At 38.9% G+C, this 68,328-nt stretch overlaps 1 protein-coding gene across 2 annotated transcripts; it reads left to right on the top strand.

Annotated features, from left to right (window-relative positions):
- The first annotated feature begins 8,365 nt into the window (after positions 1-8,365).
- Positions 8,366-59,282, top strand: YES1 (YES proto-oncogene 1, Src family tyrosine kinase). 2 transcript variants are annotated; one of them, XM_041399314.1, is made up of 13 exons: positions 8,366-8,674; positions 10,297-10,418; positions 41,930-42,202; positions 46,339-46,438; positions 47,115-47,213; positions 50,239-50,342; positions 50,536-50,685; positions 50,910-51,065; positions 51,337-51,516; positions 53,730-53,806; positions 54,136-54,289; positions 54,831-54,962; positions 55,737-59,282. In XM_041399314.1, the coding sequence occupies exons 3-13, from the start codon at positions 41,938-41,940 to the stop codon at positions 55,943-55,945; spliced, it is 1,626 nt and encodes a 541-aa protein (XP_041255248.1). In that variant the 5' UTR covers positions 8,366-8,674; positions 10,297-10,418; positions 41,930-41,937; the 3' UTR covers positions 55,946-59,282. The 2 variants fall into 2 exon arrangements, with proteins under 2 accessions (XP_041255248.1, XP_041255247.1); XM_041399313.1 differs by lacking the exon at positions 10,297-10,418 and having other exon boundaries at positions 8,367-8,674; positions 55,737-59,281.
- The last annotated feature ends 9,046 nt before the right edge of the window (positions 59,283-68,328 follow it).

The raw sequence follows: 68,328 nt of genomic DNA on the forward strand, positions 1-68,328 counted from the left end.
AATTTGAGAGTGTGCCTCTGAACATTAAAAAAACATGAATTTAGCTACATGTTTTTAAAGCTAAAAGTACGTTTTTAAACATACAAATTTTTGCTTGAGACATTTTTTTTTTAAAAAAAGTGTTCAGTTTTTAAAAAATGCCCAGTCCTAGGAAAACAGCTGTGAAATCTCAGATGTGATATTTCATGTCAAAGGCCCAAGCCTTCCACCAGAGCTCTTCCACATTTTACAGTTCTCAAGCAACTCTGTGAAACATATTTAAAATCTGTTCAACACACCAAGTTATGCTACATGGATTTCATGAGGTTATGTTTGTTGTCTAGGAAATAAACTTACCTTCAAATAAAATTCTTATTGCTAGGTTGCAGCAGTCATAAGATTCTCCTGAGAGGACATTTTCAAATGCACTTGGTTTTGGCTTGACTATTTTCCTCTAATGCTTCTCCAGAATTTTCTGCTTATGGTTTTTAATAGAAAAGTGTTTTCTGTAATATTTTTTCCACAGGAAACGTTGGTTGTGTCAAAACAATGTCATGTCCCTTTGGGAAAATAAAAAAAGAATCCAAAATGTTTTGAACTGTCCAAGCAAATCTAAATGTTTGGCTTCAGGATGGTTTGTCATTACTCATCGTGAGTTTGTCATGGTTTAGGTCCCTCATATCCCCCCATCACCTGGGGTTCCTGAATGGATTGCATTTTCCATCAAGAACAATAATGTCCCTTCTAGCTGTTATGATGATGCATCAAAGATGTCCAAGCCCACATTTTAAAACCAAAATACTCTGGAACATTCTATGTTTTGTTTTTCTTCCCAATTAGAAAACAAAAGCAAAAATGTGGGACAATTTTGAACACACAGTCTGATTTTCAATAGGCTCCATTTTGAAGGAAAGAGGAGTAGGAAATTCTTGTGCTTTGGAAAATCCCACTTTAACCAAAAGTGAAAGAAAAATGGGCAGAAGGAAGCTGCATGTGACCCATACTAATGTAATCCTTAATGTCATATATCTTTGTTTAGCTGGTATTTTTTCTTCTTTCATTTAGCTACATTTTTCTGCATACTATTGTCCATTATGAGAATTATACATGTATCTTTTTATCCCATCATTTACAACTTATTCCATGAGAAATTAAATCAACACGCAATGGTATCTGGCTTCAGCAAACTGTTTAATGAAATATATAAAACAAAATAAAATTGTTGAATATGACGTTACTTTGGAAAAAAAACAAAAAAACAAATATTTTTACATTCCCCCCAAAGTTTTACAGTTATCTCAAACAACAGGATCAATTACTTGCATGTTCAAAGAAGCAGAGGCGGGGAAAGGACAATTTGCCAGTTGTCTTTCTTAGAATAACTCAAAATTTGTATAAACATATATTGGTAAAACCTCTCCTTTCTAAATGAATTTGTCATTTTTGTAGCTTGCAGTTCTGAATTCATGGCATATATTTAGTTCTTCTGAACCTTTATAGCAGTCTTTTCTTTTTTCTTTTGAAGAATATGAACAAAAAGGTTCTGGGTGGCTGTGACGTACCATCACCAGCCTCAGCACTCATGAAGACAGGCTCAGGTTTGTTTCTGTTCTGCTCCTTTTTTTTTCTCCTGAAAGCCAGATGCCCAAAAAGCACAGGACAAATCAGGAGTCTGCAGAACAAAGAGAAGAGTGACTCAAAAGTAGATTTCCCTCTTTATTAATTCCTGTGTATTTTTTTTCTTTTTCAGCTAGAGGTGGAGAAGGTTAGAGCTGCTAATATTTTCCCACAATAGCTGTTGCATGGTGGGAGGTCTGTTCCAGCTCTGTGTTCCTACCTAATTGTAAAGAAATGCTGCTTAGCCTTGGAAGCCTTTGAACAGAGCATCTCCAACCTCCTTGGCTTGTGAGAAGAAATGCAGATAGAGTTTTTGGAGAACTCACCTTAGATCTACCAAGCCTCTACATGAGAAGTGAGATTGTGCAGAGGCTTACTTGCCTTTGGGTCAGGTATGGATGTACTATTAACACCTACTGCAAAATGCATATCCCTGCCATCTGCGTGGGAGACTTGAGACATTTCAAAGGGCTGTGTCCAGTTTGGAAGCAGAGGTGCTGCTCTGCAACTTAGCTGGCAAAGCTGCTTCCTTCTAACATGAGAAAGCAGCAGACTTTCACTTTGCAAGTGTCAGAGTAGTGAGGCAGGCAGTTGCCAGGAACAACCTTTGCCTAGAAAAAGTGGAAGCTGGGTGTTTATAGGCAACTGAAAACTCTCACACTCAATAGTAACAATTAACAACAAGAAAATTATACAAGCTCTTCTTTTAATAAACCTAGGCTTCTTCCATCTCTTCATGTCTTTTTCAGATGTTAAGAATCAAGCCTTCTACAAATGCAGCTTCTTGAGTAGCTGTTACCTCACCTGGCTCCATGACTCGCTCATTCAGCCCCGATAGAGATTCTTCTTCTCAGGGAAGAATGGAGACTGTGGCTGCTTCAGGGGAACACAGCAGTGATAAGCAAACCAAAGGGTATTTATCTGAAGAGAGATGGGAACTGAAAAACATCCATGCAGAACCATGGAACAGTTAAACATCAGGAAAACAGAGCCCTCTAGTCTTCCCTATTCCCCACTACTACTGCTCTCTCTTCATCTATTAATGCAATCACATTGGATTTTCCTAAATTCTGAAATTTCAGAAAATTCAGACCATTCTGGTTGTAGGTGTCCCTGGTGTCCCTGTTAGTATGTCTTTCCTCAAGCGAGCACAACAATGTGTGTATATATATATATATGTTATTCCCTAGCAAAATTGCCTCAACGTGTTCTTGGTTTGTAGAAAACTATTAGGAGATGGAAATGAAGATCATGTTGGAAGAGCAGAAAAACGATAGGAAAAAACCTACAGCTGTAGTTACGCCAGCAGACCTGAGGGGACTGTAACCTCCACCTGAAGGAATGGTGCTGAGAGAACTAAAGTCATGAGGAAAACAATAGAAATAGAGGGCATGCTGAGAAAACAAGCCCACATATGTGACAGGTGGCCAGGTTTCTCAGATCTCTAAATGGTGCATGGCATTTATGTCCACCTCTAATAGTGAACAGCCCCATCCTGATCCAAGCTCCATTCTAAGGATTTGTTTGACATCACAGATTGAGGGGGTGATTTTGCTCCTGGAACTATTCCCAAAGTAATAAATTTCATCACATTCATCTCTAAATTAAGGAGGAAGGCTTTCTGATCCTCAAGGTTGTGACCAACAATTATTCTCAAAACATTAGGGCAGGAAAAACAACCTATCACAGAAAATTCAAAAGATCTGTTAAGCATGAAAGTATAACAAAGGGCACTCACACAGCCTGAGGAATTTGTTCATCTTTAAGCAAGGTGCTAGCTGAGAGGAAAAGACCATACAGAGTCCCATGTGAGGTTTAACTACTGATGATAGCAGAGTAAGATTTTTTTTTCTTCATTCTATTTCACTTAATTTTGTTGTATGAAGTCATATATAAAAGCACCACAACAGCATGTGTGTTCAACAGTAAAAATTCAGGATGCCCGAGAAAAGAGGAAATAATTTTGATGCAGAATCCCCTTCCAGTGCTCCCTAAATGCCATTTTAACTTGGATTCTGCAGCAACTAGCATTATTAAGCATTACTCCCACAATAATGTCTTAGGTAGTCACTTCAAGAAAAACAAAATACATATAACCAGTATGAACATGTGCAAGTCTCCCAAAGTCAGCAGAAATTGCTTCTTTATACTGGCTATCAAATGAGGTCAGAAGTATCTTGAAGGCTGTGAATGACTCTGGCAGTGATGTCAAAACCAACCCCAGTTCAGGTCAGCTTTACTGCACAAACTTCTTTTCCTCCCACTCTTTGTCCTTTTCCACTCTCCCTAAGAGTACATGACCTGCTTTGTGAGGAGAAAGGCATACATTCCAAATCTCTCAGAAAAGAACAGTGGCACGGGTAAATATATATTTTTTTTTTTCTGAACATGTATGACTTCACAGGTTTCAAATTTTTCCCCTATGAAATTTAAATAAAAAATAATTTAAAAAAAAAATGTGTGCAAGCCTCCCAACTAAATCATGCAAGAACCAAAGACACAGGATGTGAAGTCGCTGCCAAAGCAGGGTTGAGTGTTAAGTGTTCATCATATATAGCACTGCCCTTGAAACAAAAGCAGTAGTTATTTTAAGTAACCATAAGCAATACTCATGTGCAATTCAAAGGAGATCGGATATAAAGAGATAAAGATTAGAGTACAGCAATACGGCTTTCATTATACAATGTAATCCAGCGTGTCTGATGTAACTGGATGTGACACAAATGTAAATAGCAACAGGTTTGGGAATACAGGGTTTTCAAAGTCTAACATGCTTTTAAGCACAACTTTTAGTAAGTTCTAAAACAATCTTTGAAACGTTTTTCAAAAAGAACCCTCTGCATACTTGCTAGAAGTATAATATGCATAAATAATTAGACATGTTATGCAAGATCAAACAGAAGTGCTATTTGAGAAAGAACGGAATATTTAACCTCACAAATAGATGCAGGCACCAAACACAAAGATCCTGGCCATTTGGAGATGCAGATGCATTTTAAGGCAAAATGGGACAAGTTTAACATGAGGTTTAAAAAGGATACTTGCTTCATAATAGGAAATAATTACAGATCAACCACACAGTGACTTAGCACTCCATTTCCTTACTGAACTACTATACTGGTATGTAATTTGCATTATATCCAAGGAAGATGTTTCACTTTTAAACATCAATGATTTTATTAATAGCTTCTGGAATATTAAATAGAAATTAACATCACAAAAACTACCCACTTATTCGACTAATGCTTAGAATATTCAGATTCAAAAGAAATGTACTTGGGATTAAAAAGAAAAACCTATGTTTTGCTAAACACCATGTTCTTAAAATAGTGATCCAAGAGCTTGAAAGTAAGCAAGTGACTAATACCAATTCCATGATGAACTGTTTTTTTGTAATATGATCACACAGTACAATGAGCAATAGGAACTTTGCACATGAATTTTATGAGGTGCTGCTATAAAATACCATTGTTTTCCACACTTTCAAAGAGCAATAGCTAGGATGAGGCCTTGACTACCTCAGTTATTTCTCAAAATGAGGGAATTAATTTAGGTCCAGAATTTTATTTCTTTCAAAAGAAAAAATTGTTTGTCCATGAACCACTGTAATGTTTTTTTATTTATTCTAAATTGTTAGAAAGCAATCCCATCAAGTGTTTTCAAGAAAGTGTTGATGTTTTCAGGTTACTACCATGTGTACCATAGATTAACTTTTGGCATGTACTGGCAAAGCTCTTCAGAGAATCAATCTGTCCATGTCCTTCAATATCTCAGGATACAAGTCCTGTATGCCTCAATTACAAACCACTGAACCCACATCAGTGTTTGAAATATTTTAATCTGCCTGTCTCCATCTCTGTTCCTCCTTCTTCCCACTCTTACACCTGTATTCCCCCATATCACCCTAAAAATTCTTTGGAACAATAAGTACTTTATCCTATAATACATTACTCAAACACATTAAGGATTGTATCGATTGTATACGTATAAATGATCACTTTAGAAAGTAATTCAAATATGTGAGAATTTTCAAAGACAGTACATGGAGAATGCCTTCCTAAACATAGGCTATTTGCATAAATCTTCAAGATTAATTTAATGCTAACTAACCATGCAACACAGATGAGGAGTTAGCGAATGCTGAGCTTGTCTGAAGGGCTATTTGGGAAACTGTGTTCAGCAAATGGCAGCAATGAACCCCTGCATCAGGAGCTTCTTACACTATATTCCAGCCATGCTAAAGCATTCGAGGGCAGCTCCTCCCTCCTCCTTCCCTCAACAAGGTCAAAAATATTAACTTAAAACAAAAGAATGAAAGAGAGGGGAAATTCCTAGAAGCAGGCACTGGCCTTGCCTGACTAGTAGCTGAGATTTGTGGTAGTTTTGGCTGATCCACTCAGTCTCCTGAGTGAATACCAAGCAGTGTCTGTCCACCTGCACCGCAACACATTAGAGAGCCCACTCAGGAACGGCCAGGGTAAGGGAGCTTTACCCAGGTATCATATGGCAGACAGGTTGCAGGCTGCCTCACTGGTAGGCAAAAGGTGGCAATGACACTCCATCCTGTGCAGGATTAATCAGGCTGAACTACCAGCAGTTTGATCATTTTAAGTCACCTGTTCAACATTTCCTTATAAAAGGAACTCTCTGAGGAATACTCAGACTATCAGAGACAAGTGCATGACAATTTAAGAAGCAGCCAATTTTTCCACTGCAATGAAAGCATGTCTAGCCTCCAAGACTCCCGACTCAAACCCTCATCTATTCTTTCACACGCACATGGTGTGAGTCTGAACCTGCTCTCAGCTATGGGACTGGTCAGCTCATCTTCTCCCCAACTGCTCTGCTATTTTAATCACACTGTGCTTGAAATTAAGCGTGACAGTCTCTCCACTACTGACTGAGTCAATCACTGGTACAGCCCCAGTACTGTCTGTGGCAGCCAATAGCACACATACACGTCAAACAGACAGCAGAGGACATAGTTAACAGCTCAGCCTTTCCGAAACCCACCAAATCTTTCCTTACATTGCTCTTTAGGAGAGAAAGCAACAGGAGAGGTGTGATAGACTGAGAATCCCAAGAAACCTTTCGGTACGACACAGGCATCACCAGGTGCCGTGAGAAAGGACTAGCATGTAATCCCACCCATCAACACCGAACCTGAAACCCAGATGTCAAATTACAGCGACAGCTGGCAAGAGCCAGTACATCTCTAACTATGAAGCTTTAGCCCAATGCTGCAAAATTTTTATGTGAGTCATTTGAAACATCATGAAGATGGTAACACAACTAGGTATTGTGTTTTTCAGATATGCAGGTTTTACCATTGTGCTGTAAAATTAACCAATCAGCAACACTTGCCTGTGTATACAAAACACCACAAATGATACTGGAGTTCAAACTTCGCTCTCACTCAAGACGACCAGAAGCCCAGCTGGAGTTGTGAAGCCATGGCTGACCTAGAGCTTCAACCAGTCTGCAAACTGTTAAGTAATTCATTGCCAAGGTCAATTTGTAAAACTTACAATTGCTGTTTAAATTAAAAATCAATTCTGTAGAATGTGAGTTAGATTTCTGACTGAACAGGATATGATGAATTCCACCACTCGAAGAGGGTTACATGAGAATAATTTATAGTATTGAGTCTCCAAATCTAGAACACTTTTTGTTGTTTTTTTTTTTATTTTGTTAACTGTTTAAGTGTTATCTATGGTCTTCTAAAAGCAAATACATGTATTTGCTTTATATGAAATTAAAAAACACAAATGGCATTACTCTGCAGCATTGCTTGTAAATAAACTGGAAATCCTGACTCAATTCTTTCTCTTAAGTACAAACTATATTAGGTTATCATTAGTCATCAGCACAACTACTGTTTTCTGATCAGCCTTCAAAGAAAATAAAGCAGGGAGAGATGTACATTTGATTACTAGAGAGCTGGAAACAATAAAAAATAATGCTGAATGAGAATTGCCGACTTGCCCATATAAACTTTGGCTCTTTAGGCTCTTTTTTTTTTTTAACGTTCTTTCATTCCTCCCTGCAGCCTGCACTTCTGAAGGCTACATGCATTTGAACCACCTTTTTCCATGAAGCCCACCTTGACACAAATCCAGTTTTTTATTGCTTAAAATACGAAACACTGACTTATGGAACGGCGATGAAAGGGAAACCCGTAACGTAGAATTCCCCGGAGTTACTGATGCGTAATTTACAGGCTCGTTCTTCGCCCGGTGTTCGGCGACGGGTCAGAACAGCGGTGCCGCCCTGGGCATTCCCGAGCTGCCGGCGCCGCTCCCCGCACTGCCGGAGGGCCATCCTCCTTCTGTTCGACCCACAGGAAATTAAATGTACCGAGCCTAAAGCCGTGGCCCACCTGAAGACGCCTAGGCGAGGAGTTTTAAAAGTTATTTTTGATCGCTTTTCACGCACAACGCCGAAGGGCTCCGCTGCCGGAATCTTTCACGTTCAGCCTCCCTGGCTAGAGAGCCTCACCGAGCTCACCGGCCCGGCCCGGCACGGCGGGAGGATCTACCCCGACCGGGGTCCCCGCGACCCACGGCCGGGAGTAGGCGGCCGCCCTCGGGCAAGCCGCGGGGCAGGGCAAACCCCGGCTCCCTCCCCGCCGCCCCCGCGCCGCCCCGCACGCCTCCACCATGTTGTCTCGGTGCGCAGCGGCGCGGAGGAGGGACCGCCGCCGCCAGCCCGGCTCCGCGGGGGCCGCCCGGCTCCTCCCCGCGGCCTCCGGTTCGAGCGCGGAGGCGCTGCCCCGGCTGGGAGGCGCGGCGATCCCGACCCGGAGCGCATGGAGGGAAACGCGGTGCGGAGGAGGGGCCGCCGTGCCCACCGGAGATCCCGGCCATAGGGGCGGGGAGTCTCCTCCTCCTCCTCCCGCAGCGAGGCTCCAGCTCCCCGCACGCACCGGAGCGCTCGGCTCCCTCCTCCTCGTCCCTCCTCCCTTCCCCTCCTCCCCGCTTCCCTCCCCGGGTCGCCGCGGCTCCGGGAGGAGCGGGGGGGCCCCCGCTTCCTTCCCTCCCCCCCTCCTTCTCCCACCCGCCACGCCGAGGAGAGGCAGGTGAGGCCCCGGCCGCGTCCCCGCTCCGCCGCCCCACGGGAGCGGCGGCCGCGATGGCGGCGGCGATGGAGGCGCTAGGCCCCGGCCGCCCGCCCCCGGCCTCGCCCCGCCGCCGCGCCCCGGGGGCGAGGGGCGTCCCGCACCCCCGGCCCCTTCTCCTCTGCAGAAACTTTCTCGGCAACTTTCTCCCGGGCCCGAGCTGCTGCCCGCGGGGCCGAGGGGTCGGGCGGGCGGGAGCCGGGCTGGGCTGGGCGGGCTGCGTGGGGCGGCTGCGGGCAGTAAGTTTGTGGGGGAGGGCCCCGTGACCCCTGCTTGGCCCGGCTCCCCTCCGGCCCCTGCCCGCCGGGCTGCCGCGGGCGCTGCGGGCCGGCTGCTCGTCCCCCGGCGGAGGCGGCAGTCACCGCCCGGGCTGGTGCTCGGCGTGAGCCGCTCCCGGCGCGGGGCCGGAGGATGTAAAAGGGCAAAATTCAGGAGTCGCCTGTAGCTTGGCCTGCGTGGTTTTACTTTCTATTAATTTTTCTTCCTCCCGCCCCACTGTTCTGGTTTATATCCCATTATCGAGCCTAGAATATGACCGCTGTACGTTTCTGAGTCATTAATTTAAATGTTCAATCATCACACTTCATCAAGGCTGCTTGTCTTCCTTACAATTAAAAAAAAAATGTGTTGGACACACAGAGGCCCCTGTTCCTGTGGAGTCTGCACATAACTTTCTGCTCTCTGTGGACCCTCAGGCTTGATGTGTTTCAAGTAGCGTGCTCAGACCAAGGGCTAGCGTGACTTCTTTAATATTCAGTGTTACAAATATGTGAAGTTTATTGTATGTTTATTTATTATATTAATATATGGGCTTCTACATGTCTTGTATGCATGTGGGTATGATCCTCTTGGCACTGGGAAAACTAGGACAGAAATATTTCTGAAGCTCATGTTGTAAAGGTATATTCAGATGTACCTGCTGGATTTAACCCTAGGCAGAGGCCAGTCATTAATTAAAAATTAGATGTTTGGATTTACTTAAGGTGGCAGAATGTTCCAAAACCAGTTTTGAAGCCTGGAGTGTGTTGACAAGGAAAGTGTTTCACTTAATATAATTCATAGATAGCTGAACGATATTTCAGGCAAAATTTTCAGGTGAAATTGATCTTAAGTCAGGGGAGCCAGATACGAAAGTTTATTTCAGAGTCTTTCTCTTTCCTTTTTGGAAAGTAAGCATTGAAGAGGGATAGAATTGCCTTGTGAGTTACCTTTGCAGTACCTCTGTTTGTGGTATAGTTCAGCCATAACCATGTTTTTGTTGGCTTCACAAGAAGTAAGGATGTTTCCTTTCCAAACAACAAAACTTCGCACTTCCACTCTTATTTCTGATGTGTATCTGTAAATTTAGTTATAGGAGGTTTCTACTGATCATAAGCATAGAGTGGAGACTCTGTGTGTGTTCTGCACAGCCACAGTGTTGTGGTTAATTTTGGGACAAGGTAGCATCTGTGATAGCAACAGGGACAGCAGCATGGACACAGTGCTTCTGCTGAATTTCAAAGAAAAAGGTCCTGTGGTACCAGATATGACAGTAGTTAGTAACAGCAATTGCCAGTAATTAATTATTCCACGTGCTTTGTTAGCTTTATTTCTTTAACAGGTGCAGCTTAAATACAACTATAATCTCTGTGTGCCTTCAGTCCCTCTAACAACTCTTTTGGCTCTTAGAAGATTTCAAATAAATTTGGCAGCAGAGGTCTCCCAGGTGAGCAGTTTCTACAAAATACCTGGAAGTAAGGAAGCCAGGTAGAACGGCGCTTTTAACCTGCACACCGGAGAGTTCACGGCAACACTTAACTCAAGCTGGAAATTGCTGCAGGAAGTGGGGCCTCCCTGGTTTTGCTGTCTGCAGAGCTACTGGTCCAGTTTTCAATAGTTATTTAATAACTGAACCCCCATACCATTCTATCTGGAATGAGACTGGTGAGCCCAAGGTAGCTTTAATCTGTGTTTTGTATTACAGTGAGAAATTTTCAAGGAAATACTTGTTACTCAACAACAGTTCTTTGGGTACAAAACAAATCAGTGGAACTAAAAGTATACTTAAATTGCTGCAATATTTTGAAATAGCTGGAAAAATACTTAATAAATTTTTGGTGTGCTGCATGCTATGTAACGGAATTACTGAAAAACTTCACATTATAGGGGTCTTTATCAATATTCATGTAACGGAGCAGAGAACTATGCTTCTGCACCAAAGAAATGCTCTTTATTTTGGGCTTTGTGCACTTCTGCAGCTCCTGGAGAATGAAATCGTCACTCTGTTCAGTCTGATAAATCATGGTTGTCATGTGACAGCGATGCAAATGTCTGCAGTGTGGCACATGTCAGATTATGTGGTCAAAGTTTACTTTATGAACAAACTGGCTGCATGGTTTTACTTTTCCATCTGCGCTACCTGTGGACAAAAGCTGTACATTTTCAATAGATAATTCCTTGTGTTGAAAACATTAGTTAAAAGAAATACATTCTTTTCATTCATATTCCCTACTTGCATCCCACTGTTTGGCCACATAGTTTGATCACAGTTTGAGTAAGGTACCTTGATGTTAATTTAAAAATTGGTGTCAGTACTAACACAAAAGTGACTTTAGGAGCGCGTCCTTTTTCTCCTGTGTCGCATGAAGCAGCCTTTTTCAGGTAGGACAAATTCTGTGCATACTTACACAGCCTGTGATTTCTGTGAAGTCCTCCTGAAAGATTTCAGGCTTCTGGTGCTGAAAGTCCTCTGCCTGTTGATGGAACAGATTGATCCATGAGGAGAACTGCAGTTTCTCTACTGTGGCAGAATGGGTTAGGTTTTGTCTTGGAGGAACCACCTCCAAATACAAGTAGGTAACTCAGTCTCAGGATTTATTTCATTTCTGTTCTCCTTGAGAGTGCCAGTAGGAGGCTGTTTTATAATGGTGGATTTTATGATGTGATAATCACTATTTTTTATATTTTTTTAAAATACTAGCTGCTTTACAGTTGCCATATGGGGACTTCTTTCAGTCACTGCAGTCCCTGGCTGCATTCACACCAATGATTAGAGCTGTAGAGTTCCAGATTGTATCACCAGTTGCCAGGTTTTGAAGGTAAACCTGGACAACTTCCCATGTGTATGCTTCGTTTAGTAGAGAAAATGTAATACTGAAAAGATGCTGTCAACTAACTGTAGGACAATTTTAATTTTAGCTTATAAGAAGTCATTCTTACTGCCTTTTGCATTTATGGGGGTTTATCCTTGATGGTGCCAGTGCATCAAAACAGAAATTGGCACCAAAGTAAGTTAATTAAATGAGGGGGACTGCACCCTTAGGTAGAGTTAACATGCATGGCTGATTGCAGGATCAGAGATCAAGATGATAGTAACTTTAATGCTAGAAATTGAGTAAGTAAACACTATTACTTATGCGTGAGTTTTGTTCTTTTTCAACACATATTCTTTGAAAATGTAGAGGGTAGCTGGAAATAGGATAGGAAATGCTCTCTATTGTCATTTTGGATAGGCACCATATAGAGTGCTGGGTTTCACGCTGTGTCCCTTAAGTCAGTGGACCAAAGCCATGCACAGCTGAAATCAAGCCCTCAAGCTGGACTTCTAGCTAGTCCTGGCTTGTATCCCAGCCCCACAGCTCAGTGGGCTACTGCTGTAGAGATCATCACTAACTGCATTTAAGGCTGTGTTGACTGTTGTGGCCAAAACAAGACTGGCGTTTTGTTTCGATTTTTCTTGACTGTAGAATTAGGTAATGTTATAGAGCATGGTTGGAGAATGCTGAGGAAGTAAAACGTCAGACTGGAATAATTTGTATTTTAGCTTCTTGAACACTGTTAGTTGTTGAGTAGAGAATTGGATAACTTTTTTTGTTAACCTGGCTGTATTTTATCTTTGTGGTTTTGGATAGTAAATGCTTTTATAGTAGTGCTACATGAGACTTCAGTAAGTATCAATATTGACTGCACCTATATATTAAGTGTTCATGTAAATTTTGAATTCTGATGGTGATACTGAACATTAAATAATTTGTCTTTCTACTTCAGGGAGATGAAAAACTTCTATGGCTTAAGATGTTTCTGTGGTTTTCTTAACATCAGAAGTCTAGAGCTGACTGGGAAAACGAAATGATTCTTCAGAAGTGATGAACCCTTTTAGTTGAAATTTTAAGGTTATCTAGATGAGGTTTACAAGAAGGAATAACTTTGTTTAATTCCATTGACAGTGAAGTTGAGTAAACTCACCCACATAAGTGAATCTTTGTAGATCAGGGCCTTTAACTTTGTTTTGGAGAAACTTTCAGGAGAATTTTGTGGCATTAATCAGACATTTAAACTCAGTTTTCGTATTGGAGGAGTTTGATTTAGTAGGGTTAAGTTCCTTTGCACATGCCCAAAGCACTTTGTAGTGTTGCAAAACTGAGACAGTAGTAGTGTTTTATTCATGATGTGAATTATGGAGTATAAATGCAGTCAGGCCTCAGGTATGCTTCCCAGGACTGACAGCCCCTGTAGAAAAGAAGGGTTGGAGAATGGTGTTCACATTCCAAATGTTTGCCCATAGTTCGAGCAAATATTTTGATGGTTGCATGCAGACTTCAGAAATAAAATAAAGTATCTGGGCTAAAGGTTTTGAGATTTTCAATCCTACCTAATGGCCTCACATTTGTAAGAAAAGGCAGTGCTTGTGCGAGGTATTTAAAGAGTAATTAGAGGGTGCTATGGATCTCCTGTGTATTGCAGTTGTATAGCATTATAACTGTTTTGGCAGTCAGCCAGAAAAGGGAGACTTAAAACAAATTAATAGTGAACAATCCAGTTTTAATAAGTTATTTTAAGTGTGGTTAGATAACAGCATTAATATTTATGCTTGAAATGTGACAAAGAAAAAACAGGTCTCAGTTGTTATGTGTATCTTCTTGCTTTTCAAGAACATTTTATTGGAAACTAATATCATGACTGACACTTGTAACCACAGCAGAGTAGAAGAAAAACCCTCCAAATCCTTCTCTTTCTTTTCATACTCTTCCTGTTTCTGGTTGATTTTTACTAGCACAGCCTGTTCAACATAAATACTTTACTTTGCCAGTAATAGTACTCCAAAGTCCAGAAGCTGAAAGACTGCTCCAAGGACAGCATGGCCACAGGCTTTCCTAATTCTTAGGCTCCCTTCCTGAGCATCTGGTATTGCCCAGCATTTCAGATGGTGGGGGCCCATGGTGAACCTCTGGTCTGACTCAGGTGTTTGGGCTTGATGGGCTTCTGGTCTAATTCATAAAAGCTGGCCTTTCTATAGGCTTAACTTAACACACGTGCCTCACAGATGAACAATGCTTTTAAGGTTTTTTAAAGTATGCTTCACTTAAAAATGAATATAGAATTAACGTCTAGAAAATATTCTTGTTTTCAAAGTGCATGTTTATCTGAAACTGGCATTTGTTTGCCAAACTTAGGAAAGAAAACATTATCAAAACTGAGGTTGAGGGAGGAAATTTAAAAATAAATTCAAAAGTTCTGTATTTCATTGTAAAGTGTTAAAAACAAATCACCACGATTAGTCATACATCTTTTTAGTTCTCTTGTACCTCCTTTCTTTGCCTTGATTTTGATCTGTTTTTCTGGAGGTCTGCAGTTTGAGATTAAAACCTTATGCTGCTGATTCCCAAACTGAGGTCTTCAGGAAAATATTAACAGAAAAAATATGTAGTGCTTCAGTTAGAAGTTGATCAGACTTAGTCTATGAGAAACACGGAGTTAAGTGTGACATTTATGTCAGAAATTTGTATAAAACAGGGGTCTCCAAACATCTTTAAAAATTACAGATCTGCACCAAACCTAGTAGCAAAGTTCACATCCGTAGAGACATGGTATTTGTATTCATGTGAGGACTAAGCAAGAGTGAGACAAAATGAGAGGAAAGCTTATGGTGATAAAAGCATGTGGTTTGTGTCCTTCTTCCTGGACCTTCTGGAGCTGAAAACAGAGCATGCCAGTGGAACATTTTGCGACTTCCGGTGTTTGGTTGATAACTGGTGTTTAATGTTTGTGACCAGCTCCGCTTGCGGTAGTTCAGTTGAAACACTCCACTTTTCCTTAGAGATGTGAACTTGTAGCGATGCTCTGATGAAGCTATGAACATACTTAGTAATGCATCTTACGGGCTTGCAGGTAATCTCTCCTAAAAGAAAATCCTGCAGTACTTCAGTGGCAGGTGAATGTGAAAATACAGATTGTTGTCGTCTTTTTTCCTGATGCAAATTTATGCAAGGCTTAAATAAGTTTTCTGAGGCAAAGACCATTCTCTGCTCTGTGTGATGACTAGCCCAGGTGAGTTGTGTATCATCTTTAAAAGAAGGCTCTCCCTTACTGAATGGGGACAGAAGACTTGTAGTTTTCTTGATTGTTTGGGGTTTTTTATCCTAAATCTGAACAAAGCTTCTCTTTAATGCACGTGTTCTTTAGCTGAAGCCTACTGAAAGAGCAGTTGTTGTAAATCAGACCAGAAGTTTGGTTTTTTTCAATCCATTCAGGATAAATTCTTAATGTCTCAAGTAAAAGTTCTTGGAAGTTTAGTTAGAGGCTAATTTTCAGAATGGGTTCTTTGAGCAACAGATGGTACTTCTTATTCTGCCTGTTTGAAATAAAAAGTGTTCAGGTTTTTTCCAGCAGCAATGTCTTAAAATGTAAGTGTGCTCTCTGGCTTCTGAGACATGTGATATATGGGCTTTTTGCCAAAGTATTTTGTTTTTGCCAAAGTATTTGGATTTGTTTTGTTGGGACTCCCCCTGCCATATATTTTAGAATATAAGTTGCATTATAGAATGACAAAGCCCTTAAAGCAAAGAGAGGATGGGCTTGTTTAGCTGATATTGGTGTTAAATATTTATTTAATGGATGATTAAAGATTATAATAGCATTGGCCACATCAGCTCATCCATACATAGCTGAAAAACATTCACTGGGGAGAGAAAAAGAGTATGTTAGTCTCACTGTAGACAGCCATGTTGAATTCTTTTTTTGTAGTAAGTTTAAATATTCTATTCAGGAACACTTAGAGCATAGAGCAAAATAATATTCCTTTTGAAAACAATTACCCATGAAGAAAAGAGAAGGGAAAACAAGGATAATTCCTGTGATGTTACTACTAGTCAGTTGGGGAGATTTTCTTGAGTAATATTTTTCTCAAGCCTGAGAAGTAGGCATTGTATTAACATTCTGTAGTTGGTGGGAAAATAAGGGTTATATGTATTTATTTCTTGGGTTTTAAGGGGTGTTTTTTGGCTTTTGTTGTTTTTCTGCAGTTCTGAATGAGAGAGCAAAATGCAAGTACAAAATTGTCAGCTTCAGATCACACAAAAATTAAATGCTAACTGTATATGGCTAGGAAGCAATAGTAATATGTGTACCTTTTTTTTACTTTCAAGTACAATTCTGTACTGTATTTTAAGCACAGCTACACACTTAAAACACAATTCATAAATCATAGCAATTGAGGCTATTTAAAGTGATAAGCTTTCAAAATATCTTGCTGAATAATTGCACATTATGTAATTTGCTAAAGATATCAATCTTTTTCATTTTAGGAATTATTTCTTATCTTGTACACTGTAGAAATTGTAGAACCGATTGATTCAGGCTATCATGATGTACGTAAAATGAGACAAGTGTTAGTTTATAGATGAAAAATTATTTCCCTGGAAACGTTTGACTTGTTCATGCATAGTAGGTGTATTTAAATATTCTGGAATTCATTTGCATTGGTTATGAAATCTAGGGCTCTTTGATTACCTCCCCTTCCCTTTTGCTTAGGTCTGACATATCATCAGAATACTATCTAAATCTGGTGCATACGTGGTGAAGTCATAGCCAAGTTAATATGTGACTTACATTATCAAGCATGACACCTTTATTTCATATGGTTATTTTAAATTACTATTTCATCTCAGATTTACGCTTGGGCTTCTTCATTCTTTTCCCAAAGAAAGAGGTTGAGCCTTACTAGTCAGTAAAATATATTGACTCTGCATATTAGGTTTGCACTAATCCTGTTAGCTTTTTGCCAGGGGCATGGATTTTCTGTGTGTATATTTAACGTAATAGTAAAGTGTCTTAATAATTCTTTTAAGATATACACATAATTATTTAAGCAATGACAGTGCAATTTCTATGCAAGACATTTTTATTTCTTCCTAGTGTGCGTTCAGCAGCATTTGAATTGAAATTCTAATTGAAATTCATATAAATAACCAGTGTTACATTTTAAAGTACAGGTTAATGTGTTGCTTCCTAGATAAGGATATAGAGGGCAGTAATTCTAGTGCAAACCGCATTTTGCTTTAAATCTAGATATATTCACAAAAGAGAATATTAGCTTTAGTTTGTGGCTAATTTTTGGTCACTACAACCTCTAAGGTATTAGAATGGATAGATCCCATACTTCCACGTTTTTGTTTTCTTTGAAAATAGTAATAAATCTGTCATTTAAACTTGTCTTCCCTAAATGTGTCTAAGATTCTAGTGAACCAGTATCTAGATGACATTAAGGGGTGGAATATTCTTTACACATGCAACAGCTTATGTTACTTTAGATATTTGTGTATTCAGGTGATTTGTGTATTCACCTGATTTCAGGTGGTTATGAATTAGCTCTGCCAGTGTGGTGATTTAATTTTGTTTAAAGTTTTGGTGGCTAGCAACATAGTTTGAGTATGTTTTAAAACTCAGTATAGGTTATCCTAAAAGTAAACCTGTGTCTTTCTAGAAATTTCAGTTAATTTTTTTTTTCTCCACTTTAAATATTAAAAAAATGCCATCAGAAAGGTAACTTACTATTATAACTATATATGACATGTGGTCAGTCTGTGTGTGACTTAATTTGGCTTCATATGTCTGTTGTACTCTATTTTTGCTGTTATACAAATAGTTAGAAGTAAACATAGTTTACTGCATTATATGCAGTACAGTGTAGCCAGGCAACCAGGTAATTTATGTGATGGAATCAAATCATATTTAGGCCAACAGAGTAACTTGCAAAAACTTCTGAGCCTGCCGATTTATCACATTGTAAGTTCTTGAGGAAACCCTGATTGCTCTGATGGAAAATTGAAAAGTTTGCTAGTGTTACTGCTGCAGGATTTCTACAGCTTGGAAACCATGCCATTAAACTGCTGCTTCTCTCAAAATATTTCCTAGATTTAATGGATTTTTACTTTTCCCTCGAGTTCCCCTGAAACTGAAAGCCAAAGCAGATGCAGATAGTACAGTTTTATAGTCAGAATATGGGAATGGGATCATTCTCTTTAAAAACATTGCCATGTAAAATAATGTCTCGCATGCTTTAAACTGAAATGGACATTAGTTTTTTTTTAATTTTTAAAAGCTTTGTTTTAGGATAGTTTGTTTGTCTGGTGCATTTTTTGGCTAATTAGGAACTGGAAAATCGGAACCTGTTTTTATTCACAGATATTTTAGCATTGCTATTCTAGGATGTGATCCTTTTTCACACTGAAGTCAAGTGCAAAATTCCCCTTGACTTCAGGGAGAGCTGGATTAGCTGTACACAAAAGGACTAAATCGTCCTCTGGGATAAGTGGAGGCAACTCTATTGAAGTAGACTTCATTAGAGTATAAAATGAAGACAAAAAAAGTGTTGCCTGCCTTAACAGGCAGTGAAATTGGATCTGTTAGCTCAAACAGCTAGGTTAATTTAGCAGTTGAATCAAAGATTTTAGCCCTTTTTCAATTAGATTGTAGTTATATTAGTTCACTGCATTGAGCAGTGAATAACATACCACACTTAACCTTGGCTACAAATATTTTACAGAAACTAGAATCTCTTTATGAACCTTTTTTTTTGGCATAAGAATTATCATGAGGAAAACAAGCACTTGGCAAATGTTAAGCAAACTGTTGAGGAGTTTATCCTTAAGTAGATGAAAGGAATCTGTTTGAACTGCTGTTTAAATCTAGGCTTTATATGACAACTTGTGTGAGGTTTGGGGAGTTTTGTTTGTATTTTCAGCCTCAGGCTGGCATCTTGAGTGTCTTTAGTGTCTTTATGTAATCTTGCTGAGGTGAGAAATGGGTAATTCATTTACACCAAAAATCGAACTGGATGTTATCTCATGTGTTTGCTGGTGGTGTCTGGAGTAATCCCATGGAGTTCCACAGTAGGCAGTAGTGCCTTTGGCATCTTCCACTAATGCTTTGCACAACAGTATCTGTTTTGTGTACACAAATGGTGAAGAAATAATACTTGACAAATGAACTCAAATTTAGTGATTACTTGTGTAATACTCTTCTATACTTCTCATAAAATGTATAATTTGCGCTCTTTTATATCAGGTTTTTCTTCTGGTGCTTCTGGTATCTGTTGGAATCAGGAATTAATTTGACTGTGTGATTATTATGACCTGAACAATTTCTGTATGGGTTTCTTGTACTTCCTCTTTGAAATTTCACAAGGGGAAGGGGGATGGGAGTATTGTAATCTCCTTAGAATAATTTGAGAATGAGCCCTTAAATGCCGCCCCGCGTTTCTTTTATTAACATTTCAGAGGTTAATAAAATCCGCTCCCTAGGAAGCTTCACAGAGCTCTTAGCTGTTTAGCATACATAGCTCTGGAAAAAAATCCTCTTCAAATCACTGTTGCTGCAATATTTAGCTGATGTTAAGGGGTTAAGTAGTGAACTTAAATTCTCTGAAACACTTGAAATGCTAAATTTACAAAACAAGACACGAGGACTGTTTTAAGATTAGTCATAGTTAGGAAGCTTATTGAAGCACCGGCATCTTCCTGGATACATCCTGTACTTTTGTGTCTTCAGCCTGCTTCATCTATTCACGGTCCTGACTGCTTTTTGGTTTTTAGAAACTCTTGCTGCAACTTCTTTGTGACTAACATGCATTGTCAATCAATCCCGTCCTCCCCATGCCAGCCAACTGCCCCCTTAATGCTGCAATTCACTTGAATGAATAGTGCTCATACTTTAAGGAGACAATTGTCTACCAGAGAGAGAGTGCCAAGTTGATTTAACTTGGTATGGGGTGTGAAAGAGTTTTTAAATGGGTGCTGTCAACTAGCACTGGCCCAGAGCATCAGCTGCTTGAAAATTGTGGTAGTTGTTATAATCTGATTTTACATCAAAATTTGTTCAAAATATTTTAGTTAATCACTGGGCTGCAGAGAGCATTAGTACTCCAGAAATGGTTGTCAGACAGTTGTCCGTGGTCTGTCAGAACTGTAGCAGACGTGTCCCGGCTGAATGTACAACACTGCTTTTAAAATGGACTCCTTTTTGGCAGGCCGTCGCTAAATTGGTGAAAGAATACAGGATTTATGTTGTAATCTGCTCTTCCAGTTCCATTTAATGCCACAGCATGTGTTTGAAACACTTAGTCGGGTGTATAATACAGTGTAAAACCTCAACTGTAGCCTGTCATTACTGTAGTGCCTACAGAGCTGAGCTACCATTTAGCCAAGCCAGCTACTTGGATTATCTGTTACCTGGAGTTGTTTAAAAATGGACAGAATTTATGAAAATTGTATTGCTTCTTTGCTGACTAAAATTTTTTGATGCATTTTTAGTTTTAGTGCAGGTTGAAAGGATGTGTACCTTCTAGGTACACCATCACTTGAGTGCAGAGGGTTGAGTGCTGTGCTTGCTTTCATTCTTGATAGTGTAAGGATGGACCTTTCCTAAGCATAATTTGGGCCCTGATATTTCTTCACTTCACTTCTGAAGGGAAGAGAGAGGGTGAAAAAATTAAGAAAAAACTTGTGGAGAAGATGCTTCCTGAAACTCCTCATGTTTCTTTTTCAGGGAAGCCAGGAAATCTGAGAAAATAAGTTATTTCTGTCAAGAGCCTGACAAAATATGGTTATTATCCTAAATGTGTAGAAAGGATGCTGTTAACAAAATACTCAGTTTAAAGGAGAGAAAATTTCTTATGGGCATGGCAGTAAGTAATGAGTATATTTGGGGGCAGGGAGGAGGGTGTTTTCCTTGCTTCTCTGAGGTCATTAGGCCATTACAGCTGCAACAACATTGCTACTAGCTTACATACATTTGTGGAGAAAAAAAGAAGCATTGTTGTTTCAGTGCCTGGCTGGAATAATAGTTTGTTAAGCAGTACTGTGAGATTGTTAGTTGTTTTAGGGACATCTCCATTAGTAGATGTGCAACTATTAGTAAGTGTATTGTAGACATCAAAAGAAAAAAAACCAAAACAAAAGCTTAGATTGGAGAAGATGAAGAACAGGAGCTAGAATAACTTTCAACTATGAAAGACAAGATGTTGATTTGGATCTGTCAGCATAGCATGGAGAAGAAATCAAGTTTAACCACCTTGTGTGATGAGATTGGCTGGGTAAATGAGAGAAGAGCAGTGAACATTGTTTATCTTGTCTTCAGTGAGGCTTTCAGCGTGGTCTCCCATAGCATCCTTATAAACAAACTGATAAAGTGCATGCCAGGTGGGTGAATAGTGAAAGCAACTGGAAACTGGACCTGACCTGATGGGCTCAAAGAGTTGGCATCAGTGGCACAGCATCACATGTGGCTCAAAAGCTGGTGGCCAGTCACTGGCAGTGTACCCTGGGGCTCAGTACCAGAGACAATCCTGTTTAACACCTTTGCTGCTGACCTGGGGCTCCCACAGAGGTGCACCTCTCAGCAGGCTTGTAGGAGGAACTGATAGGCCAAAGAGGGTTGTGCTGATATCCAGAGGGACATTGACAGAAGAATTGTCTGATGGGAACCTCCAGAAGTTCAGTAAAGGGAAAGTCAGCGATCCTGGGGAGGAACAACTTCAGGCTCCAGTATGTGGTAGGGTCCAATCAGCTGAAAAGAAAGTGCAGAAAAGGACCTGGGGGTCCTGGTGGGAAAGATGTGTGTGAGCCATCACTGTGCATTTGCAACGAAGAAGGCCAGAAGTGTTCTAAATGTATTAGGAAAAGCTACCAGCAGATCAAGGTGTGATCCTTTCCCCCTACTCACCACTGGTAAGACTACGCCAAGTACTGTGTGCTTCCGGGCTTCCCTGTACAAGAGAGACATGGACATACTGGAGAAAAGGGCCACTAAGATGAATAAGGGTCTGGAGAATTTCTCTTATGAGGAGAAGCTGAGAAAGCCAGGATTACTCAGCCTGGAGAAAAGAATGCTCAGGGGCACCCTATGTGTGTAAATAAACTAATGGCGTGGAATAAAGAGTATAGAGTCAGGCTGTTTTCCATAGTTTCCACTGATAGTGAATGAAGTAATGGGCACAAATTGTAATACAGGAAATTCCATTTAAACATCAGAAAAAAGAGAGGGGTTTTTTGGTTTTTTTTATGTTAAGGGTGATAGATTGCTGGAACAGGTGGTCCAAAAAATGTTTTGGATTCTCCATCCTTGGCAATAACTCAAAACCCAGCTGGACACAGCCCTGAGCAACTTGCTGTCATTGACATGCTTTGAGCAGGGGGGTTGGGGTAGGCATCCTCCAGATGTCCCTTCCCGTTTCAGCTGTTCTGTGATTTTCATTAAATTATTTAAGAGGGCCAAACTAATAAGTGTGGCAGTTGAAATGAAACTAAATACAGGTGTTGAAAGGCAGAATATTTTTGTTTGTATTCACAGACAAGTTTGTTTGTTCCTCCCAGCTTTTTTACGACAGCTTGGGAAGAGGGGAGAGAACTCTTTGCATTGTTCTCTTGGATGTCTTAGCTTTCTGCTATTAATATCAAGGCTGTGTTTGGCTTTATTGTCAGCTGTGTCCTCTCACTCCTGCAGCAGCAGCAATGAGGCTGCTGTTAACTTCCCTGTTGCCCAGAAGACTGAGCACCGCCAGAGGCTTTTAAGACAAGGAAAAGTTTTCATTTCTTATCTGGAAAGGTGTTTTCTCAACATCTGTAATTAGGGCAATTTTTTTTTCTTCTTCATGATGTAAAAACATAGGATGTGAACACTATGCTTGCTCCAATGGTCTGTTTACCAGTCTTGGTGTTTTTTAAATTTTATTTTCTCTTTACAGTTCATTTAAACATACTGAATTGATTCATCCATGCTGCTCTTCTGTTGGTATTAGAACTACAAGCTTCTATTAGACTGATGCAAAATATGGAGGTAAAGAAGGAGATGAAACAGTTGCATATGCATTTAAACACTCTGTTATGTGTAACTGTAACATCCTGCCAGTAGAAATACGGTCACAATGAACCTAGCATTTGAGCTTTCACCACAGAAAAGCACTTGATCCGTTTGTAAGACTAATTTTCAATTCTTTGTCTTTGGTTATGTGAGTTAAAAGAGATGAAAGTTGGCACTATGTTGAAGAAAATTTGTGTGAATTTTAACCTGAAACTTAAATGGCACTTAAAAACTTTGCCTTGTAAAACTTCAACTTCACACAAAATTGGTGAGCCTAAAAATACTTGTGTACATTGTTTTAGTCCTTATCTCAAGTTACCTGCTTCTTGTTTATAATTTCCACAGAAGTTCTCAGATCCAGAAAGATGTTAGAGTTTTACTTCTCTTTAAATGCTGTCTCATTTGCAAATGAATAAGTGTGTCTTCACAAGCTCATTTGTGTTTTCTGGTAATTAGGACAGCTATTACATAGTTGAATGGCCAGTGCTGCACAGGAGCATATATTTATGGAACTGTTATTTACAGACTGGAAATATGAGAGTGACTTTTAGATGCAATTAAATGTTCGTAGTATTAGTGTTGCAGTAAATTTTTATTATGTACTGATCTTCCTAAAGATAATGCTTAAACCTTCTATTGAAAAAATGAAAACCACTTTCATGTATTTAGAGAGGCTTGCTTTGCACTTTAGAGGTACAGCTTTCCAAACAGCAAGCAAGCAAGGATCATTGTACTGTAGACAGTGAGCAACAAATACAACACCTACCTGAGATAGAAATTCGTGTGTGTGTGTGATCTATAGTGTCCTAATCTGTATCTGACACTATTTTTAAAAAAGGCTTCAGGACAGATCTAGGCAACTACAGATTACTAAGCCTGACGTCTGTTCCAAGTATATCAGTGAAAATAATAGCAATGAAAATAACATGGATAAACATGATGTATTGAGGAAGAGTTAGAAGCCTGCTGTGAAGGGATGTCATGTTTTGCAAACTTGCTATAGATTTTTTGAAGTACATGAATAAGCAAGATCTGACAGAAGCAGTTTCCTTGGATGTCCAACAAGCATTTGACAGGGATCACCACCAAAGAATTTTGAAGAAACCAAGCAGTCACAGGATAGGGGGAGAGGATTTCATGTGGTTAAATTAATGACTAAAATATAAGAGAAGGGTTGGAGTAAATACAGTAGAGAGGGGCTCCAGGTAATAATTATCCAGGGTTATGTTAATGGAGCATGTTCAAGTTAATAAGGTGTATGGAAGAAAAGTGAGCTCACAGACTTCACTGATGGGGCAGACTTCACAGATGCAAAGGCAGACCCTAGCATTACACAGGGGCCTGACATTGCTCAGCAACCAGACATTAAAATGGCAGATGAAATTTCCTATAAATTGCTTTATGTGTTCTGTTTGGAGGTGGGGAAGAACCAAGCTTGCCTTCTCATCTAAAAAGATGCCTTCAAAGCTGACTATTGCCAGTAGAAATGGTTTGGAAAGAAAGGGAGAATCATGATTATAACTTCTAAGAAATTTAATCATCTTATGCAGTTTTGCCCTGCTTATGCCTTTCCCTGTCATTGCTGTAAAAAGAACAGAGTTGAAGTTTCAAGGAAGAGAAAATGTGAAATATGGAACAATTTCTGTAAGAGGAGCAGCATGAATTTGTTAAGGTAGAAGAGGTGACCAAAACTGGTGTGACAGCATCCTGTTGAGTGTTCCGCAACTACTGGGACAAAAATATGGGGTGTTTATTCACTGTCTTTTTTTAGTGCACGCACACTAAGAGGTATCTAATGAATATAGCAGATGATGAATTGAAAACAGACAAAAGGAGGTGGTTCCCAACAGAACGTGTAATTAAGCTATAGAATTTCTTGCCCCAGGAATTTAAGGAGTCTAAACATTACATCACTCTAGAGGGAAACTGCTGTTTCGTGGAAGAATCATCATATACCTACCTATTCTTGTTCAGGAAATCCTGCTTCTGCAAACCATTGGGGGATCAAAGAATATTGTTGGGAAACATTGCTGTGTATTTATTATATTCTTGCATGCTCCACTCTTGGCTGCTGTTAGTGAGAAGCTATTTGAATGGACATGAACCTCTGGATCTTGCTTAGTACAGCCATTACTTTGTTTTGAAGCCTCCCCTTTTTTATTTTTATTTCTCTGTTACTAGTTTTCCAGAATCCTTTCTAACAGTAGTACTCAAACTTTGGCCCACGGTGGGATGCCAAGATATTTAAGGAGGGTTTTAAGGCCACTGGTTACATATTCTTTTCTTTGTGAGACCTTGTGCGTGCCACCAAAATATAAAATCTCCAAAACATAAAATCTGATCATGTTCAGACCAGGAATAGGATTGCAGATACATGTCAGTCAATGGCTTAATTTCATAAGACTTTATCCTCTTACTGGTGCATAGAACATTTTGGTCATGTAATGGATGTTCTAAGGAAGAGGTGGTTTTGAGTGTGTATAGGTTGAACAAATGCACGGCCTGGGCTGACTGTAAGCAGATTATTTCTGCTCTCCCTTTTGACTCCTTTGCAGTGATTTTATATTGCACTTCCTCCTCCAGACATGCTTATTGGTAAAAATACATGTCTCTGTCTGTAATGATTATTGAAATAATGAAGAGATCTTGCTGTAAATTAAGAAGTAATGTGTTGGATGGCAATATTCCATTTGAGAATCTTCACACTATTTGAAACAAGAGTCTGCTATTTAGTGTAGCTGCCCTGTTCATCTTGTGAAGGTGGCAGCTCTGCAAATAACTGGTTTTAACTGTTTGGTTCAATCATAATGGATTATTTTTATTTAATAGTATACTTTACTATGTAACTGATTATTAAATCTTTAGTTCCTGCTTTCTGTAGAAACTTCTTTGACATTTAGGCTGAGGTTAAGGAATTAGTAAACTTCATAATATATTTTCATCCAGTTACACATCATTATCTGAAGATACGGATTTCCTGATAGCTTTCCTTATATAATTGCCTTATTTTAAAATAATTTTACTTGAAAGTTGTGCTTATTTTTCCATGAACAAACACCTTTCTGTTGTGCAGGGGAAAAATAATGGGTGCTAATACGACTTAAGCTAATTCCAGTTTCTAATTTTTGGCAGTGCTGCTTCTTACCCTGTTGAAGGACAATTTTTCTAGCCTGATTTTTTTGAGACTGTGGAAGGAGATGACCATTAGGCATGCCATGCCACTTAAACTTGTGCATTAGCTGTCAGGAGACAGGTTGGTTAACGCCAGCTTTGGCTGCCTATACATGAGCTGGTTCTGTAGGCTCCCGTTATAGTCAGTGGAGAGAAATAAGCACTTTCACTGCATGATTCATCTCACCCCCAGATGGATGTCTAAATTTGGAAGATGAATTCCACCTGAAGTCCATTACCGAATATAAATGTCATTAGTATAAACTAGGGAATTATTTTTAAAGGACACTAGCTTGACTGGCACAACAATTGAGTAGATGTCTTTGTTTTTCTTACATGAATTCTGTTTCAGAGGTTTAAAATCAGCACTCCAAAGCCTGTTTCATATTTTGTGTTGTTTGGAGCTACTCTGCCTTTACAGCAGGTTTGAAAGTTACAAGTCAGATATATTCACATTGCTTAATTTCTAAGTATCCAACTCTCACAGGCTGTCTGACTCTTCCTGACAGCTGGTTTGTTTGCTGGTATAAGGAGATGACAACAGGGTTACGTGCCCTGCTCATCTCATTATGCTAGCCCCTGTTATCAGAAAGATGTCCTTCTGCTCAGAACTTTCTGCTAAATCTTAGGAATTAAAAAAAAAAAAAAAAAAATCTAGTGTCCTTAAAATCATTGCTCCTCTACAGGAGCCTATGTCTCTACAATGGTTATACACAAAGTTTGTATGAGGTGACCTGCAGAATCCAGCCTTCAAATTTTCAGGTACAAAAGATAGGCAGTGCAAATACCATTTTTGCTTCTGTTTGTCTGGAACAGACACTTGGTGTGACTGGTATCCTTTTAAAGTACTTTTCATACTGTGCCATGCTCACACACACACAGAAACAACCAACCCCCACCCCCCTCTTCATTTTTCCTGTTCATAGGTCTTTATTCGTGTCATGGGCAATCTCTTTTTCTTTTTCTTTTTCTTTTTTTTTTTTCCTTTTGGAAACACTGCTTTTTGTGTCATGATTTGTGGCAACTTTTCCCTCATGATCACACTGATCAAGTCCTGCCATCAGATTCTATCCTAATATTTGAATCAAATATAAATAATTATTACAATCCCATTGCTATTGTACTACTTTTATTTTTTCTATACCATTTACTGTTCTTATGTCCACTTATATATCAAGGATGGTAGAGTTCTGTCAGGTCTGTTAGGTTTGGGGACTTTTTTGCATTGAAATGATCATATTTTAGTTCCTACATCAGCCTGAAAGTTCTAGAAAAGAAGTCTGGGGTCAAAAAATCATTCACAAGAACATTTGAGGTTATGTATATAGTAGAAAAATGTATCCTTTGAACATCATACTCCACCAGATACAACCATGGTGAGGAGAGGAGTTCCTCACTCGAAGCTTAGAGGAAATCATTGGCTGGAAACTTGGACCCAAAAGGTTGTTGGTGTTCCTAACTGGGAGAACTGGATGTTGCATAGGTATTGTTTGGGCTCCTTACTTGTACTTACAAGGATGTAAAGCAATTCTCAACTCTCTGAACAAAAATAGCAAAAGTCAGAAGTAGTAGCTGTGTCAAAGCCATGGAAAGATATGAGGGCAGGCAAAACACATCACCAGCCCTTAGCACTAGCAGAGAATTTATCAAATAGAAATTGCCAGGCACTTTTAGGAAAAAATATCCCCTCAAAGAGGGGACATAATAAAGCCCATTAGTCTCTACCAATTGGGAGTGGCCAGGTAATTCTTCCCATTCCTAGCCTGGCAGTTTAATGCTGGGTGTTGTATCAGCAGAAAATGCAAACCTGTCAGTTTGTGTGATAAGGAGCAATTGCTGAGCTCTCCATTGGATGTTGAATAGGACTTTGCTTGGGGACAATATCCCATCTTCCTGTTGAGTTACCGCCAGTGCTTGGTAGAAATATGAAGTGCTACCTACTGCTCCCCTGTAGATAGTTTCAAAGGGGTTACTCCCTTCGGTGTATTTCTCCTTTCTTCTGACTGTGTATTTGGGGTTTAGTGTTGTATGGTAGCAGTCTTACCTTAGACCAGTCACCAATGAGCTGTGTCACTCCTTTGGTGGCTGCAGGACCAGGTTTACCTCTAATTGTGCTCAGGCTGAGAGTTACCCCTCTTAGTACTACTCTTTGTGACTAGCAGTAGATTCTGGCCAGCAGTCCACAGATTGTTCCAAACAGCTGAACCCCTTTTTCAGCAGATCCATTTTCTGTTTAGTCCAAAAGACAGTGTTCAAAAATATGCAAAATTAATTCCTAAGGCTAATGTGTGGAATTATAGTCTTGCATTGCTGCCTGCTGCAAAGATGACATTTAGAAGTATTAAGTTTATAAAGCTGGTAAGAACTTCAGGAATTTTGGAACTTTAGGAGCTTAGCAAAGAAATCCCATGTCTGCTGGATAGGGATGGCCTATAACCTTCTCTCACATCTTTCTTCTTCAACTTATGAGAATTGAGAAATGCAAATTTTTACACATCTGTAAATCATCTGTATAAGAAGAATTAAAACACTGAAATAAGTAAGAAAGCTATATAAAAGAACTTAAAATATGTCTCCCCCACCTTCCTAAAGAGACATAGAACAATGGAAGACTTTTTCCTTTTTCTTGTTTTATGGTGACATGAAAAAATCATTATATAAGTTATTTTAAATGCTTGTATTTTTTATTTTGTTTTCAATAAATACTTGGGCTTGTTGAAATTTTCAGTCAGACATTAAAATCTACAGCCAAGTGGTTTTCATTTAAGCTGTTTTAATCATGCTGCTTATTTTTTGAATAATGATTTTTTTTTTTTAAATAATGATTTTTGAAGATCAGCAGTTCTGTCATTGAAATATCCCTATCAGGCAACATTAATTATTTTTGAATAGTGTAAATTTTTCCTTCATGAATGAAATCATTCTGACCTGTGACCAAAATTTTAAAAACTCATGCAGGTTACTGAGCAGTAAATTGTTTGGCGTGCATGCTTCTGCTAAATCCCTAACAACTTCCTTCCACCCTTCAATTTAACATTTAATTGAAATGGAAATTGTCCTTCCTTCTGGCAGTACTTCTGGAGTCAAAAGAATATTGCTAAAAGCCCTGCTTACTGGTTATGAACAAGAATATTTGTTACTAAACGGCAGTTATATAGCCTAAAGAGAATTCTTAAACATACATTGTTTACTCCTGAAAAGAAGGTACCAAAGTGATTGAGAATACAAAATGGCCAAGGCTTTACTTACCTATTTAGAAAAACATTGCCTGAACTGGCAATAAAAACTGAAGGGTATCTTTGTGCTGGGGTGTACCCTTTTGGAAGTTAACAATATGTACTTACATGAATTATGTCAAAACTATTTCCTCTTGCTCTTTGATTATTAGTGGTTTGTTTCTCTTTTAAAGATAACTTTCAGCCCTCTAGTTGTTGTTCCAGAATCTCTTCTCTCCTTTACCCACCCTTCTTTTATCTATTACTGTTTTATTTGGTATCCTGTACCATGTTGTGTTCACTTCGCTCATGTTCAGGGAGTAGTGACTGATGATGTGTGTTATGCATTGTTGGCCAGTTCATGCTTGGAACCTGTATTAGAGGGAACTATGTCAGAGGGAAGGCCTTTGACTAATATGGAAAATCTTTTAAAAAGGGAAACAAAACTGATGTCATCTTTAAAATATCATTAGAAGACTTCAGCATTGTTTTTGAGCTGTATGTTGATAAAGCTCCCCATCATAGGAAATACTAAGATGGTTTCCCTCTGTTTCACTCCATCAAATAAGAATACCCTCAGGAAAAGCTTGTCTTTGACATCTTTTGCACAAATGTTTTTATGAACTGTGTTTAAAACCCTTTCAGTGGTTTTAAGTGGTAGAGTGAAAATCAGCAGAAGGTGAGTCAAAACAAAAGTAAACAGAATGGGAAGCAAATACTGTGGTTCCACATTACATGCCATCATTGCAGGCTTGGTATGCTTGGTACAAGTCTCTCTGATTGCTAGTCCAGAGCTGGAAAGGGTTGAATATTTTGGTCCCTTAAGCAGATGAAGCAACATGAATGTAAGGGAAGGTAGTATACTAGTTTTAGAAAACAAAGAATGAATATTCTTTTTTTTTCAGTAGCAAGTTAATGAAATCACTAGTTGAAGTGCCCACATTTGGAACTAAACTTTTCTGTTGGAGACACAGGATACACCTACTTTGCAGGAACCAACCCTTGTTTAGGACAAGTGGCTGTAACCTACAAATAAGCCAGTCCTGCTTACAAAAAGACAGGAAGAATGTGAGTGCTTTCCTGTGGTGATGTGCTTGCTGAGGTGCAGCAGATATGTCTTTGTCCTGCAGAAGGAGATGAAGTGGGAAGGTAGAACTGCTGCATAGCTGAGACCCGTGCACATTGCAAAACACAGTGCCACGTGCTTGCTGGGCAGATGATGAACAAGGCAATGCAGTGTTGGAGATAATAAGAAACTCTAATAGAGTAGTGGGGAGACTCTTACTGTGTCCTTTTGTCTCTGCTTTCAGATGAGTGATAGACTTTTGAATTTTTTTTTTCCAAATTTGTCTGGCAGCTCCAAGATTAGAGTTATCTGGATTAACTGAGAGTCATATCTGTTTAATACAGAAAAATTATTTACTTTCAGCAAGAAGGATGCGCACCATACTTTCAGGATATGGAAAATTCTGTTCAAGAGCAGTGCTGAAAAAGACCTAAGAATCATAATGCTGCTGTTGAAATAAATACTAAAGATCTCAGATGGGCCCAGGGAGCATCATGATTTCCCACAAAGTCAAGTGCAAGGTCCTGCTTCTGGATCAGGGAAATCCCCAGTAGTAATACAGACTGGAGGAGGAATTAATTGAAATCAGCCCTGCAAAGAAAAATATAGAAGAATTGGGCATGAGGTGACCATATCCTGGGCAGCATCAGAAGTGTGGCCAGTAGGTCAAGGGAGGTGATTTTGCCCCTCTGCTCTGCTCTGGTGAGACCCCACCTGCAGTGCTGTGTCCTGCTCTGGGGCCCTGAACATAAGAACATTGTAGAAGTGTTAGAGCAGGTGCAGAGGAGACCACAAAGGTGAGCAGAGGGCTGGGGCAGACAGAGAGAGTTTGGATTGTTCAGTCTGGAGAGGAAATGGCTCCGGGAAGAGTTATTGTGGACTTTCAATATATAAATGGAGCATGTTAGAAGCACCAAGAGAGACTTACCAAGACCTGTAGTGACAGATCAAGGGGTAGCAGTTTTAAACTGAAAGACCATAGCTTGGTATCCCATAAAAGTGAGAAATATTTCAGGATGAGGGTGGTGAGACACTGTAGCAAATCACTCGGAGTTGTGGATGCCCCATCCCCAGCCAGGTTGCATAGGGTCCTGTGCAACCTGAAAGATATCCCTGCTCAGGGTCATGTGGGCTGGAACTGGATGATCTTAGAAGATCCTTCCCAATCCAAAACATTCTGTGATTATATGAAAGAAGGATTAAGGAATATCCCCTACCTTGAATGCCATGTCTGTTCTTAGTGATCACTGTTAATGGAAGTTTCTGAAAAAGCTGAGGGATTTTGCAGGAAATGAGGTGATTGTCTGACTGAAGAGCGACTTGATGGACTGGAGCCTAGTGGGACTGCACGAGTCTTGTCAAAGGGAAAGTTTAAGCAGGCTGTGATCTTTATTACACTGGAAATGGGAATAGGGTACTGGTAGGGCTCCAAGGGAAAGGTGTTTTCTGGATATTGCCATTAAACTCAGATGGGATGTGAGGTATGCACTTTTAGTGGTTACTGTGCTCAAAATGTAGGACTTGTCCAGACTGTGGGTGAGCTTTCCATAACAGTCAGTCCAAATGAGTTTGGGCATGTGTGTACATTCAAGACCATAAAAGGAAAAATTAATTTAGAGCAGCCCTATGGCCTCTATTGTGCAAGATGCCTGACTAGCTAATTAAGATAATTTCTCCTGGTCTTCTTGCCTATGAGCACTATTATATCTGTCAGTAGAGAAACAAAAGAATGGCACTAATGATAGCTATTAGGGTAATAATTCTTGTTTAAAAATCGTCTAGCTCTTTCCTTTTCATAAGGGTGTTATATAGCAGATGTCATCTTTTTTGTTTTTGTTTCATTTTGAATTTCTTTACCATTTAATTGTACTTTTCACCTTTTTTTGTGTACAAAGGAAAAACACTGTTGATTAAAGCTGTTGATTAATGAAGAACAATGTACATGTGTGTTTGTAATTGTTTATTGCTTTAGTCCAAAGGTTGTCCAAAATTGTTTTTGTTATAGTCCAAAGATTGGTATTTTCCAGCTGTCTTCTTTAAATCTTTGCTGTTGTTCAGCAGAGAGTTAATTGAAGGAGGTCTGGGTATATGGTCCTTGCATAAATAAGCTGCAACATTTTGTCAGTAATTTGACTTAATAATTTGACTTAAACACTTAATTTACTGATCTTTCTTAACATGGTAATCATGTCAAGTATATTAGGATAAAATAGCATTGAGAATAACGGAGAATTTGCATTCAGTTTAGGATGATATTTGGCAGAGTAGATGGGAAATTCATGTCTGCAAAGCAGGAATGTGCAAGTGTAAAGTACAGTGTATCAAACACACAGCAAATAATGTCTTCAGTTCCATGGGATTTCTTATCAGTAACTCTGTGCTATAATTTGGATGGATATAACATTATATAGTCTTTCATTGATTTATCTCTTTAAGTTGCTGCAACTGTTCCTTTCCTTTATATTTGTAAGTTGACTAATGAAGTTGCAAGAGGATTCTTACTGGTGTTGAATTCCTCTGTTATCTTAAAGTATGCCCAGCTGACAAGATTAAAATTATTCATAAGAATTTCAGTATCTCTGGCTTTCTGGGAGCTTGCAAATGTTGTCATCCCTTTTTCATATGTAGTTCATAGTTGAACATTGAAAGAAAATGCTTCTTAAGTTGTCTTTTCAGAACAAAAATGCAATTTGTTCTTCTACCATGTAAGTTTTATGTTGGTTTTTCTGTAAGGCAGATGTCCCTTGGGAACGTGTTTTGCATGCTTTATGCTGTGAGACCCAGAAAGCCAATTTTAGTTTAATTTAGTAAACAAAATTTAAAAGTGGCTTTTTAAATAACATTTGGATACATTTTTTTATTTTTAATATACTTAAATAATTCCTTTTAAGTCTGAAACCTGATTGAAAATGGTCTATGATACTGGACATAGGTTTGTTGTTATCCAAATAAAATTAAATGGAAACAAAATATTTCTATTTATAAATTGATTCCGACATCCTGTTGAAATTATCCTGAATATCTTTGACAAGGTATGACATGCCTTAAAATCTGAAACAATCTTTTGGCCAGACTTTTTAAACATACCAAACTTTTAGCTTTTAAGATACTTGTAATTATTTGCATATTAATAAAAATAGCCATTACACTATTTAAAAAACCCAGCAGAATTGTTCTTTTCTCATTTATTTATTGACTATCTACTTAAATGTTCAAGACAATACAGCAGCAGTAATATTGTCTAGACAATATATTGGTTGTTTTGTCTCTAGTATCATCTGTTGTCAGAGAAAATGTCTTTGTGTGGTAAGGGCTTTAAATTGTATGGCTAGACATTGTAACTCAAGTTTTAAAAATGGCCTCATGTATATGTATTATGTATTTCATCACATAAAACTGCTTTTGCAATTCTGATACTTTAGTTAGTCTCTCCCTTGTGATCTTGATTGTTGGAATAAGGAAAATTAATCCACCAGTGTTATGTATTTTGCATCATCTATCTTTTCACCCTTTCTGAAAGTGAAAAATATGTTGACTTCACTCAAAATTCAGTATACATCCTGAAAACAGACTATGTAGAAGCTCTATTTGGCAGTCGGTAGGGGTTTTAAAAATTAATTTTAACTATTTAACTTTGCCATATTTTCTCTCCTCTGCTTTGGAAGTTAGAAACAGCTCCCTCTTGATGTCAGTAAGGTGCCCCAGCTACGCTCTGTGCCTGCTGCAGGTGGGTTTGGGGTGTTAGGTATTTTTTTCGTTTGCTTGGGGTTTTTTCCCACCCAGCAACTTCTCTCTTTTGTGCTTTTCATTGTCTTGCACACAAGGTAGGCTGCTTCCAGCTGAAGTGGAGATTGCTTCTGTGGGCAGCTGGAAGGCAAGGAGGTTGATGGTGGGAATGTGCTTTTTCAGATGTTGAGCAGTTCGGATGAGGCAGCCTTGTGCTGGTGTGTCAGACCTAAAGGCAGGCTGCTACAGTTGCTCTTGCAAGATCTTAGTCCTGGCCCTGGCTGTGACACTCATCCCCTGTGGGTTTTCCTAAGCCTTGTCTAGATCAGAATGTTTCTGATGTTTAAGTCAGTGTCTGTATAGTAATAACTACTTCTGTTTTCTTGGATAAGATTATTCTGACTTAAACCAGTAAGCATAAAACAATTCAAGTGAAGACATCCTAGAATGCAAATCCTGTGCAGATGTTGCACGAACATAATTACATTAGTTTAAATTCATAAACTGGGACTTACCTGTTGGAGTTTTCTTCAGGTAGCTGAGTCCTTAGTCATTGAGTGGAATTTCTGAGCTACAGGTTGATGGAGGTCAGAGCAGTCTGCACCCATGCTGCTTGTCTCATGTTCCAAGGCTTCTCCTGCTGATGGCTCTTTATAAAAAGAGACAGCCTTTTTTTTGTCACAGTCCAGACCCACGGTGAAGGTAGAACTCCTGGTTAGAGGCCAAGGCCACTACTGAAGACAAAATCATAAACTAGGTCTTCTTTGACTAGAAGTGTGTTCAGAATTACAGTAGGCTTGTTTTCCTCTACCTCTAGTCTGTCATTCTTGGCCACTTCCTAATCTGATTGGAAGAGCCACCTTTTCTTGCATATAATATCTGGTCAAAGAAAACCTACTACCCTAGATAGTGTAGGTGAAACTCTGACTATAAATAAGCATAAATTTATGAATATGTATGTTTTGCAGAGCCAGCTGTGTATCATCCATGACGTGGTCATTGTCTCCAGTATGCTCTTGGAGCCTTTGCCTGTCTCTAAAGTGAAAGACACTTTGGAGATATACAAATCTTTACCTCTACAGATTCAGTTGTCTCGGTACACAGTGAGTAGGAGGAGATCCTACATGTGTTTGACCCAGATAAATTGAAGAATGTAACAGATGAAAAAATAAAGAGTGTTCACATCTCTCCTAACTTTGCCTCACTGACAACCCTTAATTTCCACTTTTGCTTTTAGAACTTTTCTTTGCCATAGTCAATATTTCCTTCAGCTTTGCAACCTAGCATCCAGTGGGACCTTGCGGTTGGATTGCGAGGGCCTGTTGCGCACTGTTATGAGGATTGTGCTGCCTGCTGGGACAGTTCCATCTCCTACCTGTTTGTTCCAACAAGGACAGTAAGTGTTTCTTGAGTAGAGAAGCCTTTGTTTGGGACAACCCAAATTGGAGGACTGTAAATCCTTAGACTCCTGCATAGGTACGATGTTCAAGGTCTGATATATCTGGGTAAATCTCCCATGTCTAAGCCATTCAAACCTCAAGAAAACAAACTTCCACTGAACTTCTTTCATTCAAAAAAAAAAAGTCAGGAAATCAAGGAAGGACATGAAGGATTGAAGGACCTTATTCTTTTAGCAATTTCTGCTTATCCTTGTTTTTCAGGTAGCATTTTGGAATCTTGTATTCCTTCAAAGTATCGTTGTTGTGATCTTGTAAGCCAGTTAACTGGTTCCTCCAGTAGAAGGCTCAGTATCAATGAGTAATTTAAAGCAAATTCAAAATTCTGAGTCCTGTAAAAAACACAAACCAGAATAGCAATATGTAATATTTCCAATATCTTTTGACTCTGAAATGAAAAATGTCCACCTAAAAAGTATTCTTTTACTCCATTTTTTCCTCTGTACAGAATCCTCTGTTTGCTGCAATGGGTTTGCTAGGTAAAGCTTTTTTAGAAAACAATCTGGAATCTGTTCTGTTGCTGTGATATCAAAATCATTATCACAGCAACCCCAGATTTTTTTGTTTAATGTGTTTGTATAGTCATGATCGAAGAAGCACTAGGATTAGGATTCAGAAGTTCAGATTGCCTTAGTAATAAAGAGGATGGTTTTAAATATATATGTCAGTGTATGGGCAAGGTGAGGTCTAATAGTACTGGTTTGTAGTTATTTTTTGGTGTAGAACTCCACAAAGATGTGTGGTAAACATTGAAATTCAAGTAACATAAATGCTTGCTTCAGTGGGGGTTTTTAATCCTACTTCCTTTATCTTCACTTTTTGTTCCTTATGAGATTGTTAATTGCAAGGTCATGTCAGTTGCACTTTAAATGCATAATGATGCAGACTCTCTAAGGCCTCATTACACTGTTGCTGCTAATTATAAAACTGAATACAGTAGAACATCATTCTTTGAAATGTCATGGATTGTTCATGGTAAAATAAGCAAACCCTGCAATTTATGACAGCTTATAAAAGATAAATTATATCCCATGATAAAAACCGCATAATTTTTAAAAATTGCATGTACTCTGCAAAGAACACAGGGCAGTTCTTTAGTTTACTGTCCTTTATAAACAAGGCAGGTTGTTTGGTAGACAAGAGACCCCACTCTTGTTTTCATAGCAAAGCAGTGACCTGTTGCAGATGGACTGAATTGGCTGGATATTATCGTAGGGGCTGAAAGCTTGTTAGCCTCTTTACTAGTGGTTTTCCTTTTTTTCAGTCTGTGTCACATCTAATAAATGATTTTTCAATGCCACCAGCTGAAGCCAGCTGTTTGGCAGATGCTCTATACTGTTTGCCCAGTGTACAAAAAGCCAGTATAGGTTTTGTGTCTCCAGTGACATGTGGAATCAGCTCTGCACTTGTTTGAGCAAACAGACAGCTGCCAGCTAATGGATCCATCAGCAAACTTCCCACAGAATATCCTGTCTTTATCACTGCATGAAATTTTAATAACTTTTAATCATTACTTTAGTTGAAAGTTAAGAAGACCTTTTTGTAAGACCTTTTTACTAGGCATTTGTTTCACAGAAGTGAAGGCATGTCTTTTCTTGACAGAAACAATTTCTTTTTTATGCTAACACTGAGAAGTGAAGCTGCTGTATCAGTGGAAATCTTCAATGTTTTTTTCATCTTTTTTATTAGCCATTTGTGAACTTCAAATTATTTTGCTGTATTAGGTAGTATGGGGAGTTACTTTTTATTTGGAGGATTTTTGTATATTTTGGGTGGAAAAATATTTGCAGTCTTGCCTTATCCTTTTGGAAAAAGACTTGATTTGCTTGTTCTAACTTGACTTACTCTTTGTAGTGAAAAATTATGTCTGTGCTCTTTTTTAGCTTTATGAACAATTTCAGTAATCAAAAGTAATGAAATCAAAATGTTGCAAACTGCCCTTCCCTTAGTGATTTTCATTTGCTGTACCTCTTAGTTGTGGTACAGTATCCGGTTTACATGAGAGGTTGAAAAGAGAGGAGGTCCCTAGAGCATCCTTCTCTTTGTGGCACATTGAAACTTCTACATGTGACTGTCACTCCAGGCCTTACTCAAGATGAAGTCTCCAGAAGGCGACTGGGACGTGGCGCATTGTAACACAAGAGCAAGATCAGAGGATTATTCAGTTTGCCCCCAAAGGAAACACCAGTTTTATTGGATGTATTTTGTTTGGTTGTTTCGGTTTTTTGGGTTTTTTAATAGTGAATGGGTTTTGTTATCAAATGCATTACAGCAAGTGAAACAAACATGAGCCTCTCCCAGCCCTTTGGTTCAGGGTTTCAGATTTTAACACCTAGCCCTCAAAATCCTGGTGCTGATGGGTAGAGTATGGGGGAAAGGGAACACAGTGTTTAGAGGCATTTGCAGGCTGCTTTGCTCTAAGGCATGTGGCTGCTACACAGTTTATCCAGCCAAGTTGAAATCCCCTCGTTCAACGAAAACTTTATCTAATCTTCGTTCATGCCAGGAGACCTTCATTGGAGCACTCCTAACAATCCTGTGTCCCAAGGAACCTAGGAGTAACTTCTGTAACTACCAACTGGTAGGAGAAAGACACATTAGATAAAGGAGTAGGTTCTTTGTGACACCCACCTCTCTGGGCTGGATGGACAAGGCTGCAGACACCCTGAGGGAATTTGTCAGTATGCTAAGATACAAGGGCTTTAGAAGGAAAACTTGTTTTTCTTGGTCTGGTAGCTCATCCTTAAAGGAAAGCAGAAAAATGCCAACAAAGACTTTACTGGCCACACTTTTCAATTGTTATTGAACAAAGCTTTCCTCTCATTTGGCACTCTGCTATAAAAAGGAGTTGGGAAGATAAGAGGGCAGCATTGACTTTCTTGGAGCTCTCATCTTGTCAGAGTGTTTATTAAGGGTCTTCTTCATTGTCTGAGATGTTTGTAGAGCATTCAACGACAATTATCTGTTGCTCTTTATACGACTTCTCCAAAAAGTGCAAATCCAGTGAGATGCTACTAAAATTTCATTTGATGCCTACATCCTGGGGTACTCTCATTCTTCTGTTGATTTCTGTGGGCTTCCTGTTAACCTTCAACTGTCCTTAACAGTGATCATTTTAGCTTCTATTTCTACTTGAAAACATTCTAACATAGGTTTGTTTTCATCTAGAAGGCAGAACAAGACAGCTGGGTTTATAATCCATGCCTTTCTGAACATGGTTTCCTGATAGACCAACAAGCTGACTGCCACCCTCTCCCACCCAAAATGTGTGGGCACAGTGATCAGAATCAATAGGTGAATGTTTGTTTCAAAGAAAGAACAAGATGCTGAAGTTACTCAAATAGATTGTCTCAGACACGAGTCTGGTGTGCAATAATGATCTGATTAGTGGGAAGTCAGTGGCTTGTGAATAAGAGACCTTGGGCCAGCATTTCTTTAAATAGATGGACTTCTGCAGTGCAAATAGGAATTTCCCATCTGAATCTATTTCTAAAGAGTTCAGTGTGTCAGAAAGAGAGCTGTTAGCTTTTTATGACAAAAATGTATTCCTTAATATGTTTTTGCTGGCCAGGCAAAGGTTGATAAAAATAGGTGTAAAGTTATTTCAGTTACATACGTTTTTGATAACAAATGTAGTACCAGAATAATCAAAGCCAGCGTTGCACACCAGCTGCTTAGGGATTTTTTTGTTCTTTATCCAGCAATTTATTATAAGACTAAACAGTACTAAGTCGTTGGGGGTTTCCCCCCACAGGATGGGCAGTAAGGGATTTTTTACTACTCGCTCTTATTTGTCATCTTCCCTTCCCTCATGCCTCTAACTTGTCCTCACGAATGCATATACAGAATTTTACTGCATTTTGCACCTATATTTTTTTGCTTTTGAAAGCTAAGGAATTTGCTCCTTTTTGCACCAATTTTCTTTTGTGGGTATGCAGTTATTAAAGTGGTTTACATTTTTGTCTGCTTATTTCTGAATGTCTTTCTCTTTGAAGTGCTGATTGAATCTCTGCTGTTAATCTCTTTAACCCCTGAAAGAAGATTACCTTAACAGTGAAGTGGCTGGGGAGGGGAGAAGCAAGGGAGAGGCTGATTCTGTTTTTCTAGAATGAATTCAGGTCTTCAATAAGGGCTTTGTTTTGTGACACTCAAGTGTCCCAATAGTAAGTTCTTGCTGCTAACACAGCCTTAGCAGGTGAGCACATACAGGTGCTAGTAGTTACAGCCATTTGATAAACCAGCAGTTCCTTGGGCAGAATCCCGCTGTTTTACTGGACTTGGTAAATTGTTTACTATCTATTTTTTATTGCTTTTTTTTTGTTTGTTTTTAATCTTGAGGTATTATCATCCTGCTACAAGTTAGGCGAATGGCAGAAGGAAGGAAAAATATTTGTGATTGACATTTGGACAGATGTCTGTGTGCTTCCCTTTTAATCTACTTGATTAACATTAGTAGTGTGCTGGACTTTTGAATCGTGTGCTCAACTTCCTGCCAAAGGCACGGAATCGGTGCTACCAGAAACGACATTTCTATAAAGGTGATTGGATTTTTATTCAGTGCTAGCAGAAAAAAGAATTCAAGTTTTTTAAAAATAGTCAAGTAGGCCTCAGACGAAGACAAGAATTCACAATAGGCAGCCACATGGCCAGAAGAAAGTATTTTGGATTTTACTATGTCTGCAGCAGTAGAGCGATTACAAGGATGTGATTCTGGATGTTTGACTTCTATTGTGAAGTAATAACTGGCTTTTCTACTGTACATAGTAACGTGTTTTTTGTGAAGTATTTAGGCACATTGCATTCTTATTGACATATTTGAGCCTTGCTCTGTTAACATTTGTTCATAGTTAATAAGTTGGCAATAATAGCATAATAAGTAAAAATAATTGAAAAGGTGTGCTTTGTGATGATTCATTATTCTGTGGAAAACCTTAAATGTGTTTTGTAAAAGGGCAGTTATTTCACTTTGCTGCTTGTTTCTGTGTCATTAGTTGTATTACATTGCAGTATTAGGGGGCTGAAATGACAGGATGAATATGCTTAATCTTTTTGAGCATTAAATTTCATAGGGTGTTTCACTGTCTGTGGACCTTGTTCTTTCCAGGAACTCTGATTCATGGTTCTTGAGGAAATTACAGTATCTTTATTATTGTAACGGTTAGTTATACGGAGGGTGTTATTTTCTCTCAGTGTGAATACATTACAGCAGTATTTGTTTAGCAGAATTTACTTTGTTCTATATTTCTGTGTCTAATAGTTAACAAGGCGAGGAGGAATTGAGAAGAAAAAAAAGACACATATTGGGAAATACTGTATTTCCCTAATTATTAGTTAGAGTGCATGAAATTTTTGTTGTACTTACCAAAATATGTGGCTTTCATTTTTTCAGGCTCCTGCTGTTTATTTTTTTAATTGATTCATTAGAGAATGTGGAGTAGTTGATTTCCTGTGTCTGTAGAGGTTTTACTTTTGTAGTTAGAGTAGATTTTTAAACCCCCTCCTGCAAATAGCACAGGGATTTTAATGCCAGACTAGTGCTGCATCTAATAGACGCTGCTGTTTTCTTCCTGATTTGTTTCCCAACTGGGGTAAGCCAGAAAATGCCTGCTACCAGTTGTCACCACCTGATAAATGACAGGTGGTGACTTCTTAAGGCTCAGTCGTTGTTAATTGCTGGTGGCAGGTCCTCTCTGATTCCCTTCAGCAGCAGGTAATAGGTGCCCCCACGGTAAACAGCTCTGGCTGCCTGCCTGTAGTGGGAGCTGGTGGCAGTCCTGGGCCATCAGGGATATAAATTGTCACCTGTGCGGGCACGATTCAGTTTCTAAATCACTTTGGATACTGTAAAATTACTTTTTGGTTTTTTGCAATTTTAGTTACTCTAGAGCTTAACCCTATCCTCTGGCTGTGAATATCTGAGGTTTGTTTGTGAGATGTATTTGGGGGGGCTGGCAATGGATGAAAATATCTCTTTGTCTTTAAAGATGTCTCCAGTTGGTCAAGACTTCATGGACAGATGCTTAAGAAAGAAGGCAGGAATTCCCCATTTGTTTTCTTTGTATAATTGCTTTGGATTTGCTTCCTATAATTGAGTCTGGATTTGTCACATCTGTTTCCCCCTCCACCCTGCTGTAGAAGACTCCAGTGTCTTCTCATTTGTTGCCTGATTCCCCTTTTTTTTCTTTGTTACCATTTACGGTCCGTCAAATAACCAGGATGAAGAATAATCCACATGTGCCGTTATTATGTGAAGTTGTAGGGGAAAATAGTTAAGGCTTCCCTGGTCTGGTAATAGTTTAGGTTTTATTCCAGAACACTTTTTCATCAGAGTTTACACTCTGCGTGGGGTTTAACAGTAACAAATTTTCATTTGGATGAACTTTTTTGGAAATATCCTGTGTTAGCTATTTTAAGACAACATGAAGGTGAACTCTTTTTTCTTTTTTTTCCCCTCTTATCCTCACAGAAGCAACGATGGGGTGCATTAAAAGCAAAGAAGGTAAAGGCCCAGCCATGAAATACAGAACTGAAAATGCTCCAGAACCTGTTATTTCCCATGTCAGTCATTATGGATCAGATTCCAGCCAAGCAACACAGTCACCGTCAATAAAGGGATCAGCAGTTAATTTTAATAGTCATTCCATGACTCCTTTTGGAGGGCCTTCAGGAATGACACCTTTTGGAGGAGCATCATCTTCATTTTCAGCTGTGCCAAGTACATATCCTAGTACTTTAACAGGTGAGTGTTACATAAAATTATGCTATTATTTAGTACTGTAGCCCCTTGGCAGTCATAGTAAAAAAATACTGTGACATCTTGCCATACAGAAATGAATTGCAAATATAAAATAAATTACCTTTTAGAGATTCTTGATTTTCAGTGTCTTTACTGCTCATGTAATAATTCAGCCTAATTCAGCCTGTATTCATTAGTGACTGGGACATGAAGGTTGGGTGTTTAGGCTTTTATTTTTGTACAGACAATTAGGATCACAGCACAGAGAAATTTAAGAGTTACTAAAGATAATAATGGGAATAGTTGATAAAATTATATTAGAAGTTGTAAGCTGTTGAAAGGATGTCTGTGGGATAATGGCTTTAAACTTGGAGAGATGTACAAAATGAAAAACACTTCAGATTCAGGAAATTGATTTTTTAAACTGGTTTTAAGTCTGATTACTTTTAAATTACATTAATACAACGTTGAATGAATTTATAAAGCTAAATAGGATTTGCATTATATTCTATGTACTTCACCATGGGAACAATATGTGTGAAATGAAAGAGCAGAATTCCCATTTTTGGTGGTCATATGAAGACCAGAATGGAAAATGTAAGATAGAATTTGCAGTGCACAGAGAACTTTCGGGCAGAGGTTTTATAGCAACATGCATATTTGATGTGGTAAACCCACCTTAGTATTAAAATCTTAAAACTTACAAAAATACTGATTTTGTTCCTGTAACTAATTTCATTGTTTTTTGAGAGGAAGCTGTGATTTTTTTTTTTTTTTTGAGAGACACTAAAAAGACCGACTAATTTATTCTAGAAGCTCTGTACAGACACTTCAGAAAACAGACTAAATAATTCCTTAATAGTCTATTTCTAGTTTTCCCACAAACCTCTGTTGGCACAATTACAGTGCTCAAGTGTTTGCATTGTTCCAGTGGCATTTAAAGTCTTTTAAAAACACAAGAAATCTGAGATCCATGAAAACACATTCTGACCTTGGCATGAAGCAATTCAGTGAACCAAGTATGAATTGTCACGTAATAATCACCTCATGGTCCTTTTCTTGGGAGTACATTAAAAACCAAATAATTAAAATGAACAGCTAGCCTGTATCATTTGTGAGTCAACTCTGAATCCCTCTTTTGGATGAACATATGCAGAAATTAAATAAGGGCAGCATTTATTTATATTCATTAGCTCTGCTGAGGAAAGTTTATTGTATTTCATCTCTCCCAAGAACCTTGGAACATTTCTTCTTACTAGATCTGCTTCTTTGGTCATGTAGGAATCTCCAACAGTGCATGCAGGCACTCCTGGGCATAACCAGACATCAGGGATGTAGCCCCCCACTGGGTACCACAAATCCTTTGCTGCAGAGACCAGAAGGGATGTTCTCTTGCCTGTTCCTGTTGGTTGTTAAGCATGTTATATCTTGAACCAGTCAACAAGAGAGATTTCTCATGAAAAGAGAGTCTGATATCTCATCAGTGTGGAATCAGTTATCAGCAGGCAGGCTGATTTGTGTGTATGTTCCTATTGTTTTGCAATTAGGCAAAATAATATTGCATATGAAATTATTCCTCCTTGTTCTGTGAAACCAGCCCATCCACAAAAAAACCCCGTACAAACATAAATAAAATTGCACTAACAATTAGTTGGCACATTCAGTCCTGCCTTTCAGATCAATTAGAATTGGGTGTTTTTGTGAGCAAATGAGATGACAGCCTTCATTTGCTGTAAGCTTTTTGTATTTGTGACCAATAAAACACTGGATCACATTCTGTCACCCTTTGCTTCACAAGAGAGGAGAATAGATGGGCTTGTCAAACAGGATGTAAATGTCAGTAGTACTTATCCAGTTGATCAGTGATGAGTGACAAGAGGATGATATGGTTGTCATCATGGCCTGTAGTGAGGCTGAAAAGTTGAGCCATCTTTTATTCCTCTAGAGCAGAAAAGAAGAAATCTGAGTTAGTCACACTGCTCCTGTATTACACACTGTCTGTCTTCAGATACTTTGAATTCATAGAATATTGCCGACAATCAAAACAGAAAAATGGACTGCTGTTCTTGCCTTCCATGAAGCTATGCTAGTGCTCTGTAATCCCCTTGCTGAGCAAGAAGGTAAAGTCTTCTCTCCAAAACCAGTCATAAATTAGAGGATGGCATACTGACCTAATAAAAGGAAAATCTTCGAGGGAAGTCTTGTGGCCACATATAGTTTGAGCAACTAAACTAGATCACCTCACAGTGGTTCACAAAGAAAATAGCTGCAAGAGACTTGAAATATCATTTGGCAGTATCTTTGTTTAAATCAGTCTGTGCTGATGCTGTTCTCTTCAAGTATTTTATTATTCTTTACTATGAAAAAAATAATACTTGTGACTGAGAATAAAAAGGGGTTTTATTGTAGCTGAAGTTTTTCGAGTTTCTTTATATGCAGTTAAAAACTTTTGTGATATTGTGACTTGAGAGTATTGACTGTTTCCATCTGCTGAAGAACTTTCAGGGGATGGCTTATTTCCATAACACTTGCTTTCTGTTTGTGTGAATACTCTTTGTATCCTCACTATTTTCTTGCTCTACTTATCAGTTTGTGTCATCAAAATAATGTAGTAATATAGAGAAAAATTGGTAGAACTGTTTTGATTTTTAACTTAAATTAGGAGCTGCTAACTTCTAAGGAATATTTTAATTCATTTTCAGTTCATAAATCACACTTTAGAAAAAAAAAAAAAAACCTCAATTACTCTAACCTCCTGTGGGGATTTTGTTCTGTTTTTCCTAGTGGAACTGTAAATACATTTCCAGCTGAGGCCTGCTGAGAGACTGTAACCACAGGAAGACTCCAAATCAAACTATTTAGGTGATTAGGAGCTCTTATGTCAGAAAGTCTGCACTGCAAAAGAATATTGCATATGGATTGTCCCCATTGCATTATGTCTTCTTCCTTTCTGATCACGGTCATTCTAATTTTAAAACCTAAATTAGATGCAACATGTTTCTCTTGATGGTCTTTCATGTATATCCTGATATGTACATGTCCATATTAGAGATGTAGTGTTATACATTTAAAAATATGTTATTGGTTGGACGATCATTAGGCTTTTTAAATGTTAATTAGACTAAGAAATAGCATTTCTAGGGCTTAAAAAGACTTTCTGAATTGTCTGTTTGTGATTTTCTATTTTAATTTTCTCATGGTTACATGGTACATGGTTCTTTATTTTTGCTAGTAGCTTGTACATCTCAAACAGCCTTTTTTCCTTTCCCTCTTCCTCTCCTTCGTCTTCCCAGTTTTATAGATTAGTTCTTTGAAGTACAGAAAAATGTTTTCTGCTGGTAAGTGCAGAAGCCTTCCTACCATCCACCTCTCTCAATCTGTCCTGTTTGGGAGACACGTTCAACAGCGTGCACTGTACCAGAAGTGGGATGGGAAAGCAGATTCCTTAGGGTCGGTGGAGTGCAGCTGTTCTCATGTGACCTGTCTTGATCCTTGTTCTCTGGAGTAGTGCACTGATGGATCATCCTCAGAAAGGGTCTGCTATACAGGTGGGGATACTTGGTGGCATCAAAAAAATCATCAGTGCTAAAGCAGAGGAATGTCTTTGTCCCCAAGAGAATACTTTAATTTCTGGTTCAATTCATTGGGTAGGTCTTGATGTGTAACCTCAAAAATTTGGGAATACATCAGTTATTTATAGCTAAGTGCAGCAGGAACTTTCACTTCTGTGAAAATTAGTGGCTGATGGTTCACTGTTGTGGTGGTGTAGGTTCTTCCAGAATTGCATTGCTTAACAAGAAGCAAGCTTAATAAAGAAGCTATGGGCTTGGATTTTTTTACTGATGATGCATCATGCAGGTTTCTCTATATAAGTGCTGTAATTATTAATGTAGATCCAGCAATGTGTCTACTGGCCTTTTGTGGTGTGGAAGCATATTTTCAGAATGTCTGTTTATAGGCATAGCTCTGTTCGGAGAAATTAGCAGGTTATTGATCTGTCTTGCAAAATGAGATGCAACCCAGAGTGTTTAGTTGCTTCCAAATCAAAACTGATTTCTTGCTTCATGGACAAGTCCTTAAATCAAGTGTTGCAACATTACTTCTATATCATATGTGATTTTTTTTTTCTTTTTCCTAAGGTGGTGTTACTGTATTTGTGGCCTTATACGATTATGAAGCTAGGACTACAGATGACCTTTCATTTAAGAAAGGTGAACGGTTCCAGATAATAAATAACACGTAAGTGTTCTCATTTACAGACCTCACTGGGTTGTTTGAAATAATTAGATCCTTAGTTCTTTTGGAAATCCGTGTATCCTATTTCAGTGAAGGGTAATTGATTTTTTTTTTTAAATAATTTCAATATTCAACAAGCATGGGGTTAAGATATATAATACTGCAAACAGAATAACTTGTCAGGTTGAGATCAGCGTTTGGTTGCAGATGTAGAACTGTAGCAACTGTGGTAACCCCAAGCTGCTTCTCAGTTGGTTGACTTCCTTCCCCTCCCTGCCCCAGCAAGGCACAGCTACCCCCTTTGGGGCAGCAAAGGTGGGGACAGGTACTGCTCCATCCCAGGCTCTGCACCTGGAGTTACTCTCTCATCTGGAGAGGCAGATGAAGACTAGACAACTCAGAAGTTTACTTACACATCTCTGCCATAAAGCATTTTGGTTTTCCACAAAAAAAAAAAAAAGGTCCCAAATCTTTAAAGTACGAAATTCCACTAAGAGGCATTTGTGTTGTTCACTATAGGAAACGTATGTAGGTGCAGCACAAACTATTTCAGATACCCTCATAATTAAAATAACACATTACCTAAATTTATCTGCCTTTCTGATGTGAGTACGTTACAGGTGCTATGTAATTATGTGTTGTGTTTATTTGTGGAAGAGGTAATGATGTTTCATTGCAGGGAAGGAGACTGGTGGGAAGCAAGATCCATTGCTACGGGAAAGACAGGCTACATCCCAAGCAATTATGTAGCTCCTGCAGACTCCATTCAAGCAGAAGAGTAAGACACTGTATCCTGTCAATTTTACACACTTCCTACCCTGTGGTGATACTGGTTTTTAAATTCATTATATGTAACATATAAGGGTAAAGTAGAAGAATACTATTAATGAAAGGATAGCAATGCTGCTTGGATTATGTCAAAGGTGTAATTATTAGTAAGCGTGAGGTGGACACACACTCAGATGTTTTCTGCCTGCTCGCTACATGCAGGGCTAAAGGAGAAAGGATGGGAGAATTCAGTAAGGATAAAAACTGGAGGGCATGTCTTATGTATCATATAAAGCAAAAATTTATGGGTTTTACCTAAAAAGTTCACATGCCATCAACTCTAGGTTTTTATCCCTATTTTTGCTTGCCAAACCCTGAATCAAGATCAGCTTTATACTTGGTATTACCTAACCTTACATTCTAAAAAAGCATTTGTGTGCACAATTATTTTTAATCTATTAATCTGTAATAATGTTTTGGTGACAAAATTTTTTGATATGGTAAGGACTGCTATGAATTTGGAAAATTATACTGCTTTGTGTACCAGTACTTCCTATATTTACTTCCTAATATCCTGGAGTGCTTAGACAATCACATACAATGACTGTGGAACCTGTAGGTTGGAATAGAGTTTTGGGTTATCCTTGTTCCAAGGGATTGTGTTTGTTGTACTAGAAATGTAAAATTGTACAGCTCTTGTTTCAATATACAGGCATGATACTGCCAATCAGCAGTTCACTGATATGTGATCTGTGCACTTCTCTGTTTGCTACTGCACGTCTGGGAAAAGTGCCTGATTTTCAAGATGTTTCCTGCATCTCAAGCTGAGACTTTAGCATGTTGCTGCTGCTGTTCTCACTTGGCTCTTTGCTATCAAAAAATTACTGCATCAAAGATGCTCTCTTATTTTACTCCCTTGAATTTCATCTGGTTTTAAAATTATTAACTTTTGTTTATTTTGGGGGGGAAAAAAGTAAAATATTTCTTTTATTTTTAAACTATGCAATAAAGTCTTATGTCATTACAACTGCAGTGGTGGTAAAATGGAAATGATAGCCCTTTACAAAGTATGGCTCCTAAACACTGTCTAGAACAAAGTGGTGGGATTTGTCATAGGTTTGTATGATGACTAGAGGTGAGAGTAAAGGTTGATGAATGAGGAAGCTTTTAAAAACTGTTTATTTTAAAGAACCAGTGCTGATTATATGAAATATCCTCACAGCATTTGGGATACAGTTAGTTTACTTGAAGTTTGTTAGCCCTGTGCTTTGATAGAGTTTGTTGAGTTTGTGTAGTGGCTGCAGTTAGAGATACAAGTGCAAATTCAGTGTAGAGCCCCAGTTTGCTAAGAGTTTGTCTGTGGCCTTTTCTAAGCCTGGAGGCATTTATAGCAGAAACTGCTCGTGACAAGATCCATATTATTTGTGTGCGCTTTCTAATGGCACCATAATATAAATATTTAATTGTCTCTTAAAAGGCAATTGAACCCTACTGTTGACAGGAATACCTCTCTGTTATTTTATAGGTAGTGAAATATAACAGCACTTTACAATATAGTTTGTAAATTGTTGTAGTCTGGGAAAGAGGCATTTTCATGTGAAGTTATGAACTAGGATTCAGGTTTACTTCTGTAAGATTTTAGGTTACATCCAAATTGTCTCCTGTGTGTATTCTCTCATATCCATTTCTAACTTTGCACATCTCCTTCAACACTCAAACTGCAAATGCACCAAAATGTAAGAATAAGTTTCAAATTCCCATGTGATTGCGCAGGCCATTCTGTTCATAGACAACAAAGTGATCCCTCTTTATCTGCATTTTTTTCCCCAGAAAATGTTTCACCCACAAAGCCATTGTTTTGCAGCAGTTCCCAGTACTACTTTTCCCATCACTCATGAAGCCAAATTAACTTGACAGTAAGACAGTGAGAGACAAAAATGTTTGAAATTTACACTTTACATCACTTTGTAACTTCTGAGGCATCTAATAAAAATAAATTGTAGTTAGAAATAAGTCTTATTCCAAAGTCTGGGTATTCATATGAAGATGGACCTTAAAATTATCACTGGCTCAGGACAGCACTGTGTGCAGGCTGTTCACCAGGATGAGCATGCTGTGCGAGTATAGAAGAAAAACTCCTTTTGTGAAAGAGCTGAAGGCAAGAAAAAATACAAGTCTTAAAACATCTGTGTTCTTTTTGGTATCAGAATGATTCTGCAATTTGGAATGTTACTCACAGAGAAGTAAATGACCCTACCATGGGGTTGTTCCTAACTGATCAATAGGAAAGTGCTGTCTATAGGTAGAGAAAGATGGGAGGCAACAGAAATTGAAACAGGAGAGTTTCCAGCTGAATGTAAGAAACCTTTTTATCCTGAGGACAGTCAGGAAGGGGTACACGTTGCCCAGGTTAGTGGTCTGTTCTTCAGGGTTTTCAAGCCTGAAGCAGACTACATCCTGAACAATTAGGTGTGAAATCACTGCTGACCCTGCCTGCAGCAGGAGGCTGGACCAGAGAACTCCATGGGTCCTTCCAACCTGAATAAACCTGTCATCCAATGATATTTTTATGCACACTCACTTGGCATTAAATATTGTTTTCTAACATAAAGCCAAAACTTTTTAAAGAAGGGAATTTCAGCTGCTAAAGGTTTGACTGTGCTACCAAAGTGTGTCATCTGATTCATCTTGGCCTGAAAACAGCCTGAGGAGGGTGTTCCTTTCAATGTTAAGAGCAGTTGATGTCCATTGTTAAAGCAGCAGAAAACCACAGTGTTTGCACATACAGGCCTCTTTACATGTATTTCGTAAATGACAGAAATGAGAGTCATACAGAAATAGGTCATCTTAATCTTTTGTCTATATGGATGTCATTGCTTTTGTTGATCTGTAGCTGCTTTGGGATGCTTGCAGCCCAGCAACTGTTTTGGGATATTAGTAGTCCAGTCAGTGCTTGAGATTTTTAAATCTTTTGCTTATATGAGTACCAAAACATAGGAAGTTTTTATTTACACATTTCATTTTAACTTTTCTAGGTGGTATTTTGGTAAGATGGGCAGGAAGGATGCAGAAAGGCTACTTTTAAATCCTGGGAACCAGCGTGGTATTTTCTTAGTAAGAGAGAGTGAAACCACTAAAGGTATGTACGTGTCTCTGTATATCTTCTATCTCTCCCATTCCCTGCTCTCCCTAACACCAAGGTGAACATTTTTATGCCTGTCCCATGATACACATGAATGTGAACATCATGTATGTGCACCATGACACTTGGGGAGATACATTAAATACTTTTTTATATTTTGGTGAAGAACCAGATGTTACTTTTTTCCTAGGTGCTTATTCCCTTTCTATACGTGACTGGGATGAGGTCAGAGGTGATAATGTAAAACACTACAAAATCAGGAAACTTGACAATGGTGGATACTATATCACAACCAGAGCACAATTTGAATCTCTGCAGAAGTTAGTGAAACACTACAGAGGTAAGCCAAAGTCCCAGTGTCCCAATGTTACCCTGTCCCTACTGTGAGGAAGAAAAACTGCATCCATAGCTTATTCTTAAAATTCACAACTATAAAATTTCTTTCTGATTTCAACAAAAGGTAAATGGACTTGTTGTTTTTTATCAACATTAAGATGTTAACTTTTGTTACAGTCTTACCCTTGCTTAACTGTGAAGCTGTTGACTATTTTTTCTGTTTTTCAGAACATGCCGATGGGCTGTGTCATAAGCTAACAACTGTGTGTCCCACTGTGAAACCACAAACACAGGGACTAGCAAAAGATGCTTGGGAAATTCCTAGAGAATCTTTGAGGCTGGAAGTTAAGTTGGGCCAAGGATGTTTTGGTGAAGTGTGGATGGGTAAGAGCTTAATGTCACGCATTTCAGTTATTCCTGAATGTTTTAATGGTATTTGAAGTAAATTGGTATCAGGATCTGAGAAGATAATATCATAGAGAAATGAAGCGAAAAAATGCCAGTTATGATCATGCATGTAATGGTAAAATTAATATTCAGTATAATTCTAGTTTATGATTATTCTGTTAGCTAAGTAAACAGAAGCAAAAAAAAGTTTCAGCAGAAAATCTCTTCAGTATTACAGTGGGGAATAAAACCTGATCTGTTTCTCTAGGAACATGGAATGGAACCACAAAAGTAGCAATCAAGACACTAAAACCTGGTACAATGATGCCAGAAGCTTTCCTGCAGGAGGCTCAGATCATGAAGAAACTACGACACGACAAGCTCGTTCCGCTGTACGCAGTCGTTTCTGAGGAACCAATCTACATCGTCACTGAATTCATGACAAAAGGTGTGGGACAGAATAGTTAGAAATACTACATTTAAAAGGTTATTTAAGACCTCAGCAACAAATCAAATGTTTAATTAATGTTATGTATAAGCTAACTGGAGTATGTGTGTTCTTTTTGATTAAATTAAAATGAGCGACGCTTGACCTACTTGGAGCAGTTCTGATTTAGATTATGGGCAGAGGCATGATTCTTTTGCACATCTGTGTCACCCTTTCTAATCTTCCAAGTACAAGACCGGGGGTTTTTTTCTCCTCATTTTTAGTGTGTGCTGTCCATGACATTTAACCGGAATGGCATAGCTGGGAGTATTATCATCAGATTATGCCTGCCTGTAGACAGGTCATGCTAACAACAAAACATGTTGAGCTTTGGGTTTTTTAGTGTTTCTTTCCCAGCAGTGTAATAATTTTAAAAAGGTTGAGTGGTTTTTGTTTCCAGACTCCCTCCTTTATCCCCTTGTTTTCAGTCTTTGATCCTTCTTCCTTTGCTCTATGTCATTTCCCCCTCCCCCTGCTGCTGAAACAGAGATTTAGAGATTTAGGCAGAATGTAGAAATAAACATCATAAGCATATGACTGTTAAGAAGCAGCAGATTTCCAAATCAATTATTCCATTTTTTGTAAAATGCAGACTTCTGTTGAACTTGTAGAGAAATTTTGCTATCCTCATAAGATGCAGAAGCAAGGGAGTGGCTAGTTGTGTTCAGTACTGCACTACAAATGTATGGGTTTACTTTTTTCCTGTTTGGATGGGGTTTTTAAAGGGTTGTACAATATCAGAAAGATAAAAATGACCAGGAAATGTAAAAACTTGCTTCTGCATTTTTGTTCCTAAATAATACTAGACAGCTATGCAAAGTCAGTTTTCATTGTTCAGAAAGCAGGTTTCAGCAAGGCAGTAAGGAAAAAAGTATTTATAACTGCCTAAAGAAAAGCAAAGTTCACTACCAGAACTGGCTACCTTGCAAAAACAGAATTGTAATTTGTCTAAATTATGGATTAAAAGTGCTTTTGGAAGCTTTTCTTTATAGCTTTCCTTTGACAAAATTCTCATATTTTACAAAACCCATAGAATTTCCTTGTTCTAAGCTACTAGAACAACAATTTATTTTTATTTCCTCTTTCACAAGGAAAAGAAGCAGGTACAAACTGCAAAGTATCCAACTGTTTTTTGCAGTGTGGACAGGTTACTAGAGATCAGTGTGAAATCTTTGCTCCTCTTCAGTCCTTTGATCTCATGAGCCAGTGTCAGAAAAAGTCTGTGCAAACACACACAGCAAACAGCAGCAGCAGTGTGGGTCTGGCCTGCCACATTTTTACTTTCACTGTACAAAAATACAGCAAGTCACTAAAGTTATGTTGGAGAAATCTAATTGAGAGTTACTGCTGTGAACTGCTATGAATCCACTTCAGGATATGCAGTCAAGTAGTTTCTCTCTCCACCTTGGCCACATTTGTAATTTTGTTACTGTAATTTGGACAGTGACAAGAGTGATTACCAATCTTCACCAGTTTCTTAGGAAAGAGGTCCTATTCTTGCCTCCTGTGACATAATGCCACCTGTAGGGCAAACTTACGTAGAGACAAAGCTTTTCTGCACAAGTAGAGGTTTGAATCTTAACGTGAGCACAGGTCCTTGGAACTGATTTCAGATACTGCTCATGTAATGTTCTGGGTACAATTGCATTATATAAATGGGAGAAAACAAGGTATTGTAAAGAACGGAAGATAGTTTTCCCTGTAAGAAAGAAAAAGCAACAAAATAAAAGCAATCATTTCAGAATAATTTCTCTAATATATTATTTGGGCTGGCCGGAAAATGTAATGGATAGAAGTTTTTTTGTTCTGTAATTAAAAATCTCATAGCAGAAGAAAGTCCAGCTAGGAGGAGCACTGATACCAACAACACTGGAAAAATTCCATTGTATTGCCAGAAACGGCAGTCTGTTTAGTTATTTAGTTATTTGCATTATTGAAGTGGATTCCAAACCACTTGGATAGAATTGCACTAACTAGTTACCAGTGCAGAGGTAACTATGGGCATGATCATTGGGTCACATATTCTAGTAAATGATGGATTTTCAAATACAGATTTCATGAGATAAATATGTCAATCATAATGTCTAAGAAGAAAATCTCTTTGTGTTTTCAGGTCAAGTTAACGTTTTTGTTTTTTCCTTTTTTTTTTCCCTAAAATGTGTTGTGTTTTACAGGCAGCTTGCTAGACTTCCTTAAAGAAGGGGAAGGAAAATACTTAAAACTCCCACAACTGGTCGACATGGCTGCTCAGGTATCAAAAAAACTGTATTTTGTGCTTAGAGAAGAGGTATCACATATCAACTAAACATAAATATCAAATGCTCTGGCTGTTGTATGCTGCTCTGTGTTACACCTTCTATTGTGGGTTTGTAATTTGTCAGAAAGGAAACAGTGTGGTTTGCAATTAGCAGATACTGCACAGCCAGACATACTAATCAGTGCCAAGCTCTTGGTTGCTATGCTGTAATTCCTATACTTACACAATGGGAATGGAGCTAAAGTAAGGGGGTGCAGCTTAATGCTTGGGAGAAATGTCTATAGTCATGAAAAATAACCTTTTATAACACTTTTCTTTTTGAGATTGCGGATGGCATGGCTTACATTGAAAGAATGAACTACATCCACAGGGACCTCCGGGCAGCTAACATTCTTGTAGGAGACAATCTTGTGTGTAAAATAGCAGATTTTGGTTTAGCAAGGTTAATAGAGGACAATGAGTACACGGCAAGACAAGGTAAGGCCAGTTAATTTATTATCTTATTAAGACCGGTTGCCTTTCAGTTGCTTAGAACTATTACATCTAGCAGAACATGCCTCTGTATTCTGTGTTCATGGATAAAAATCATGCATGGAAGTGTGCTTTTGCAGCTCTGTTTAGGTGAGCCCCTCACCTAAATGTAATCCTAGTAAGCTTCCTTTGTTCAAAATTATGGGGCAGTGTGTGTTTTCAGAAAGCACTTTTAATTATTTTGGGGGGATAAAACATGCTACAGTTTGAAGAGAGATGAGATTCCAGAGAAGCTGTTCATCATTTTCACTTTTTGAAACGTATAAGTAAGACTCTCAGATGTCTTTAGTGATTCCAGATATTGTAGCCAATAATTGCTGCCCTAGTTTGAGAAATATTAAAATACTATATACCATCTTGAATTTTATCAATAAGGCAAAGTATAAAAATATTTTTAGTGCATTATTCTTTTCAAAATATTTTGAAGTGTAAGCAAATTGTGGATTAGCAAGGGAAAACTGAGAATCTGTCTTTCCAATGTTTGTAGGAGCTAAATTTCCAATTAAATGGACCGCTCCAGAAGCAGCGTTGTATGGTCGGTTTACAATCAAGTCGGATGTATGGTCATTTGGAATTCTACTGACAGAGCTGGTAACTAAGGGAAGAGTGCCATATCCAGGTAACAGGGAGATTCAATAGATTTTTCTTTTCTTTGTTGTATTCTCTGCCTCTCAAGTTACCTTTTGTACTTTATCCCTTCATGCACAGCCCACAGTTGACAAGCAGAGACAAAAACTTAGTCATACCTCACTGGTTCCTTTGTTCACAAAGATACTTTGGTTTATTTTCAGATTAAATATTGCATATTTTAAAATGTTTTAAGATAATAGCACTTCTAAATGTGACTGACAGTTTATTTCAGATTAGTGGGTATCCTTATGTTTTCTATCTGTCTCTTCCTGATATTTCTACTTTTGACATTTTCCCAGACTACAGAGAGCATCACTACACTGAACCTGCTGAACCGCTTTTTGAAACTAAACATTTTTCAGCAGATATTTTGCTGGATCTGGAATGTGTAAGGCAGTTCTGTTAGAGATATATAAAGCCTTTTTCTTGGCCTGATTTTGAATTAAGTGGTCTTTGAGTGGAACCTGAGGCAGAGAGAAGCTATTTGGGCTTGAGTCTCCTCTGTGAAAGGACAGGTCCAAGGCAATGGGAAAGGGAGAAAGGAGAAAGGACTATGTGTTGAGGAATTACCAGTGTACTGAAATAATTTTCAGAAAGTGTATTTAATGCAAAATGTAAAAAATCAATCCCCTGTAAACCATGTTCATTAAAAATTCTGTTCTGGTAGAATGACATGCATTGCAGCTGCAGAGGTTCTTGAAAAACTTTGGGGAAACTGTTCTTTGCATAATGTCATTCAGAGCTAATATGCTTTCCTTTTTAGGAATGGTGAATCGAGAAGTTCTGGAACAAGTGGAACGTGGGTATAGGATGCCTTGTCCTCAAGGCTGCCCAGAGTCTCTCCACGAGTTAATGAAACTGTGTTGGAAGAAGGACCCTGATGAGAGACCAACATTTGAGTATATACAGTCTTTCTTGGAGGACTACTTTACTGCTACAGAACCACAGTACCAGCCTGGTGACAATTTATAAGCCAACAGTCTATATAACATGCACAAATCTGCCAAATGTAAAAGACTTGCAAAGAATTCCTGAAGTCTCTAAGGAATCACAGGAAAGAAAATCTTCGCTACTTTGCATGCTCTTAATGGCAAACTGGAATTTCATAATGCAGTTGCACAAAACCACTTTTAAAGTGTTATACTCTGATTTACCAATGACACATTTTTTATTTTTTCCTCTTTCCCAACTTATTTTCAGGGTCCAAAGGAAGCTTACTGAAAATACGGGGCAGAAAAAATGAGTGTTGGTGTGAACAATAGCAGAAAAACCAATGTTTCAAATCCTTTATTCTCCCAGTATTTGCTTATCATTCTACTAATAAGGGAATTGTCTGGAATTAGTGATCTTGGGGTAAACCTTTTTAAAGCAGAAGAACTTTGTGGGACCAACAGTTCTATTCCAGTTCAGTAAAACTCCCTGTGTTTAAAACTACACGTGTGTGCCCCCACCCCCACAAAACAAAAGATGGTACAACTGTATTTGACTTACAGTCTCAGTCTTTAAGCTTCCACTTTCATGGACTTAATTAGGGTAGGCAGGTAAAAGGAGAAATTGGAACAGTGAATGAGAAACTTGATCTAAATGATAGATCTCAATAGTGAGATTAGAGAGCATAATGCACTGTGTTAATACTTGTGTTAATATAACTGGAAAGTAGCATGAGAGATTTTTCCTTTTTTCTTTCTGCATTGCTAATTAAGAATAATGAAGGTAACTAGAAAATGAGGTAATATTTTATAAAATTGTGTTGATAAAGTATGATGATATTTGAACTTGAAGCTATGTATGTAATACAATCACGGGGGAAAGCCTTTAATCTTTTAAGCTCCAATGGAACAGCGAGCTTTTGTATGGGAAGACTACCTGAACAAAGTTACAAAGTTCACCAGGAAAGCAAGACTGAAGCTGGTAAATGGCCACCTTTTAATCCTTTTTCAGAGACAGGTTTGGTACTGTTGTATGTGACTTGTGAGTGTTAACAAGGGTGGGTGCCACAAGTGCTATCTGTGGCTAGTCACTAGTTCAGGGATTTGATTGCACTTTTGCTTTTCTTGGCTATTAAGATACACACACAGTTGCTCTTCCCACTTCTGCCCTTCCTACAGAATTATTTAACTAAAAATAAGTGAAAGAAAATGTGAAAGTTTAAAAAGTAAAGGGATAAAATATATTTAATATTGTCCAAGTAATAAAATCTGCTGGTATTCAGCCCAGCTGACACTACATCTAGATTTATTTTCTTTGGCTACTGACATATCAAGCAATAATGTCAAGTCTTTTACTCAACAATTTGCATGAGGTTCTTGAATTTCTGATCAAGCATATCTACTTTAATTTTGAAACACTCTTACGTAGTTACTGGCTTGGAATTCATATGATCATTGTAAAGCTATCCAACAAATGAATTCAGAAAAGCTGGTAATATAGTTCTGGTACTAAACTTAACATTCATGGGTTTACACTACATTGAATCCAACTACCAAACAGATCTGTGTAGGAACAGTGCCATCATTTTTCATTTTCCCTCATCATTGCTCATCAACTGTACATCTGTGGTTATCAAATTTTAAAAGGGCTTTCTGTAAGAAAAACAAAAACAAAACAAAAAAACACATACACAAAATACTCAAAAAACCCAAAAAAGATGATTAAATTTTAATTTTTCTAAATATTTTAAAATTAATAACACAATCATATGAGTTTATGTATTAATACAGTCATAACAAAAAATGCCAAAAATTACACTGGCATTGTATGGATTTTTAATTACTGAATGGAACAGTTCATTGTAATAACACTTGTATAGTAAAGGAATAAAACACTAACTTAATGAACGTGTTCATTGTAAATGGTTGTGTATTATAAAACTTCTCCAAAAGAGTTTGTATGTTTATGAAAATTTATTTGTTTCACCTGAAGACCTTGATGTGGTTCTTACCCTAACAGAGTTTAAAATTCACATTCACACTTTTTATATAAATAGTAATAAGTTTAATTATGTAACTAAGTATTTTTATAAAGTATGGCATTGTTGAACTGTTTTGCAGAATTGGTTCAAAATAAATTTCATGTTGATTGCATCTGCTTATTTGAGGTGGGGGAGGGGAGAAGGTGGGAGGGGGACAAAAGCAGAGTTGCCTCACGTTGAGGGGAGGAGGACAGGAATAAAACATTCATGAGGTTCTTTTTATGCTCTGCAAATTGTACTTCCATGCAGAATTGCGAGCTCAGTGTGCATTATTGCTGTTAAAACAGACATTTTCTAGACTGGTTCACAGGTCCTTGGCAGAAATGGGTTAGAATAATTCTGCCTGGGCTTAAAACTACCCCTCTGGTGGACAGACAGATGGACTTGGGATTCTTGTGAGAGCAAGTCCAACTTAAACTCTCAGCTGGCAATCACTGTCACGCTGTAAGGCAAGCACATATCCTCCGTCTTGCTTTCTCTGGGATTAGCAGCCACTGTTCACTTCTGCCTAATTTTTCAGGGAATTTTATACATTTGTTTTTGCGATAGCCAATGTTTTATCTCAACCTCATTGAATGTTACCTGTCTCAATGACCAGCACGACTCAAAGTGCTGATTCTGGCATGTATATGCAGTGCCACTGTAATTCAAGGGAGCTAGTACTGTTTGAGTTTCAATAATAACTAAGGCAGCACTAAAACCATTCTTCTTACAGAACCTACAAATTGCAAAGTTTACTGTATTTTTAGTATTTCCTGTAATGTAATTAATGTTTTACTATTTTTAATGAGAACAGTCATGTAATTTCTGGTAATCTGTACTCCTCCCTGTTGTCCATCCGAACCTCGTGATTCCCATTCTGCATGCTAGGCCTGCAGACTGTTTCTGTCATGCGTTGTTTCAAGCTCTGTAGTATTTTAAGAATATTTTCATAGTATTTTTGAGTAAACTTCCAAACATAAACGTGTACGATCCTACTCTTTAGATAAAAGTACATTCCTGCTTTAGCATAAAGCATGATAAGAGCCTTATGTGTTCTTATCCTTGCAGCCACTGAATTTTCATTTCATTAGGCTTGTGAGTAGCCCTTACAACTGAAAAGTGGCCTTGGAAAGGATTGAAGGGGTTTTGTTGAGTTTGGTGGGTTATTTTGGTTGGTTGGGGTTTTTTTGTTTTGTTTAAAGAAAGACTTCTATAGTTTGCTGATGGGCAGAAAAAAGGCAGAATGCTGTCTTACCCACACTCATCTACAACACTAATGCTTATTCTAAAACACGTTTTCTGCAGCTGGAGTGAGTATAAAGAAGTAAACTTAATGAGCCCCTCCTTTTGTTATTTATTTTCAACTGTTCAATAAACTTCTCAGTTTTTAAGTTTTCCATGGAGATGCTATAGATGTTTGTACTTGTGGCAGCGTTCCTGTGACACGACTTGACTTAGAGCTACGCAGTCACATTGGGTTTAAACCACAGGAGCACGCAACGTAAGCACATTGCAAGCAGGAGACTCAATTCCTCACACCTGGCTTGAGGAATGTAGGGCTAGATTGGAACAACTGATCTGGGCACCAGAAGCAGGTCTGGGTGGATAAGTGCCGCAGTCCAGAACTGTGATTCACCCTGTAACTATTGCCTTGTGCAGTAGGTACTTGGGCTCTGTGCAAATGTCTGAAAGACTCGCCTTCATAGACACACATCTTGCTTGCACTTCAACCTCATTGTAGTACAGGAACAAAACTGCCTTTGACCTTCCAGGCACTGCAGGAGAGTGACAGCGTGAGGCTGGGAGCATCCCCCTAAATATACATCTCTGACAGACACCTTTCCAAGATAGGGTGAGAAGAGTCAGGAGAAGGAAATGAGGTGGTTGTATCTATTTTTGATGTAACAGCCTGGAGTGTAAAACTTGGGTTCTGATCAAGAATCCTGGCTAGCTGGGTGTCAGCTGTGAGAGACTGTTAGGGTGTTGAGAGTTGGAAGCAGAAGCCACAGAAGAACTTCGCCCTCAGCTGCAGACTTTAGCATTTCCTCAAGGACCAGATTATTTTCTCGGCACTTCTTCCTAGTGACACATAGAGTGTGTTAGCTACAGAAACAGCAACAGCTTCCCTGTTTCTTTCTCTCTTAGCATAGGGGAGGAAAAGTGGGTGAGTCGGATAGAAGGATGGAGGCAAGCAGCTGAGGTACCACACTTCATCACTGGGCAGAGGGAAGCAGGCTGAGGGCTGTGGCATGGCAGATGTCATATGTTCTTGTCTCTGTCATATTTTGAAAAGGAGGTAGAAATGCAGGGGAACTGAAGAGCATCTGTTCCCTTGTGCACAGTGGAAATGGAGCAAGGCTAATGCCAAGTGCTGCTTCAGTTCTCTCTGGTGGCTCTTGGAGCCCACCCTGATTGGTTTCTAGCAGATCTGCTTCATATTAGTTGGGGAGTCCCAAGCATTGCTTTGCTCTCAGAAATTTCTAAGAACGAGCCTTGATGAGCTGTTAGGAAATTTATAAAAACAAAAACAAGATACTGAGAGCCTGACGAGAGAGTTACTGGCCCCTGGATCCCAAATAGACAGCACTCTTGAGAGGTAGCTTAGCATTCCTTTCCTAGTGAATGTATGTGGATGTAGGATTTTCTGTCAGGTTTCCCTCCTCTCCACATATAGGTATGGTGTACCCAGGAACTTCACAGAGTTCAGACATTAGTCATGGGACCCATGTTTTTCTCTGGTCCTGCTCTTTGAGCTTATTTTCCTTGTTAGTTATGTACGCAAATGTGCTTTTTGTAGGTAGTACATTGATAATGTTTTTTTAGCATTCTCTATAAAGGCATAGATTTTGTCAAATTGTAACAACCACTGTTGTAGGGGTATCAAAGTATTTACTTTTTGTGTATTTTTATAGAGCACTGAACATTTTCTCTTAGTATTTAATTTACTATAGGCAAGGAGAAACATGTTGGCCATTGTGTTGTTTTTGTTTTGTTCTTAAAGACAGGACAGATACCCAGTTAAACGCAGCAGGGTCTAGAAACAGGCTGGAAATCTAAAAGGGAAACCTGAATACAAGCAGTCTTGATTAATTAGTCATGTACCAACTGGAAAGCTGACTGCTGTGAAAGCATTCCTTTCTTTAATCAAAAAGCTACTGCCAGTAGGAGCACTTCCTTTGTGCCCTGCTGCTAGGTTATTGAGTCTCTAGCTGAGGCTGCTGGTAAGTACATACTGGGAAATGGATAAATCTGTGAATTTTTACCTTTGCTCCTGAAAATCCATCCCAGGCATGCTAATGATGCACCTTTTTTTCCTGCACCTCCACAGGTGCCAGCTGCTGGATTCACCATTCATTCACTATCCTCCCACCCCCCCACCCCAACATGCACACACACATTATTCACATTTGGGGCAGTCTTCCAGGGGCTAAATGGCTGTTGATCCTTCAGTGTTTGGCAGTGCCAAGGGTGTATTTGCTGAAGTAAGGAAGGGTAAGGAAGCATTTCTCTTCTTTCAAAAACAAAATATGATAAATCTCAGTTCAGTATGACTCCTATGATAAAAGTACCACATGTGAGGAGAACATCTAATCATTTGACTGCTTCTTCATGAGATCAGTGAGGACTTTTCCCTGCTTCTCCAGCAAGTGTAGAAAATGCCACTCAGGAAGATGCTCATGGTGTGCTGTGGAAAAGGGAATGACCATGCTAAATTGCAGCCCCTGCTCAGTCCTGCAAAGGAGGTCAAGTCAGTGATTCTGTCCTTCTGGAGAATTCCCAGGAAAAGGCAAGAGTGTTGGTTCCTGAGAGTGAAATGTTGTTCCTTAGAGTGAAAGCTGGTGGCTAGACGACTTGGGTTCCTTACATGCCTCTATCCACCTTCCTCTCCTCTCAGTTCTAGCCTGGGTGTTTGCAACTAATCGGCTTTTATTTCTCCATTGTGGCTGTGCAGTAATAGCATGGACACATATGAGAATTCACAGGTTAGTTTTTCTCTTTTTTAAGTGGAGGGTGCCTGGCAAATTAAGCAGCTCTATAGAAGCAAGATTACATCTGTACCCCTTTCACTGGAGTTTTGATTTTATTCTGTATTACTCTCTTCATTTCTGGAATGATTCTGTCTTTCAAAGTGGCTTATGACTACCATAGATGTATATTATTTCCATTCAGCTAAAAGACTAGAAGTACAAGAGAAACAATTTCCATATTTACATTTTAGTCTACTGTTACTTGTTAAAGTGACTGCATCAAAATCTGTCCATTGAATTTTCTTGACATCTTTATCAAGGAATTTGTTTGCAAGGAGAGGATTTTTTTTTTCCACATGGAAGTGACGTTCAATCAATTGCCTCAATGAGTTAAAGGTTATAATGAGCAGATTACAAGTAGGCTAAATATGAGCTCTGGCGCCACTGTCATTAGAATGGCCCCAGCCTTTTCAGACTGCTCCTAAGTGTTCTGAAGAACAAGTGTGTATATACTTAGCAACAGATATGCCCCTGATTTCAATTGATCAGTAAAGTAGGAAGAAATGACCCTTTTTGTAACCTGGGGATGACAAAGAGCAGTCAGGGGGATAGCGGGATACATATTCACTATGAAAGGTCAGCCTATCTTGTGGAAATGCTCTTGATCTATTGACAAAATAGCTTGGGCTTCATTTGCTCTTTGTTCCAAGACAGACACTGTTATGCCAGGCAATAACCAGAAATCTACTGAGAGGCAGCATCTCTCCCAGGGATTTCCAAGGCATTTACCATCTTGCCCAACAGCCCTTACTGCCTAATACACAGCTTTTCTCACACACTCTCAGACAAATGAGATCAGTGTCATTAACCTTTATCAAGGAGAAAAGGTGTGTTTTGACTCATCCAGGGTCAAGTTGAAGACCATGATCAAGCAGCAGCCAGAATCTAGCATTTGGTCGATTGAACATTTCCTTTCAGATGGGCAACTTTTAGCATCACCTACCAACTTTGACCTCTGGTCCTGAGCTTGGAGAAGAAAAGCTGCTGCAGTTTCCCATTATTGTTTACAATGGACACCTGAGCAACAGAAAAAAAACAAAAACAAAAAAAACAAGAGAGAGAGAGAAACTTGTAAAAAACCCTGTGGGTCTGTCCTGCACAGCAATTTGGCTGCCACAAAGCCAGTGTACCAATTACTCTTTGCAGAGAGCGTGGAGCATGGGTCTGTAGCCTGAGGCTTACCCGGGGGCCCTGGTATGCATCTAGCCACCTTTCAGACACCACACATATGTGGGTCACTTCTGTGACTGTTCCACAACCACTGCCCAGTGAGCACATTCATGAGCTCCCTCCTCTTTGCTCCCTTCTTGTACCTTGGTGTAGGTTCCAGACATCACTGGTTTGCAGCAGTGCCCTTTCAGCCTTAGACCATAGAATGAGCACTTCCTTCTTTGCCATTCCAGTCTATTTCACTAACACTTCAAATATATCAAAACCCTCTAAGCACTCAGCTGAACACCCACAAAACCTCTGACTTGATGATATCATGCCTTTTCCTCCTTCAACCTACCTTTGCAATTATTCCTCACAGAAATAATTTCTCACAGAAATGCCTCATTTGTTGGTTTTGGTGGTTTTTTTACTCACTTAGAATCTAGCAAGTACGTGCTCAGTTATTTTAAGCTTCTTTAGGAAAAAAACCATTCTTTTTAGTCAGCCTAAGACTGGAGTCTGTGTATCACCTGGTTTGCTATAAGATGCTGAAAACCCTCCCCGTCGTCATGGGTGAAATGTGCGTAGTACAACCTGCCTAGATGCATAAATGACCTCAGGCACTGTAGTACATGATTCATCACATCCAAGAGAAGTGGGATGGGATTGTTCCCACAATGCAGGTGGGAACAGCAGAGGAACAGAGACACAGGCAAGGAAAGTGTCTTAGCCAGAGTCACGCAAAGAAGTTCTCACAAAACTGTTTCAGACATCAGTTGCTCGTACCTCAAGCAAGTATCCTAAGCAGGGGACAACTCACAGAACTGGAATCATTGCATCTTAACTCAAGACTGTTTATTCCATGCTGCTGAAGAAAATGATGGTTGTCACAAGGCATATGTGCTGTCTGTCCTTGCTTTGACACTCTGCAGTTTGCTGAAGAAGATTGGCATGTGGTTTACCCTGGCAAAACCCTTTGCTCAGAATAAATGTTGACATTGATTAGTGGTATGTGGGACTGGAAAAAAAACAATTCTGGTATAGCCCTGAGTCTTGGGGACTTGAAACAGCTGGAGCACAACTGCCACTACCTCACTGCCAGAAACGGAATGCCTTATGAGGAAATCAGAATTTGAATGTGACTGCAAGTACCAAAACAACTCAGGGAGATGCAGCAGTGGCTGGAAAGAGATGGTAGGTAAAGCCTGCATAATTTGAAGAAATGCTGTTTTCCTCACAGGATAAGGGGCTCTGATGGCCTCTGTCCCCTTAACAGTGTTTTGCCAGTCCTCGGTGGCTGTTTTCTTCTGCTGTGGAGTGGGAGGTGATACAAAATAACTCTCATCTTGAAAGCCCTTTGTGACTATTACTTTTTTTGAGGAAGGGGTAAGCATCTGGAAACAGGAAGTATAAGATAAAGCATGGCCACTCAACCAAAGTGACAGTGGCCACCCAGGTCTGGGCGCAAAATGAATGGTTCCACGCTGCTACTTCAAATTCACATACTGTCTGAAAAGGTTAATTCTCAAAGTACCAGCTGAGGAAAGGGCCTACAGCCCTTCTGTTATAGGCATTTGGATGTAATGAGGCAGTAAATTTGGCTATGCTTGGCAGTCATGTGTGCTGTCAAGGCTTTCTTTATTCATGTGATCAATAGAGACATGGGAGAAATTGTCAACAACTTTGAAGGCTTCTCCAGAGAGCAACAGGCAACTTACTAGCAACAGGCAACTCTGCTGTAAGACACATTTTAAGGTGCCATTGTGAAAAGGATGGTAACAAACACGTAAGTTGTGAACTTCCATAAAATGGTTCCATTTGCATTCTTGGAAATTAAGAACACATGTGGTTCTCAGGCAAGCCAGTGTGAAAGCGACTGGTCAGAATTCAGGGGGGTATTTGATGCAAATTGCACATTTCTGCACCTTCTCTTTTTTTGTAATTTTTAACCAGTATGAGTTGTTTTGGTTGTTTTTGTTTTAGTTTTTCCCCAGTATCAGTGACTTTCCCCCTTGCTGTATTATCAACAGTACAGTCTTTTAAACTGTGGGGGACAAAATATCATTTAACAGAAACTGTGAGTATCAAACCACTGTGGATGACACTGAGAGCTCTACATTTTTTTGCTCAGTAGATTGGACCAGAGAAGGGCACTGTCCACTTGGCTATAGCTGCTGTCCTGAAAGCTCTGTGGGCCAAACAAGAGGAAAAGGTGACACCCATGGGACCTCAGTGTAAGAATGCTCATTAACTCAGAGAGATCCTGATTGCCCTCATTTCCATGTGGTCTTGATTTTGAAATAATCTATGCATATGATTTGCCTTAAAATATCAAATAACTTACAGTCATTGCTGAGTTTTTGGAGACTATGCCCATGCTTCATTTTTGCAGGATGGAAAATGGTAGCCATTGCTCAGTGCTTAGTGGTGGAATTGGTCGGAACATTACAAAGTAATTTTGTGGAGCTCTGGCATTTCTGAAAAAAAATATTTTTGCTGAGTCCTGTTTCTTCATATACCCTTCTCTTGATTTCATCTTTCTTACTCACATATTATAATCTGAGATTTTCACCTTTTAGCTGCTTCCCTATTGAATGTGCTGTTGATCTGCGTGCCAAATCTTTCATACTTGACATGTTACTATTTATTAAAAATAGCTTTTTTAGGCAGTGATGTGCCATAAAGACAGAATGGTTAGAAAGGAAAATTAGTGAACAAAGTATATGTCTGCTCCAAAAAAACTGATATAGAAAGAGCTGCCTGGAATTACGAGCCTGGGGACCAGCCCTGTGAACTAGAGAAAAACATCCTTGAAAAGGGCAGCTGGCCTCTCTGAAGTGCAGCTGAGGTACCTAGAAACCAGAAACATCCACAGATACCACTGATAAGAACCAAACAAGGAGAGTGTAACAACAATTTCTCATGTGAAGGTGGAAAACAGTCTGAAAAAAAGAATAGCTCTGAAGGAACTGAAACCAGCATCCCCAGCTGTCTGTGAAAAAATAGAAATTAAACAGGATCTATTGGCTGCTGAATGCCCCACTCCCTCTTATGATTATGTGCTATTAAATCACTCTATGTTTATCCAGAAATGAGCCTGAGAACTTCTTTCTTGAATCCCACACAACATTTCTATGAACACTTGGGCTCTCCCCAGGGACACCTGGCTAAAAAAAGTCTGTTATATGGATTATTTTGGAAATGGGACTCTACCAGCTCTCTTACTGTCTAGGTCTCTCCTCCTCTCTTTCAGGAAGGATTGGTCCCCCAGGCTGTTCCCACCTTTTGAGATGGTTTTGCTACTTTTGAAATCTGGTGAATTGACTTCATATCAATAGCATAAATATTAGTATAAGTAATCATAAAAATATCTGCTGTTATATAATTGATAAATCTGCTGCATCTATGATAAACAGTAACCTAAAATAGTAATCTAAAATAGTATATAAGTACTTGGCTGCTGCTGCCATTGGTTGTACCACAGTACTGATTCATGTCGTTATTAATTAATTGTACCACGCTCTTGTTTGAGAATGTATATTATTGATGGCACATACTAATTTGTAATAACTTTATAGATATTCAGTCATATTCATTTTATTAACCATAGATATGTTTTCCAGTGGCAATTTTTGTTGTATTTGTGGTAATCTGTAATAAAGGAAAGAAATTCAGTGGGCAAAGCTTTCATGTCCTCATGAATTACAGACTCCCACAAACCCACAGTCATTATCTCTCCACACCTTTTTTAACAATCACTCTACCAACATTGCTTCCATAATGAAACCAGGCTAAGAAGGATGCTCAATCCTTAATGATTTTCAGGAGAAAGTGTCAAATGTTCCTGCTTGGTGTTGAGAACCATTTTGCTTTGGTGTCAGGAATTAACTTTGCATGCCAAATGTAAATGTTACTTGCATTTTGTGACATTTCATCATAAGGAAAAAAGCATCTGTGTGTTATGGCATCACTGTGGTTCCAGTTATTTAATTTGTTTTGTTTTCTAGTTTATGTGAAAGGTTGACATGGTCAGAAAGTCTAAAGGAACTGGCCCCTATTAGAAGAGTACCTGTTTTAGTTGGTGTCGAAACTAAAATGGTCTTACAGCTCATTTCAGACAGAAGCTGTGCCACTGGCAGGGAGTGCTGCTTTCTGCCCAGAGAAGTCCTTCCCTCCCAACATGCCCTTTTTCAGTGTCTGCTCTTGAGCAGAGATGCAAACTAGCCCCTCTCCTGGGGAAGCTCTACAGCTGGTCTTTGCTCTCTCTCGAGTCACAGCCAGCAGTGGGGGCTGATGTCTCCAGTGACAGGAAGCTGTGTACTTAAATAATGTGATTTAATCTGTAGGTCTTTGTTTAGGGTTTGGACAAGAAGCTGCTTTTCTTTAAGTCTGGATAATTGGGAGTTTGTTTTCATTTTTTAAATGGCTGGGGGCTTTTTCACAAAAACAACTCCTTGCTGAAAACTACAAACTTGGTAATTTAATTGCCTGTGCTACCATGGTCTGCTAGTAAACGCTTGGCCTTCATGTGTTGATCTGTTTGCTGAAGTGATCAGTCATTTTGGGGGGGAATTCCCTTCAGAATTAAGATCTAAAGGATCCTGCTCTAAAATAACTAGGTATTTCCTTTTCTGAGAACAGGAGCTATGAGAATAGGGGTGCTTCCCTATTTTAATTTGACAGCTAAAATAGTGTGACTTGGCTTTCCTGTTTAATCTTTTACTCCTGCTTGGATAGAGTTTAAAAAGAAGCTGAAAAGGGCTTATTATCAACTACTCACAGCCATGAAATTAGGCAAACACACATTTGGCAGTGCAACACAAGCTGATGAGGGAGGGGGGGTGTGAAGGTTTAGAATATCTGCTGTTTCAACTCCCTGCTTGCTTCAGAAAAATGGGGAAAAGATTGACAGCCAATCTTCAAATGGCTAGCATTACTTAATCTCTTTTTCATCATACTGTTTTATCATGCTATGGGGTTTTTTTTATTTATTTTATTTTACATGTCATGCTTGAAGGAGGCTGCCAGCATTTGCTATTCTGCAGGGAATACAGATAGATTATTGGCGTGCTACCAGAGGAGGAAGCTTGTGGTAAGTCATCTTTCCTTCAAAGCTGGAGTTTTGGTACCCTCCATTTTCCTAATCCTGGACTTGTCTCATCAGTTTTGATGGGAGTAACTCTGTCAGGAACACACCATCAGCCTGTGAGACTGACAGGCTG

The sequence above is a fragment of the Onychostruthus taczanowskii genome, unplaced genomic scaffold (assembly GCF_017590055.1).
Source record: "Onychostruthus taczanowskii isolate IOZ18803 unplaced genomic scaffold, ASM1759005v1 scaffold16, whole genome shotgun sequence".
NCBI lineage: Eukaryota > Metazoa > Chordata > Aves > Passeriformes > Passeridae > Onychostruthus > Onychostruthus taczanowskii.

Excerpts from the sequence above, each read along its gene's own strand:
- YES1 (XM_041399314.1), top strand. The coding sequence starts at position 41,938 with ATGGGGTGCATTAAAAGCAAAGAAGGTAAAGGCCCAGCCATGAAATAC. Across the intron at positions 51,066-51,336 it reads TTTTGGTGAAGTGTGGATGG|GAACATGGAATGGAACCACA; the intron begins GTAAGAGCTTAA and ends CTGTTTCTCTAG. Across the intron at positions 54,290-54,830 it reads TGAGTACACGGCAAGACAAG|GAGCTAAATTTCCAATTAAA; the intron begins GTAAGGCCAGTT and ends CAATGTTTGTAG.